Source organism: Saimiri boliviensis, chromosome 7, assembly GCF_048565385.1.
Source record: "Saimiri boliviensis isolate mSaiBol1 chromosome 7, mSaiBol1.pri, whole genome shotgun sequence".
In the NCBI taxonomy this organism is placed as follows: domain Eukaryota; kingdom Metazoa; phylum Chordata; class Mammalia; order Primates; family Cebidae; genus Saimiri; species Saimiri boliviensis.
This window is the reverse complement of record NC_133455.1, coordinates 12,333,555-12,397,235: the sequence shown is the minus strand read 5'-3', so window position 1 is coordinate 12,397,235 and position 63,681 is coordinate 12,333,555. Positions and strand designations below refer to the sequence as shown.

The following is a 63,681-nucleotide window of genomic DNA, read 5'->3' as shown; positions in this document are numbered from 1 at the left end:
GTGGCTGGGTGCAGTGGCTCACTGTAATCACAGCACTTTGGGAGGCTGAAACCGGCGGATTGCATGAGGTCAGCAGTTTGAGACCAGCCTGGCTAACATGGTGAAACCCTGTCTCTACTAAAAATACAAAAATTCGCCAGGCATGGTGGTGCACACCTGTAGTCCAAGCTATTTGGGAAGCTGAAGCAGGAGAATCGCTTCAATCTGGGCGGCAGAGGTTGCAGTGGGCAGAGATCATGCCACTACACTCCAGCCTTGGAGACAGAGTGAGACTCCGTCTCAAAAAAAAAAAAAAAAAAAGGGATTAGTATCTAACTTATTTTATTCCATTTAAACTGTTAATTCCAAGAAAGTCATTTATTTACATACTTATTAATGTCTTTTACACCGTGTAACGATAAATAAGGAGGCACAAAGGGCCCAGTTAGTGATATTTATTTATTTATTTATTTGAGACGGAGTTTCACTCTTGTTACCCAGGCTGGAGTGCAATGGCGCGATCTCGGCTCACCGCAACCTCCGCCTCCTGGGTTCAGGCAATTCTCCTGCCTCAGCCTCCTGAGTAGCTGGGATTACAGGCACGCGCCACCATGCCCAGCTAATTTTTTGTATTTTTAGTAGAGACGGAGTTTCACCATGTTGACCAGGATGGTCTCGATCTCTTGACCTCGTGATCCACCCGCCTCGGCCTCCCAAAGTGCTGGGATTACAGGCTTGAGCCACCACGCCCGGCCCTATTTACTTTTTTCTTTTTTTTTTTTTTTTTTTTTTTTTGGTTTTTTTTTTTTTGAGACGGAGTTTCGCTCTTGTTACCCAGGCTGGAGTGCAATGGCGCGATCTCGGCTCACCGCAACCTCCGCCTCCTGGGTTCAGGCAATTCTCCTGCCTCAGCCTCCTGAGTAGCTGGGATTACAGGCACACGCCACCATGCCCAGCTAATTTTTTGTATTTTTAGTAGAGACGGGGTTTCACCATGTTGACCAGGATGGTCTCGATCTCTCGACCTCGTGATCCACCCGCCTCGGCCTCCCAAAGTGCTGAGATTACAGGCTTGAGCCACCGCGCCCGGCCGTACTTTTTTCTTTTTTGAAATGATGTTTTGTTCTTGTCACCCAGGAACACTGCAACCTCTGCCTCCCAGGTTCAAGCGGTTCTCCTGCCTCGGCCTTCTGAGTAGCTGGGATTGCAGGCACCCACCATCACTCCCTGCTATTTTTTGTATTTTACTTTATTTTTTATAGAGACAATGCTTCACCATCTTGGCCAGGCTGGTCTTGAACTCCTGACCTCGTGATCTGCTCTCCTGGGCTTCCCAGAGTGCTGGGATTACAGGCGTGAGCCACTGCATCTGGCCTATTTTTAGTATTTTTAGTAGAGATGGGTTTTCACCATGTTGGCCTGGCTAGTCTTCCTTATTCATTCTTTCTTTATTTTGAAACAGGATATCACTTTGTCACCCAGGATGGAGTGCAGTGGCACAATCACAGCTCACTCCTCACCCTCCCAGGGTCAAGTGATCCTCCCACCTCAGCCTCCTGAGTAGCTAGGACTACAGGTATGCACCACCACACTGGGCTTATTTATTATTTATTATTATTTTTTTTTGAGATGGAGTTTCGCTGTTGCTGCCCAGGCTGGTCTTTGCTATAATCCCAGCACTTTGGGAGGCCAAGGCAGACACATCTTCCGAGGTCGGGAGTTTGAGATTGCAACGGTGCAATCTTGACTCACTGCAACCTCTGCCTCCTGGGTTCAAGGGATTCTCTTGCCTCAACCTCCTGAGTAGCTGGGATTACAGGTACGTGCCACCAGGCCCAGCAATTTTTATATTTTTTATTGAGACAGGGTTTTGCCATGCTGCCCTAGCTGGTCTTGAACTCCTGGGTTTGGGCAATCCGCCCACCTCAGTCTCCCAAAGTGCTGGGATTCCAGGAGTGAACAACCACAGCTGGCCCTGTTCATTTCCTTAATAGCATGTGTATGTGATCTTTTTTTTTCCTCTCTCTCTCTTTTTTTTTTTTTTTTTGAAGAGAGGGTTTCACCATGTTGGTCAGGCTGGTCTTGAACTCCCGACCTGAGGCCTTGGCCTCCAAAGTATGTGATCTTTTGAATCTCAAACTACTATGGGTGGAAGGGAATCATTTGTAATTTTCTGAAGTACAAATAGATGTGGTGTGATTTCCAAGGTCTTAGTGTCTGTATCTGTATGCCAAACTTTTTATTTTATTTTAATTTTTAGTAATGAATGGGTTTCACTATGTTGCTCAGGCTGGTCTCAAACTTAGCATCAAGTGATCCTCCTGCCTCAGCCTCCCAGAATGTTGTGATTACAGACTTGAGCCACTTTGCCTGTCCAAGTATGTGATTTTCTTTCCTTTTTTTTTTTTTTTTTTTTGAGACGGAGTTTCGCTCTTGTTACCCAGGCTGGAGTGCAATGGCACAATCTCGGCTCACCGCAACCTCCGCCTCCTGGGTTCAGGCAATTCTCCTGCCTCAGCCTCCTGAGTAGCTGGGATTACAGGCACACGCCACCATGCCCAGCTAATTTTTAGTATTTTTAGTAGAGACGGGGTTTCACCATGTTGACCAGGATGGTCTCGATCTCTTGACCTCGTGATCCACCCGCCTCGGCCTCCCAAAGTGCTGGGATTACAGGCTTGAGCCACCGCGCCCGGCCTTTTCCTTTTTTTTTTAAAAGATGGGGTTTCACCATGTTGGCCAGGCTGGTTTTGAACTCCTGACTTTAGGTGATCCACCCACCTCAGCCTCCCAAAGTGCTAGGATTACAGGTGTGAGCCACTGTGCCTGGTGACTTTTTTTTTTTTTGAGACAGAGTCTTGCTCTGTTGCTGGAGTGCAGTGGCGGGATCTCGGCTCACTGCAACCTCCGCCTCCTGGGTTCAAGCAATTCTCCTGCCTCAGCCTCCTGAGTAGCTGGGACTACAGGGACATGCCACCATGCCCAGCTAACTTTTCTATTTTTAGTAGAGACAGGGTTTCATCATGTTGGCCAGGTTGGTCTTGATCTCTTGGCATCGTGATCCACTCACCTCGGCCTCCCAAAGTGCTGGGATTACAGGCATGAGTCACCATGCCCAGCCTCTTTTTTTCTTTTTTGAGACAGAGTCTCGCTCTGCTCTGTCATCCAGGTTGGAGTGCAATGGTGTGATCTCAGCTCACTGCAACCTCCACCTGCCAGGTTCAAGAAATTCTCCTGCCTCAGCCTCCTAAGTAGCTGGGACTACTGGCACCTGCCACCACACGTGACTAACTTATGTATTGTTAGTAGAGACGGGGTTTGACCATATTGGCCAGACTGGTCTTGAACTCCTGACCTTGTGATCTGCCCACCTTGGCCTCCCAAAGTCCTGGGATTACAGGCATGAGTCACTGTGCCCGGCCCCACATATGTGATTTTCTAAATCTCACTGTATTTGTAAAATGGGGAACTGCTTATCTCATAGGTAAGAACATCAGTTGTTAGCTATGTGATAATGGGAACATTATCTGAACTTCTGGAGTCCATTTTCTCGTCTTTAAATTTATTTTATTTAGGAACAGAGTCTTGCTGTGTTACCCAGGCTGGACTCATACTCCTGGGCTCAAGTGATCATCCCTCCTCAGCCTCCTGAGCTGGGACTACAGATACACTCAGCCTAAAATTTAGTTATTGTGAGAATTAAATGTGATAGTCCATGTTAACAGCTGTTAAATATAATTTATAGGAGGCCATCGGTTTGCACTGAGCTTCAGCACAATAGACCAAACCCAAACAGAGTTACTCAAGGTCAAGTTCTACCCAACCAGGCCTTAACTAAGTTGTTTATCTGACCTTCTGACCAAACAGGTCAGTTTTAGCCCACATAAGGAAGTCCATTCTGCTTAAACCTTTTTTTTTTTTTTTTTTTGAGATGGAGTTTCGCTCTTGTTACCCAGGCTGGAGTGCAATGGCGTGATCTCGGCTCACTGCAACCTCTGCCTCCTGGGTTCAGGCAATTCTCCTGCCTCAGCCTCCTGAGTAGCTGGGATTACAGGCACGCGCCACCATGCCCAGCTAATTTTTTGTATTTTTAGTAGAGACTGGGTTTCACCATGTTAACCAGGATGGTCTCCATCTCTTGACCTTGTGATCCACCCACCTCAGCCTCCCAAAGTGCTGGGATTACAGGCATGAGCCACCAAACCCGGCAATTTTTTTTTTTTTCTTTTTGAGACAGAGTATAGCTCTGTCGCCCAGGCTGGAGTGCAATGGCGAGATTTTGGCTCACTGCAAACTCTGCCTCCTGGGTTCAAGCAATTTATTTTTTGTGGGTATTTTTGGTAGAGACGAGGTTTCACCATGTTGGTCAGGCTGTTCTTGAACTCTTGACCTCGTGAGCCACCCGCTTCAGCCTCCCAAAGTGCTGGGATTACAGGCGTGAGCCACCAAGCCCAGCCAAGAATAAAAATAGTTTTTAAAAAGTTACTAACATGATGACTTATGTTGGAGTGTTAAAAAAAAAAAAAAAAAAAAAGTTAAGCCAAGTGTCTCACGCCGGTAATCCCAGCATTTTGGGAGGCCGAGGCAGGCGGTTTAGAGGTCAGGAGATCAAGACCAGCCTGCCCAATATGGCGAAACGCTGTCTTCACTAAAAATACAAAAATTAGCTGGGTGTGGTTGCGGGTGCCTGTAATCCCAGCTACTCGGAAGGCTGCGGCAGGAAAATCGTTTGAAACTGGGAGGCAGAGGTAGCAGTGAGCCGAGATCACACCACTACACTCCAGCCTGGTCGACAGAGCAAGACTACGTCTCAAGAAAAGAAAAAATATATATATTCTTTAGAGACAGGGGTCTAGCTATATTCCCCAGGCTGGTCTGGAACTCCTGGTCTCCAAGGATCCTTCCACCTCTGCCTCCCTAAGTGTTTGGATTACACGCATGAACCACGGTCTCCGGCCGTTTCTGCCTCAGTCTCCCGAGTAGTTGGGACCACAGGCGTGTGCCAGCACACCAGGCTAGTGAAATAAAGTGATGTACTGTGTAAAGTACTGTAAAGTGATACTAAATGTAAGGTATTGTCCTTATTGATGCTATTATTATTATTCCTAATACGAGATAGACTAAGGGCCATAAATCAATTGGTACTAATGCTGGAATTAGAACCATAAATCAAGCCTAGAAAGGAGTTCCACAGGTATTTCAATGTTTGGCTACATTATTGTTAGTGTATATTATTATTGTTACTGTATTTTTAGTGTACTAAGTCAAAAAACCTGGACCTGGAGAGAACTACAACTCGCATTATTCTGAACACCCTCACGGTGGGGTTGGAGCGGGGGTCGGGGAGGAAATTAAAAGAAGAAAACAAAACAAAACAAAACAAAAAAAACCTCTACGAACCCCGGATGTATGCAAAAACTACATTTCCCAGAATACTTCACCCCTAGCGGCTGTGTATATATATAGTCCATCCGGGTTCTTCGAGATGCTGTTTGGCGACTCGTCGCCATTCCCGGAGCAACTCAGCTTCGGCCCAGGGGCGAGTGTCCGTCGCTGTGTCGGAGACACTTGTCCCCGACACCAAGACAGCCAGCCCTCTCCCCTGCCCCGCGGCGGGAGAGCGTGTCCGGCAGGCCGGCCGGCGGGGCTCGCGCACCCTCCCTCACCTCCCCTTCCCCCGCAGCCTCCGCCCCGCCAGGCCCGGCCAGGAGTCCCGAGCCCCGGCCTCCTCCTCCTCCTCGATCACCGCTGCCGCCGGGCTTAACAGCCCCGTCTGCCGCTTCTCTTTCTAATTTGAGAAGCCAAGGAAGGAAACAGGGAAAAATGTCGCCATGAAGACCGAGAACCGCTGCCGCCGCCGACCCCCGCCGGCCCTGAACGCCATGAGCCTGGGTCCCCGCCGCGCCCGCTCCTCTCCGACCGCCGTCGCCGCCGAGGCCCCCGTTGATGCCGCTGAGCTCCCCCAACGCCGCCGCCACCGCCTCCGACATGGACAAGAACAGCGGCTCCAACAGCTCCTCCGCCTGTTCGGGCAGCAGCAAAGGGCAACAGCCGCCCCGCTCCGCCTCGGCGGGGCCAGCCGGCGAGTCTAAACCCAAGAGCGGTAAGGGCGGGCCTGCGGCAGTGGCCGGGGGCGACTGCCCCTGAGGCTGGGGAGAGTCCTTGCTCTCTGGTCTGCTGGGTTACCCTGGGACAGGCTCCCCTTTATATTATAGCTCCTACCTGCCCTTTTCCATGGCTCTAGTTAGTTATGTTAATCAGCGCTGTACTGCGTGGTTTACGTGGGTCGTTTACATTAATACTCAAAACTGCTCGAATCCCCATTTTACACATGAGGAAAGCAAGATTGAGAAAGAGTAAGGTCACCCAGCTAGTATGTGCCTCACACCAGGCCTTAAGACCTGGTTTGTCTGACTCATCACTCCACGCTCCTAAAACCACTACGTTCTTCTACCCTTTGGAGTTGAATTAACATTGGATGGTGTTCAAGTTTAGACGGGTGGGTGGGGCCGTAGGGCCTTTCAAATTTAGATCTCTTATTTAGTAATCTGGCCCCAGATCCATTCCGATGTCGAAGAGGAAGTCATTGAATGGGCTATTCAGTGTAGGGTTAAGAGCACAGACTATCAATTCAGTCTTTTTGGGTCCCAGTTTGCCAGACCTTGAGTGAGTGCCCCGAGTTTACTTACCTGTAAAGGTAGGTGGAGGTAATAGAATTAAATAAACTTGAAAAACAAAAAACAAATAAACTAAGGTCTTAGGGTATCTGACGTTTATTTTGCACGAGATACACGTCTATTTTTGTGTGTTGGACTTTCATTGTCCTTTAACAGGGATGGTTTTATTTCTGTAATCAAGTCTCTCAATATTAGATTATGACCGTAATGATGCTAGCTACCTTTAATCGAGGGCTTACCATGTAGCAAGTACTAGGTGAAGTTTTTTTTATTTTATTTTTTGAGACAGTCTCACTCCCACCCAGGTTGAAGTGCAGTGGCGTGATCTCTGCTCACTGCACCCTCCCCCTCCCGGGTTCAAGCAATTCTCCTGCCTCAGCCTCCTGAGTAGCCGGAGTTACAGGCGACTGCCACCGCACCTGGCTAATTTTTATATTTTTAGTAGAGACGGAATTTCACAATCTTTGCCAGGCTTGTCCTGAACTCCTGACCTCGTCATCCACCCGCCTCAGCCTCCCAAAGTGCTGGGATTACAGGCCTGAGCCAATTCGCCTGGCCTGAAGTTTTTACCTCTGTTATCACTGTGCCAGTCACTGACCTGTCTAGCAGGGTGAAATTGTTCATATTTAAGGAAGGAATAAGGTAAACAGGTAGGATGTTAGAAGTTGGCAGAGATTGGAGTCCAGTGTTGTTTATTTCGAAGTTTGTACTAATCTCTGCTCTCTTTTGTATTTCAATCACATTAGCAGTAATAGGAAGGTGTTGTCAGCGACACTGGGTATGTTGTGGCAGAGAGGGAAATATTTGGAGTTCCTAAATGTGGAGGTCCAGTTTAAAACAGTTAAAACAGATAAAAATCTGTAAGAGAGACTGGATGTGGTGGCTCACACCTGTAATCCCAGCACTTTGGGAGGCTGAGGTAGGGAGTGTCACTTGAGCCCAGGAATTCCACACCAGTTTGGGCAAGATTGTAAGACCCTGTCTCTATAGGAAAAAAAAAAAAAATTAGCTGGCTGTGGTGGCACACACCTGTAATCCTATCTACTCAGAAAGGTGAGGTGGGAGGATCACATAAACTCAAGGAAGTTTCAGCTGCAGTGAGTTGTATCAGGACACTGCATTCTATCCAGCCCGGGTGGCAGAGAGACACCATCACTAAACAAAACTGTAAGGCTGACTTAAACCAAACAAAATTGAACAAAAAATTGTAAGCCTTACTAACTCTTTCGGAGTTCACCTGCTGAATATAGCAAACTTGTTTACCTGGTGTGAGACCAGTAGAAGTATGGATTCTTAGGCTATGTGAGGAAATGGTATGTATGCGGACTGATTTTGCGGTTATGCACATGTGTAGCTTTGCCATAGATCCCTCAAAAGGTAGAAGGAAGCCAATCCTTTTGGTTAATATTAGAACTGGTTTAGAGTGGTCTGTTGCTCAAAGCAACTAATAAGTTATTTTTGCACTTGTTCCCAGATGTATGTTAAGGATTTGGTTCCCCAGCTGTCTGAATTCTCAACTAATGTTTCTGTGGCTCCTCTTTAAAGAGGAGCCACTGTCATACATTCATTAGTCAGTTGCAATAAATGCCTTAAGTTTATTTCCTAGTTAGCAGTAGGTGAAAACTTGTGACAATTTGAACAAAATAAAACGACGAACAGGTATTTAAGGAATTTTATGGCTATGTCCTTCACTTTGAATATGTTGATTATTGGAATTAACTCTCATTACCCAAGAAGATGATACAGAATTCTATAGTAGTTTGACCAAAGCAAATATTTGACATTGTTGACATTTCAAATGGGCGGGGTGGCTGTAATCCCAGCACTTTGGGAGGCTGAGGTAGGTGGATTGCTTGAGCCCTGGAGTTCGAGACCCTGTCCTGCAAAAAAATAAATGAGCCAGGCATGGTGGCACACACCTGTAGTCCCAGCTGTGTAGAGGCTGAGGCAGGAGGAGGAAGAAGAGCACTTGAACCCAGAAGTTCAAGGCTGCAGTGAGCCATGATCACTCCACTGCACTCTAGCCTGGGTGGCAGAGTGAGACCCTGTCTCCAAACAAGAAGAAAGCTTTTTAAAAAACTCATGTAAAAGGTCTTTGTTAGATTTTATGAATTCACAGGTGTGCCCTCAGGCAGTGTGTGTTTGTTTAATGTGTGTGTTAGAAAGCTTGACTGTGTTGGCCACTGCCAGTGTCTGCTTTTCTGACTTTAGCTGTGTGTATTCCCTTAGTAAGGAAGGATGGGCTTTGTAGCCAAATCCATGCTTCTTCACTAACCATAATCCACTGCTTGCATTTAGGAACAAATTAAAAGGCAGAATATGTGGAGATTAAAAGATTAGGAAACTTTGGATATTGGCTAATTTTTAAAGTTGAACCTAAGCTGCTATGTTAACAACATAACAGCTGTTATGTTAACAGCATAACAGCTAAGACCATAAGCTGTTATGTTAATAACATAACGGCTAAGATCAGGGCTACTACAGCAGTGTTCAGGAACTCGGATGCGATGACTTCTTGATGAGATGGTTGCTCTAACAAAAGGGTAGTCTCAAGTTCTGCATAATCCTGTCAAAAGATTTCTGCAGTATTCATGAACTGAACACTTCATGTTCTTGATTCTGCTGGAAATTGTTGAAAGGACCTTGAATTACAGAGTACTGAGTTGAAAGGAAAGCAAGAAGGTTAAGGTAAAAAGATAGTTTGTCTATCTTTTGTCAAAGTGAAAAGAGCAAGAGTTTTCAGTATTCAAATATTTTTTTCTTTCTTTCTTTCTTTCTTTTTTTTTTTGAGACGGAGTTTCACTCTTGTTACCCAGGCTGGAGTGCAATGGCACGATTTCGGCTCACCGCAACCTCCGCCTCCTGGGCTCAGGCAGTTCTCCTGCCTCAGCCTCCTAAGTAGCTGGGATTACAGGCACGCGCCACCACGCCCAGCTAGTTTTTGTATTTTTAGTAGAGACGGGGTTTCACCATGTTGACCAGGATGGTCTCGATCTCTCGACCTCGTGATCCACCTGCCTCAGCCTCCCAAAGTGCTGGGATTACAGGCTTGAGCCACCGCGCCCGGCTTCAAATATTTTTTTCTTATTTATTTATTTTTTAAAAATAGAGACGGTTTCACCATGTTGGCCAAGCTGGTCTCGAACTCCTGGCCTCAAGTGATCCACCCACCTCGGCCTCCCAAAGTGCTGGGATTACAGGCCTGAGCCACTGTGCCTGGCCAGCATTCAAATATTTAAGTCCCCTTTTTTTCTCCTCCTTTACTACCTCATGTGGAAAAAAGCTGTTTGGTTTCTATTCTGTAAACTGTCATAAATGGTCATTTGCTTCCTAGCTACATGATTAATTTCCTCGAGATCTTTGTTCAGTGGCTGGTTTTAGTTTGCTCTTCATTTGTACACAGGAAATAGGTACATTTGGCTACCAGGATTTTCTTGATCTTTCTGGCTGGAGTGGCATACCACAGTTTCTTTGCCTGAGCTAATTGCCCTAAACATTTATATAACATTCCTTTTCTTCATTATATTCCTACAGCTTCATTCCAGTAGTGTTAATAGGCATTTCTGAGAACATTCAGCAGTGAATATCCTGTGAATATAGCTCAGATGAGAGAAGGTGGGTTAGGAAGTGGGGAAAGTCATTTAGAAGTAGCAAAGTAAGGCAAGAGAGAAGGTAGGCCGTTTATGGGCAGACAGTGGACCCTGGCCAGGAACCAGGCTTTTGTCCCATCCCCCTGGGGAGATAGAACTGCCAGGAAGGTTAACGAAGGTCAGGAATTATGAAGCAGTTATTTTGAGGTTGGTGGTATGAAGCACTGCCCTGGCATTCTTCCTGTTACTCCAGTACCAGAAACCAGGTTACTAGTGATAATCTGCTTTGAAGAATGCCTCTGACCTGTAAATGGACCTGGATATTTTAATGACTTTGAAAATTGAGGTGATTTGACGCCTTCAGTAAAACAAGTTCAAGAAATTAAAAGAATTTCAGGGCCCGTTGGCTGGAATCTTGGTTTATATGGTTTTGTTGGAAGTCTAGTGGGTGCACTTCACAGTAATGATTTGGGTTTATTAATGATAGGCTTTCAAATCATAGCACTATATGTCAGCCACTATGGTAGGCAGTTTACAGTTTTCTTAATCCTCATGATTCTATGAGGAAGTATGGTAGAGTATTAGTCCTATTTTACAGACAAGAAAAACGAGGCTTAGCAGAGTTAAGAGTGATTTGTCCAAGTAAATGTTTATGAAGTCCTAGGCAGTATTTTTCAATAAACTTTGCATAATCTCACTTAGCAAGCAGATAACTTACTGGCACATGCATCGTTCCTGATACCACCTCTCTCTTCCTTTCATTCAGAATTACTAATTTCAGCTGGATTCAATTTGTTGTCAGTTGATTCTGTAGTAAGGCCATATGTTGCCCCTCTGGAGGTGCTTGTCAACTACTCTGGACGATGGGTAAGCAACTTGCTTGCGATTACAGCATGAATAAGCAGCAGAAACTTCCTGACTGGTATTCTGACCTCTAGGCTGAGCCACCTGTTAGAACTAGAGCTAGAAATGAGGATGCCAAGTAATTTAACTTGGCAGCCCTTAATTTGGTGATGGGGGAAGGCTGAGATATATCTACAGCTACTTGGTGGAGACCTTTCTATTAGGGAAATATGGGACAACTGAGAAGCTGAGTTAAGTTTATTTTTTATTTTAAGAGATGGGGTTTCACTGTGATGGCCAGGATGGTCTCAATCTCCTGACCTCGTGATCCGCCCGCCTCGGCCTTCCAAAGTGCTGGGATTACAGGCATGAGCCACTGCACCCAGCCTTGAGTTGTTTTTAAGTCACTTATTTGTTGACTCTGGACCCTGAGTTTAACTAGGGGTCCTTTTCATTTTGGAATGTGTCTCGACAGTAGTTCTTGGCAGTTGTTTTCAGCTGTGGCTGTGCATCAGAATCTCCTCAGGAATTTTTTTTTTCCTCTCTGAGACAGAATCTTACTCTGTCAACCAGGCTGGAGTGCAGCATTGCGATTTCGGCTCACTGCAACCTTGGCCTCCTGGGTTCAAGCAATTCTCCTGCCTCAGCCTCCTTAACAGCTGGGATTACAGGTGCCTGCCACCACACCTGGCTAATTTTTGTATTTTTAGTAGAGATGGTTTCACCATCTTGACCAGGCTGGTGGCCTCCTGACCTCGTGAGAAACTTAAAAAAAAAAAAAAAAAAGGCCGGGCACGGTGGCTCAAGCCTGTAATCCCAGCATTTTAGGAGGCCGAGGCGGGTGGATCACGAGGTCAAGAGATCGAGACCATCCTGGTCAACATGGTGAAACCCCGTCTCTACTAAAAATACAAAAAATTAGCTGGGCATGGTGGCACGTGCCTCTAATCCCAGCTACTCAGGAGGCTGAGGCAGGAGAATTGCCTGAACCCAGGAGGCGGAGGTTGCGGTGAGCCGAGATTGTGCCATTGCACTCCAGCCTGGGTAACAAGAGCGAAACTCCATCTCAAAAAAAAAAAAAAAAAGTATTAGGGGTGGGCCCCTTCCTAGGAATTCTTTCTGATTTTGTTTGGTTTGTTTGTTTTGTAGAGATGGGGGTCTCAATATGTTGCCCAGGCTGGTCTTGAACTCCTGGCTTCAAGTGATCCTCCCACCTCAGCCTCCTAAAGTGCTGGGCTTACAGGCATGAGCCACTGTGCCTGACCTTTCTTTCTGATTCTTTAAGCCTAGATTGGGCTTATGGGTCCTAGGGATTCATAATTTTAAAAGTCTGTGCAAGTGATTCTGGTGTGCAGCTAGGATTGGGAACCAGCATTCTGAGATTTAAAACTTTACCCACAGTTCCTTCTCCCAGGAACTTGACTTTTTTTCTGTTTTCCAAAATCTAAAGTGGATCATCTCATCACTCCTGGTCTACCCTGGAGTTTTTCACATGTATATCCTGGTAAATTGTCCACAAAACATCTCAAAAATAGTACTCTGAATTTTATCTCTGGGTCCCAGGCCTGACGATACATACCTTCAACCTTTAGCTGCCTGTTGCCTGGGTCTAGAGATAAGAGCCAGTCTCTCACTTGACGTGTCTGTCTTCATACCCTTAGGTAAGTGGAAGGTGAGAGAAAGGAGTTGATTTTAGCAACTAAAATCATGAATCATGATGTGGTCAGTTGTGGTTTGGAAATGAGCAGTTTACTGTCTATCAGAGAGCAGTTCTGTAAGCATTAGGAAACTGTTTCCTTGGCAGTGTGGTAATAAGTTAGGAAATGAAGACACCCTCTTGCTAAGTGCCAGTTTACTTTCTTAAGCCCTTGCCATGTAGAATCTGGCTTTACCTTATCTATGCAAACCATGAGGTGCATCTTGAAAGCAGCAGTTAGGGTCAAAGAGTTAGGATCTAGGATCATCTGAAACGGTCTTGGATAATGAGGTGATATGTTTTCTCTTTATTTACCTATCCTTGTGAAATCTCTTTTGTTTGAGGTGATGTGGAGTGGAGTTAAGGAAAGCAAAGCAAGAAAATGTGGCTGAGTTAGCTGGGGTTTTGCATCCCCTGAATTTTCCCTTTATTTGAATTTTTCTTTTTTTTTTAAAGAGACAAGCTTTTGCTCCATTACTCAGGCTGGCATGCAGTGGTGCAAACATAATTCACTGCAACCTTGAACTTGTGGGCTTAAGAGATCCTTGAACTCTTGAACCACTGTGCCTGGCTTATCTTTTTTTGAGACAGAGTCTTGCTCTGTTGCCAGGCACCAGGCTGGAATGCAGTGGTGCCATCTCAGCTCACTGCAACCTCCGCCTCCCGGGTGCAAGCAGTTCTCCTGCTTCAGCCTCCCATGTAGCTGGGATTATGGGTGTGCGCCACCATGCCCAGTTAATTTTTGTGTTTTTTAGTGGAGACAGGGTTTCACCATGTTGGCCAGTCTGGTGTTGAACTCCTGACCTCATGATCTGCCCGCCTTGGCCTCCCAAAGTGCTGGGATTACGGGCATGAGTTACAGTGCTCTTTTTTTTTTTTTTTTTTTTTGGACACGGGGTCTCACTCCGTAGCCCAGGGTAGAGAGCAGTGGTGCCATTGTAGCATACTGCAGCCTCAACCTTGGCGTAAGCAATCCTCCCGACTCAGCTTCTCAGCTAGGACTGCAGATTTGTTCCACCACATCAAGCTAATTTTTAAATATTTTGTAGAGATAGGGTCTCGATATGTTGCCCAGGCTGGTCTCAAACTCCTGGGCTCAAGTGATCCTTTGCTTTGGCTTCCTAAAGTGTTGAGATAACAGGTGTGAGCCACCAAGCTTAGCACCGAAACTTTGCTTTCTGATTGTTACTATTAGTGCCATGTTTAATACAAACTGTTGCTAACTGAAGTAGTAGGTAAAAGTCTAGTTTCTAAATTCTAACTTTATTCTGATTTTTGAGACTGTCTCACTCTGTTGCCCAGGCTGGAGTGAGTGGTGTGATTTCAGCTCGCTGCAAACTCTGCCTCCCAGGTTCAAATGATTCCCATGCCTTAGCCTCCCAAGTAGCTGGGATTAAATGCATAGCTAACTTTTGTATTTTTAGTAAAGATGGGCTTTCACCATGTTGGCCAGGCTGGTCTCGAACCCCTGGCCTCATGTGATTTGTCCGCCTTGGCCTCCTAAAGTGCTGGGATTACAGGCGTGTGCCATCATGTCTGGCCTTAAATAATAACATTAAATTAAACTCTGGCCACTGTCCCTACGCAGGATTTAAGGGTAACTGGTAGGAGTGAACCTAGCCTGTTTCTGTGACTGACTGTTCTGTTTATACTGCTGCCATCTCACATGATTTAGATTGACTCCCAGGTTGTAGGTGGTCACGTTTGGAGAGAATGACATTTATTCAATGAGGTTGACAGACTGTGAGCGTGAAGTGGTTGCTTTCAGAATTTGGACTCTGATTTATTAACTCACATTTTCTTTTCTCTAAGCTGTTGTTTCACCTTTAATTTATTTAGCCTGCTATAGGAAGCTGGTGATTATACTTAGCAAGAAATAATTTCTTTTGGATTTAAAAAATTACTCAGAGAATATTACAAGTTTGCAGAGAATTACTTTTCTATTATAACAGAATCTTAGAGTGTGAGGGCTGAGTAGGAATTCCTTAAAAGCTCATCAGGGTGATTGCTATGAACTGGCCAGGTTGCGAATCATTGTAAGAGGATTAAAGTGGGGCCAGGCCCCATGGCTCATGCTTACAATTCCACACTTTGGGAGGCTAAGGTGGGAATATCACCTGAGCCTGGAGAATCACCTGAGCCCAGGAGTTTGAGACCAGCCTAGGCAACAGAGTGAGACCTCGTCTCTACAAAAATTTAAAAATTTAGGCCAGGCGTGGTGGCTTACGCCTGTAATCCCAGCACTTTCGGAGGCTGAGGGTGGTGGATCGCTTGAGCTCAGGAGTTTGAGACCAGCCCGGGCAATGTGGCAAAACCCTGTCTCTGTAAAAAAATATAAAAATAAGCCAAGAGTGGTGGTACGTGCCTGGAGTCCCCAGTTACTTAGAGGGGTGCTGAGACAGGAGGATTGCATGAACTCCAGAGGTTGAGGCTGCAGTGAGCCAAGATCATGCCACTGCACTACAGCCTGGGTGACAAAGTAAGACCCTGTCTGAAAAAATTAGCTCGGTGTGGTGGTGCACACCTGCAATCCTAGCTGGGAGGCTGATTTGGAAGGATTGCTTAAGCCAGAATTGCTTAAGCAAAGGATTGCTGCAGTGTGCTATGATGGTGCCACTGCTCTCCACCCTGGGCTGAGTGAGAATCTGTCTCAAAAAAAAAGAAAAAAAAAGGCCAAGCACGGTGGCTTATTCCTGTAACCCCAGCTTTTTGGGAGGCTGAGGTGGGCAGATCACTTGAGGTCAGGAGTTCAAGACCAGCTTGGCCAACATGGCAAAACCCCATGTCTACTAAAAATACAAAATTAGCCACGTTTGTTAGCTCATACCTGTAATCTCAGCTACTTGGGAGGCCGAGGCAGGAGAATCGCTTGAACCTGGGAGGTAGAGGTTTCAGTGAGCCAAGATGGCATCACTGCACTCCAGCCTGGGCAGTAGAGTGAGACTCTGTCTTTAAAAAAAAAAAAAAAAGACTAGGCTTGGTGGTTTGTACCTATAATCCTAACGGTTTAGAAGGCCGAAGTAGGATTGAGTCCAGGAGTTTGAAATAAGTCTGGGTAACAAAGTGAGACCCCATCTCTACAGAAAAAATAGGCTGGGCGTGGTGGCTCATGCCTGTAATCTCAGCACTTTGGGAGGCCAAGGCGGGTGGATCACTTGAGCTCTGGAGTTTGAGACCAGCCTGGGCAACAAAGGCAAATCCTGTGTCCACAAAAAAACATAAAAATTGACATGGTGGTGAGTGCTTGTAGTCTCAGCTACTCAGGAAGCTGAGTGGTAGGGTGGCTTGAGCTTGGGAGGCGGAGGTTGCTGTGAGCTAAGATTGCGCCACTGCACTGTAGCCTGGGTGACAGAGCGAGACCCCATCTCTAAATAAATGAATAAAATGCATAAATAATTATTATATTGTTAGAGTATAAATAAATTGGTGTAACAGTTTCAGAAAGCAACCTAAGAATGTGTAAATGGCTTTAATGACCATATTTTATCTGCTAATTCCACTTTGAGAATTTGACGTAATTAATCACAAAAGCCTCTGTCTAAAGAGACTCCCAATGCTATTATATTAAACTAGCAAAAAAATTAGAAGCCACCTAAATGTATAACAATGTGGGGTTGGTTACATTATTCTGTAAGTGTGTGTCGAACAAGGATACAGCAATTAATCATGCTTTTGAAGACAAGGGATGCATAAAAATGCTCACAGAATAGTAAGCAGAAAAGATCTTCTATGCTTGTCATTTGTCATAAATCAAAAGTGTAAGATTTGTGGCAAGTATGTAAAATGGAGATTTAAAGGAAACCAATATTAATGGATTAGTGCTCTGTGAGTACTGGCAACTATTCTTCCCTATTTTCAGAATTGAACATGTATTATAATTGGAGAGAAAAACATTTTTAAAAAGGATATAACTCAAGCTGATCAAATATGCTTTTATTTCTTTATTTTGACAGTTTTTTCTCTGTCACCCAGGCTGGAGTGCAATGGCATGTTCTTGGCTCACTGCAATCTCTGCCTCCCGGGTTCAAGCAATTCTCCTGCCTCACCCTCCCAAGTAGCTGAAGTAGCTGGGATTACAGGTGCCTGTCACCATGCCTGGCTAATTTTTTTGTATTTTTAGTAGAGATGGGTTTTCATCATGTTAGCTAAGCTGGTCCCCAACTCAACCTCAGGTGATCCACCCGCCTTGGCCTCCCAAGGTGTTGGGATTACAGGCGTAAGCCACCACGCCTAGCCACTAATATGCTTTTAGAGCACAACTTCTTTGGTTTATCGATTTAACAGCTTGAGTTTGACCTGTAGAACATATGCAAACATGGTTTTGCTTTTATGCCTTTTGAATATATTTGCTAAGGCCTAGGACAACCCCTTGTGGTGTAGAATCTGGTTATGCTATAGCAATTTAAAGGGGAATGTCTTCTGTCCTGCCACCAGGTGAAATACTTTTCCTTAATACAGAATGGCTGTTTCATTTCCTGTAACTGCATCTGCCTGAACTTTTACAGGGGCAGTGGTAAGCTGTGTAAAATAGAGACATTAGCCGGGCGTGGTGGCTCAAGCCTGTAATCCCAACACTTTGGGAGGCCGAGGCGGGTGGATCACGAGGTCAAGAGATCGAGACCATCCTGGTTAACATGATGAAACCCCGTCTCTACTAAAAATACAAAACATTAGCTGGGCATGGTGGTGCATGTCTGTAATCCCAGCTACTCAGGAGGCTGAGGCAGGAGAATTGCCTGAACCCAGGAGGCGGAGGTTGCGGTGAGCCGAGATGGCGCCATTGCACTCCAGCCTGGGTAACAAGAGCGAAACTCCGTCTCAAAAAAAAAAAAAAAAAAAAAAAAAAAAAGAAAGACATTATCGACTGAGAATCTATGTGGTTTGATCTATACTGTGTTTGTCTTGAGGGAGGGGACCCTTTAGGCTTCATTATTTCAAGAAAAAAAAACACGGGTTGTCTTGCTCAAAGTGCTTGTGCTCTGGGCCAAACCCAGATTCTTGGAGGTGGTAGAAGGGCCCATTTACCTTGGTTTAAATAGTTTTGCTGGGAGGTGGAGGGCAGTTAGCTTGAGTGAATGTATCACTTCTTAAGGCATTCTTTTGTGTTTCTTGCTTTCAGATGGAAAGAACTCAAGTGGATCCAAGCGTTATAATCGCAAACGTGAACCTTCCTACCCCAAAAATGAAAGTTTTAGCAACCAGTCCCGTCGCTCCAGTTCACAGAAAAGCAAGACTTTTAACAAGATGCCTCCTCAAAGGGGCGGCGGCAGCGCCAAACTCTTTAGCTCTTCTTTTAATGGTGGAAGACGAGATGAGGTATGGAATTGGAAAATGTCCTTTCTAGAACATAAGCATGAGATTTGATCTCACTCCTGCCCCTCAGTTTATCAGTAGTTGAGGAGGGGAACAAGAGGTGGAAGAATAGATAATCAGAGGAGTCTTGGATAGCTGAGAAGGTTAACTAGGTTTGAAACCTTGCCTCCTTTTTTCCCCTGAAGATTATGAAACTCTCCTTGAAGGAAGGAAAATTTTCTTTATGGCAAATTTGGGGTTCCTTAATTTGTATGATCCTTTCATTATCACTCTTGAATTATAGATACCTTTTGGAATCTTAAGGTAATAAAATGATATTAATGACATTTGCCTTTGTAATAATCTAGCAAAATGTAAAATGCCTATATCCCTAGTCTCAATTTTTTTTTTTTTTTTGAGATGGAGTTTTGCTCTTGTTACCCAGGCTGGAGTGCAATGGCACGATCTTGGCTCACCGCAACCTCCGCCTCCTGGGTTCAGGCAATTCTCCTGCCTCAGCCTCCTGAGTAGCTGGGATTACAGGCATGTGCCACCATGCCCAGCTAATGTTTTGTATTTTTAGTAGAGACGGGGTTTCACCATGTTGAACAGGATGGTCTCGATCTCTTGACCTCGTGATCCACCCACCTCGGCCTCCCAAAGTGCTGGGATTACAGGCTTGAGCCACCGCACCTGGCCTTCAATTTTTTTTTTAGGAGTTTCTTAGCTATGCTTCTGTAAGTGCAAGGGTGTTCACTGCTGGGTTTGTAGTTGCAGAATTTGGGAAATAACCTAAATGCTTATCAACAAGAGACTGGCAGAATATGTTGCATAATATGTAATTATTATAGAATAAGACAGATTTAAAAAATGTAGACCGAGGGAAGTAAAGGGATAGAGAAACAAGGAAGACAGTTTTGAGGCAAAGCAAGTAGGCTACCATGGGTGGAGGAGGAGAGGCAGGAAATGTACCCAAAGACTAGGAAAGGGATCAGATCAGGTGGGGCTTTGAAGGAGTTTGACTTCTGTTCAGAGAGATGGGAAGCCATTGAAAGGTTTAATGAGAAAAGTAAGGTAATCCAATTTGGAGTTTTAAGGGGAAGAGTGGAAGCAGGAAGACTAGTAAAGAGGCTACAAAGATATTCTTGGTGAGGGGATGGAAGCTTTGAAAGAGGGTGAGTGATGGAGGTGGTGAGAAATGTTAAGATTTGAGACATTCCTTGCAGGTAGAGCCAAGACTTTTTGTTAGATGTGGGGTCTGAGCAGAGAAAAGGATGAGTAATGTTTTTGGCATAAGCCCAATTCAGGTGCCTTTTGCTGGAATGGAGAACATTCTTTCCAGAAGAGCACAGAGTTTTTTTGGGAGAAGGGATAGGGTTGAGATAAAGAACTTCACTTTGGAAATATATGTACATTGAAATTCCTATTTGATAAATATAAGCAGAATATAAATAGAGGTTTGTAGTTCATTACGAATCAGCAGTCAAGGAAGAGACCGAGGTTAGAGAGCTTTCAGCATACAGTTGATGCTTAAGCTGTGGAACTAAGTGAGGTAGATTAAGGAGTGAGTATGGCAAAAGTGGATTCGGTTCAAGAACTAGGCTGGGCACGGTGGCTCACGCCTGTAAACCCAGCACTTTGGGAGGCCGAGGCGGGTGGATCACGAGGTCAAGAGATCGAGACCATCCTGGTCAACATAGTGAAACCCCGTCTCTACTAAAAATACAAAAAATTAGCTGGGCATGGTGGCGCGTGCCTGTAATCCCAGATACTCAGGAGGCTGAGGCAGGAGAATTGCCTGAACCCAGGAGGCGGAGGTTGCGGTGAGCCGAGATCGTGCCATTGCACTCCAGCCTGGGTAACAAGAGTGAAACTCCGTCTCAAAAAAAAAAAAGAACTGAATAAGTTCTTGAGTCTAGATAAGAGACTAGCAAAAGAGAGCATGGTCAGGGCGGAAGGAAGAGAGCTGAAAGGCATTGCAGAATGTCGTCAGTTTTGTCAAGTGCTGCTGTTAGGCTGAGTTTGAATAGGACTGAAAATTGACCATTCGATTTGAAAATGTGAAGGTAGGTGTTTGGCCTTGAGTTGCTTTGGTGGAGTGTTGAAGACAAAAACCTGGCATCTAGATTGGGGAGAATGAGAGGGTAGGAAGAAGAAACAGCAAGTATAGACAGTACTTTTTAGTGGTTTTGCTTAAAGGGGAGAGGGATATGAGGCAGTGCTTGAAGGGAATGTGAGCTTGAGGGGTTTTTTTGGTTTTTTTTTTTCGAGATGGAGTTTTGCTCTTGTTGCCCAGGCTGGAGTGCAGTGGCATGATCTCAGCCCACTGCAACGTCCACCTACTAGATTCAAGTGATTATCCTGCCTCAGTCTCCTGAGTAGCTGGGATTACAGGCACCTGCCACCACATCTGGCTAATTTTTTGTATTTTTAGTAGCGATGGGGTTTTGCCATGTTAGCCAGGCTGGTTTCAAACTCCTGACTTCAGGTGATCTGCCCGTCGTGGCCTCCCAAAATGCTGGGATTATAGGTGTAAGCCACTGTGCCCAGCTGCTTGAGGGATTTTAAGTTTAGGGAAATTATAGCATGTCTGTGCTCAATGGGAGGGTTCTGGTGAGAGGGAAGGTGATGCAGGGGAAAGGGAGAGAATTGCTGAGCAGTGTCCTTGCGTCTTTGAGATCTAGTGTGAAGTGGAGCAGTTGGCTTTGATAAGAACTCTGCCAGTTCATCCCCAGTAACAAAAGGAAGGCCTGGTGCTGGAAGTGGGGTCGGAGGCAGTTGGAATTCTTTGCTTATTGTTCTAATTTTCTCAGTGGAAGACAGGGTGAGCCGAGAGGAGGTTTGGAAGCGTGAGGAGTGGAGGAGTTGTCTGGGAAGGTGAGCGATAAATGGACTGCAGAAGTGTACTAGGATTGCAGTACTACTTGGCAGCACGAGGGTCTGCTATGGTGAGGCTGATCAGTGTGGTTGTGTTTGTTAGCCTTGTTTGTCTGCTCCATGGCTGCTGTGGGATAGGCCAAGAGTTGAATTAATCAGCAGAAGGTTTTGCCAGGTGAATACAGAAGATGGATGAAGAAGTAGGTGATGGGGCTTGGGCATGGTGGCTCACACCTGTAATCCCAGCACTTTGGGAGGTCGAGGTGGATGGATCATGAGGTCAGGAGTTTGAGACCAGCCTAATCAATGTGGTGAAACCCTATCTCTACTACATATACAAAAATTAGCTGGGCGTGGTGGTGGGCACCTGTAATCCCAGCTACTCTGGAGGCTGAGGCAGGAGAATCACTTGAACCCGAGAGGCGGAGGTTGTAGGGGGCTGATACTGTGTCACTGCACTCCAGTTTGGGCAACAGAGCAAGACTCTGTCTCAAAACAAAATTAAAAAAGGAAGTAGGCAGTGGACCATAGGATCTAAGCCAAATCTGACAAGTTGGATCATTCATTTGGAGGTCCTAGTGGGGGTAAAGAATTGATGGAGTGAGGACTAAACCTGGGGAAGGAGTGTATTCCTGGTTGAACAAGGGAATGCTCAAAGTTAATATGGTGGAAGAGGTTGTGGTTGTCAGCATAGTCTAGACTGTAGAACACTCCATTCTAATAGGATATCAGGCCACACACTTTCTAATTGCCTGCACTAAAAAAGTAAAAAAGAAGTCAATTTTAGGCCGAGGCGGGTGGATCACAAGGTCAAGAGATCAAGACCATCCTGGTCAACATAGTGAAACCCCGTCTCTTCTAAAAATACAAAAAATTAGCTGGGCATGGTGGCACGTGCCTGTAATCCCAGCTACTCAGGAGGCTGAAGCAGGAGAATTGCTTGAACCCAGGAGGCGGAGGTTGCGGTGAGCCGAGATCACGCCATTGCACTCCAGCCTGGGTAACAAGAGCGAAACTCCGTCTCAAAAAAAAAAAAAGTCTATTTTAATACATTTAATTTGCTATATCTAAAATGTAAGTTTACTACATGGTACAGCCACATTTCAAGTGCTTAGTAGCTATGTCTAGCTAGTGGCTGCTCTATTGGACGTTACAGCTCTAGAAGGAAAACCCATGGGTATGGGTGGCTGAGATTGGAGGGGCAAGCTAATTATAAGAGAGGAAGTCAACCGGGCGCGGTGGCTCAAGCCTGTAATCCCAGCACTTTGGGAGGCCGAGGTGGGTGGATTACGAGGTCAAGAGATCAAGACCATCCTGGTCAACCTGGTGAAACCCCGTCTCTACTAAAAATACAAAAAAATTAGCTGGGCATGGTGGCACGTGCCTGTAATCCCAGCTACTCAGGAGGCTGAGGCAGGAGAATTGCCTGAACCCAGGAGGCAGAGGTTGCGGTGAGCCGAGATGGCTCCATTGCACTCCAGCCTGGGTAACAAGAGCGAAACTCCGTCTCAAAGAAAAAAAAAAAAAAAAGAGGAGGTCAAGGACCTGGAGTTCAGGGTATTCGGAGGATAATCAGGAAATATGAGTGGTGTCCAAGAAAGTGACAGTGGCCAGTTAGGACAACCTGAAGATGATAGAAGGTTGAGAATATGGAGGATTTTGTTGACTGAGCATAAGCTCTTAGATCTAAGTTTGGGGCACTGAGTGTGGAAGACTGATTAGGGAGATATCAGAGCCATGTGGAGATGAAAAATAAGGGATGATATTGAACTCCTAACCTTGTGATCTGCCCACCTCGGCCTCCCAAAGTGCTGGGATTACAAGCATGAGCCACCACAACCTAATTAATTGTTTTTTTTTTTTGTTTTTTTTTTTTTTTTTGAGACGGAGTTTCACCCTTGTTACCCAGGCTGGAGTGCAATGGCGCGATCTCGGCTCACCGCAACCTCCGCCTCCTGGGCTCAGGCAATTCTCCTGCCTCAGCCTCCTGAGTAGCTGGGATTACAGGCACGTGCCACCATGCCCAGCTAATTTTTTGCACTTTTAGAAGAGACGGGGTTTCACCATGTTGACCAGGATGGTCTCGATCTCTCGACCTCGTGATCCACCCGCCTCGGCCTCCCAAAGTGCTGGGATTACAGGCTTGAGCCACTGCGCCCGGCTAATTAATTGTTTTTAATTCATTATTTTTGAGACAGGGTCTGCTGTGTCACCAAGGCTGGAGTGCAGTGGCATGATTGTGGCTCACTGCAGCCTTGACCTACTGGGCTCAAATCATCCTCCTACCTTAGCCTTCCAGGTAGCTGGGACTACAGGCATGTACCACTAAGCCTGGCTAATTTTTAAATTTTTTGTAGAGACATAGTATCCCTGTGTTGCCCAGGTTGGTCTCAAACTACTTGTCTTAAATGATCCTGCCTCCTTGGCCTCCTAAAACACTGGGATTACAGATGTGAGCCACTGTGCCCATCTTAATTTTTTTTTTTTTTTTTTTGGGGGGGCAGAGTCTTGCTCTGTCACCAAGGCTGGTGTGCAGTGGCAAGATCTCGGCTTACTGCAACCTCTGCCTCCGGAGTTCAAGCAATTCTCCTTCATGTCATCCTCCTGAATAGCTGGGATTACAGGTGCATGCTACACACCCAGCTAATTTTTGTATTTTTAGTAGAGACGGGGTTTCACCATGTAGATCAGACTGGTCTCAACTCCTGACCTCGTGATCTGCCCGCCTCGACCTCCCAAAGTGCTGGGATTACAGGCAGGAGCCACTGCACCTGGCTGCCCATCCTGATTTTATTTTTAAATTTTAGATTTTATTTTTCAGACACAGAGTCTTACTATGTTCCTAGGCTGGAGTGCAGTGGCTATTCACAGGTCTGATCATAGTGCACTGCAACATTGAATTCCTGGGCTCAAGTTATCCTCTTCAGCCTCCTGAGTGGCTGAGACTGCAGGTGTGCACTACCATGCCTGGCTTTGTATTCATTTATTTTCCTTTTTTTTTTTCTCTCAAAGATGGGGTTTCACCGTGATGGCCAGGCTGGTCTTGAACTCCTGACCTCAGATGATCCACCCACCTCGGCTTCCCAAAGTGCTAGGATTACAAGCGTGAGCCATCGCGCCTGGCCTGTATTTATTTTTAAAGGTTGTATTAGTCCATTCTCTCTTTGCTATTAAGAGCTACTTGAGACTGGGTAATTTATAAGGAAGAGAAGTTTAATTGACTCATAGTTCTGCAGGCTGTACAGGAAGCATGACTAGGGAGGCCTCAGGAAACTTACAATTATGGCAGAAGGCGAAGGGGGGGAAGCAGGCACATCTTACGTCCCAAGAGGAGTAGGAAGAGAGCGGAAGATAAGAGGAAGTGCTACATCCTTTTTTTTTTTTTTTGAGATGGAATCTTGTTCTGTCACCAGGCTGGAGTGCAATAGCATGGTCTTGGCTCACTGCAACCTCTGCCTCCCGGGTTCAAATAATTCTCCTGCTTCAGCTTCCCGAGTAGCTGGGACTACAGGCATGTGCCACGATGCCCAGCTAATTTTTGTATTTTTAGTAGAGATGGGGTTTCACCATGTTGACCAGGATGGTCTTAATCTCTTGACCTTGTGATCAACCCTCCTTGGCCTCCCCAAGTGCTGGGATTACAGGCGTGAGCCACTGTGCCCAGCGACATACTTTTAAACAACCAGATCTCCTGATAACTCATTATCATGAGAACAGCAAGGAGGAAGTCTGTCCCGTGATCTGATCACCTTGCTAGACCCCTCCACCAACACTGGGATTACAATTCTACACAAGATTTGGGAGGGGACACAAATCCAAACCATATCAAAGGTCATATACCATGATTCTGTATGCATAGAATATCTCAGAGAATATGTTAATTTTCTCTGGAAGAGAAATTGCGTTTCACTATGTCCCTTTTTGTATTCTTTGTATTCTTTTTGTTTTTGAGACGGAGACTCATTCTGTCACCAGGTTGGAGTGCAGTGGCACGCAATCTGTCTCCCGGTTTCAAGCGATTCTCCTGCCTCAGCTTCCCGAGTAGCTGGGACTACAGGTGTGTGCCACCACGCCCAGCTAATTTTTATATTTTTAGTAGAGACAGGGTTTCACCATGTTGGTCTTGATCTCTTAACCTTATGGTCTGCCCTCTTTGTCCTCCCAGAGTGCTGGATTACAGGCATAAGCCCCTACGTCTTTGGATTATTTACTGTGTAAGTGCAAGTGCTGCTCACCAAAAATCTTCAAATTTGACTAAGCAGCAAAAGCCTTAAATTTGCATTTTCTTTGACTCAATTCCTCTGTACATTCAAAAGAAATAATTGTAAGTACTCAAATATTTGTGCATAAAGAATGTATCCAAGGCCAGGCATGATGGCTCATGCCTGTAATCCCAGTACTTTGGGAGGCCAGGGCCCATGAATTACGAGGTCAGGCGTTCAAGACCAGTCTGGCCAAGATGGTGAAGCCCGGTCTCCACTAGAAATACAAAAATTAGCCAGGTGTGGTGGCGGGTACCTGTAATCCCAGATACTGCTACTCGGGAGGCTGAGGCAGAGAATTGCGTGAACCCGGAAGGCAGAGGTGGCAGTGAACCAATGATTGCGCCACTGCACTCCAGCCTGGGTGACAGAACGAGACTCTGTCTCAAAAAGTAAAAACAAAATAAAAATTAAAAATGTGCTTATCGGGCCAAGGCGGGTGGATCATGAGGTCAAGAGATCGAGACCATCCTGGTCAACACGGTGAAACCCCGTCTCTACTAAAAATACAAAAATTAGCTGAGCATGGTGGCGCGTGCCTGTAGTCCCAGCTACTCAGGAGGCTGAGACAGGAGAATTGCCTCAACCCGAGAGGCGGTGAGCCGAGATCGCGCCATTGCACTCCAGCCTGGGTAACAAGAGCGAAACTCCTTCTCAAAAAAAGAAAAAATGTGCTTATCACTGCATTATTTTGAAACTGGAAAAGCGTTAAACAATCTGTACTGTACAGTAGGGTAGTAAACTATGGTATACTCATATAATGCAATGGTATGCAGCTATTTGAAGTGACTAACAGAAGTGTTTATAGCATTAAGTGGGAAAGTGGAGCTGGGAAATGCCCTAGCTGACTTCCATTTGTTTTGCTGCCATTTGAGAACATTCAGAGGACTGAAATCCACCTTGACATCGCTTCCTCCACATTTTCGCTTGCAGTGGTGTTTCTCGTATGGTTTCTTGGCTACCTTATGAACTGTTTCTGAATCTGCTGATTGGGTTTATTTCTGGACACAGAGCTAGTCTGCCTACATGTTCCAGTTCTGTCAGTTTTAATTAGCAATGAATAACTGTGTCTTAGATGGGAGGTCTGGTAGGATCTAGAACCTGTGTCAGCAGCTCTGCCTGCAAGCCATCTCCAGAGTGTGGCTACACAGACTCACTTTGCCAGAAGCAGACCAAAGAACAAATAGTTAACAAGAGTCAAGGTGTCAGAGTCCTATGGGACTGTTGAAAGGATTAATCCAGCTAAGTAAATTTTTGTGATTAAAGATAGCTAGAGATGTTCTTGCTGGGTTTTGTCCTTGAATGGTTGTCACTTAGCAGGGCAGATTAAACAGTTTAATCCTATTGTAAAGGCTCTTTTCCCCTCTTCACTTCTATTCACTCTTGGGTAGGCTTTTGTATTACTCCCTCCCAGGATGACTTTTTTGCTTTAAGCCTGTTTTATTTAATTTTTTTTTAAAAAAGGAATAAAATAATGGCTGCTCCATATACAAAGCCTATTTAGTTACTATTTTAAGCTGTGCAGGTGTGGCCTGGTGGCTCACGCCTGTAATCCCAGCACTTTGGGAGGCTGAGGAGGCTGGATCAGGAGTTCAAGACCAGCCTGGCTAACATGGTGAAACCCTATCTCTACTAAAAGTACAAATATTAGTCGGGAGTGGTCGCGGCTGCCTGTAGTCCCAGCTATTCTGGAGGCTGAGGCAGGAAAATTGAACTTGAGAGGCTGAGGTTGCAGTGAGCTGAGATCATGCCATTGCACTCTAGCCTGGGTGACAGAGTGAGATGCTGTCTCAAAAAAAATTTAAGTTGTGCCGGGCGTGGTGGCTCAAGCCTGTAATCCCAGCACTTTGGGAGGCCGAGGCGGGTGGATCACAAGGTCGAGAGATCGAGACCATCCTGGTCAACATGGTGAAACCCCGTCTCTACTAAAGATACAAAAAATTATCTGGGCATGGTGGCACGTGCCTGTAATCCCAGCTACTCAGGAGGCTGAGGCAGGAGAATTGCTTGAACCCAGGAGGTGGAGGTTGCGGTGAGCCGAGATCGTGCCATTGCACTCCAGCCTGGGTAACAAGGGCGAAACTCCGTCTCAAAAAAAAAAAAAAAAAAAAAAAAAAAAAAATTTAAGTTGTATGGAAGGAGGGGTTTTTTGGGGTTTCTGCTATAAATCAGTGTCATCTTAATCTGAAATACTAATTCATTCTCATTCTCTTTAGGTAGCAGAGGCTCAACGGGCAGAGTTTAGCCCTGCCCAGTTCTCTGGTCCTAAGAAGATCAACCTGAACCACTTGTTGAATTTCACATTTGAACCCCGTGGCCAGATGGGTCACTTTGAAGGCAGTGGACATGGTAGCTGGGGAAAAAGGAACAAGTGGGGACATAAGCCTTTTAACAAGGAACTCTTTTTACAGGCCAAGTGAGTATTCTGTACCTCGGAGGAAAGGGAAAGTGGGCCTCTCTGGATAGCTGTGGTGCTGCTGTGAGGAGGCTTTCTTTTTATTTTTATTTTATTTTATTTTATTTTATTTTATTTTAAGACTAGTCAAATGCAGTAGTGAGAAGCGGAGAAGGGGTAGAACAAGGAGTTCGATCTGTAACTGACTGTGAACAATCAATTGAGATAACTCGCTACCTTTGGACCAGCCAGAGGCTTTCTTTAAACTATTTAGTGGAAGAGAAGCAGAAAGGGATTAGTCTACAGATATTGATCAATTTACGACCTATGCAACTTAGGACCATTCGACTTTACGACCACAATCTTGATCTTGGCTCACTGCAACCTCTGCCTCCTGGGTTCAAGCAATTCTCCTGCCTTAGCCTCCCTCGTAGTTGGGACTACAGGCGAGTGCCACCATGCCCTGCCAGTTTTTTTTTTGTAGTAGTAGAGACAGGTTTTACCATGTTAGCCAGGATGGTCTCAATCTCCTGACCTCGTAATCCACCCACCTTAGCCTCCCAAAGTGCTGGGATTACAGGCATATGCCACTGCTCCCGGCCTAATTTTGTGTATTTAGTAGAGATGGGGTTTCAGCGTGTTGCCCAGACTGGTCTCTAACTCCTGACCTCAAGTGATCCACCCGCCTTGGCCTCCCAAAGTGCTGGGATTACAGGCATGAGGCATCAGACCTGGCTGAGAACAGTCTTTTCAACTACCTTGAAGACTAGGCATTTTCTGGGTTCTAAGGGGTGAGAGAGGAAATCTGGCTTACTGCTGTTTGATGGAGTCATAGTCTAGGTTAATTTTAGTTCAAGGATGCCTTCAGGGAATTTGACTGGACTTGGAAGCAGAAGAAAACAGTTCATGGATTTAGACTTCTGTTTGCTGAGTCTTTGCGTTCCTTCCAGAGCCGGAGCTCAGAACTGAGGCTGAGGTCCTAGTGCAGTGCCTCATGAACCAGGGCCGTTAATGGCCTGTGTTTGATTTCTAAGTGAAGATAACAGATTTCTGCTGAGGGCTTATTGGTAGATTCTGACAGTCTAAGTTTTTCCTGTCTTCCCCCCTATTTCTAGCTGCCAATTTGTGGTGTCTGAAGACCAAGACTACACAGCTCATTTTGCTGATCCTGATACATTAGTTAACTGGGACTTTGTGGAACAAGTGGTGAGTAGCTCAGCCAAGCCTGCCTGTAAGCTGTGAGTGGGAGAGAGCACTAAATAAAGGTACTGTGGTGACACAGCAGCTGTTGACTGTGTTCACTGCTTGATACCCTTTTCTGCCTGGCCTTTCTATAGACATTTCCCAGAGGTCAGTTCCTGGTTCTTCCTGGAGTCCATTTTGTGACTAATTGGCACTGGCCTGTAGGGATGGTATATGAAAGGCTTTGATCTGAAGGTTTGTAAACTGGGAAATAGTAACCCCTTACACTCCTGACCTGGGTTGGACTCACTCCTTCATTGGCAGCCATTTGTAGCAATCAGTATTAAAGTAGGCCTCAGCCTTGTGGCAGGTGAGCAGATGAATGAGCCACACAGTTACACTTTTTTTTTTGAGACAGAGTCTTGCTCTCTTGCCAGGCTGGAGTGCAGTGGCGCTATCTTGGCTCACTACAACTTCTGCCTTCCTGGTTCAAGTGATTCTCCTGCTTCAGCTTCCCAAGTAGCTGGGACTACAGGTGCATGCCACCATGTGCAGCTCATTTTTCTATTTTTAGTAAAGGTGGGATTTCACCATGTTGACCAGGATGGTCTTGATCTCTTGACCTCGGGATCTGCTCGTCTTGGCCTCCCGAAGTGCTGGGATTACAGATGTGAGCCAGTGTACCCAGTTTCTTCCCCCTCACCCCCAGATGGAGTTTCACTCTTGTTGCCTGGAGTGCAATAATGCAATCTCGGTTCATCGCAACCTCTGCCTCCTGGGTTCAGGTGATTATCCTGCCTCAGCCTTCTGAGTGGCTGAGATTATAGGCATGTGCCAGCACGCCCAGCTAATTTTGTGTTTTTAGTAGAGGTGGGTTTTCTCTATGTTGGTCAGGCTGGTCTTGAACTCCCAACCTCAGGTGATCCGCCTGCCTTGGCCTCCCAAAGTGCTGGGATTATAGGTATGAGCCACTGCACCCAGCTTTTTTTTTTTTTTTTTTTTTTTTTCTTTTTTAAGACAGAGTCTCACTCTGTTGTCCAGGCTGGAATACAGTGGCATGATCTTGGCTCACTGCAACATCTGCCTCCTGAATTCAAGCAATTCTCATGCCTCAGCCCCTAAGTAGCTGGGATTACAGGTGTACCACCCCGCCCACTGGCCCCTGACCATGCCTGGCTAATTTATTTATTTTTTTTTTTTGAGACGGAGTTTTGCTCTTGTTACCCAGGCTGGAGTGCAATGGCGCAATCTCGGCTCACCGCAACCTCCGCCTCCTGGGTTCAGGCAATTCTCCTGCCTCAGCCTCCTGAGTAGCTGGGATTACAGGCACGTGCCACCATGCCCAGCTAATTTTTTCTATTTTTAGTAGAGACGGGGTTTCACCATGTTGACCAGGATGGTCTCGATCTCTCGACCTTGTGATCCACCCGCCTCGGCCTCCCAAAGTGCTGGGATTACAGGCTTGAGCCACCGCGCCCGGCGGCTAATTTATTTTTTAAGACGGAGTCTTGCTTTGTCGCCAGGCTGGAGCACAGTGGCATAGTCTCGGCTCACTGCAACCTCCGCCTCCTGGGTTCAAGCGATTCTTGTGCCTGAGCCTCCCGCATAGCTGGGACTACAGGCGTGTGCCAAATGCCTGGCTAATTTTGTATTTTTAGTAGAGACGGGGTTTCACCATGTGGGCCAGGATGGTTTCGAACTCCTGACAGCAAGTGATCCACCCGCCTTGGCTTCCCAAGGTATTGAGGTTACAGGCATAAGCCACCACGCCTTGCCCAGTTGTATTTCTTTTTTTTTTTTTTTTTTTTGAGACAGTCTTGTTCTGTTGCCCCGCTGGAGTGCAGTGGCGCGATGCGATGTTGGCTCACTGTAACCTCCACCTCCTGGGTTCACGTGATTCTCTTGCCTCAGCCTCCCGAGTAGCTGGAATTACAGGCGTGTGCCACTATGCCTGACTAATTTTATATTTTTAGTAGAGACAGGGTTCCACTGTGTTGTCCAGGCCAGCCTCAAACTCCCAGCCTCAAATGATCCACGCATCTTGGCCTCCCAAAGTGCTGGGATTACAGGCGTGAGTCAGTGTACCTGGCCCTAGTTGTACTTTCAAAGCCACTACGGTGTTTTCTATTGAATTTATAAACTCTAGGTATCCCCTTGTTGATCCTAATAGGGTATCTGTTGAAGAATAATAATTTCAAAATGATAGGCACTTTTTTTTTTGATGAGCAGGGGCTTTTGACCCCAAAGCTTGAACTCTGACTACTGTGAAAATGTATAAAATCATCTGAGAATGACGTAGAAGGCATAAAAACTTAAGTTTTATTTTTTTAAAAAAATATTGGCACACAAAGTGAAGTATTTTTAATGCGTTTTCTGTTGGAAATTACTGGTAAATTACTTCTAGACCCTTTATAGACTTTTATGCATACATTTTTTTTTTTTCTGAGACGGAGTTTCGCTCTTGTTACCCAGGCTGGAGTGCAATGGCGCGATCTCAGCTCACCGCAACCTCCGCCTCCTGGGTTCAGGCAATTCTCCTGCCTCAGCCTCCTGAGTAGCTGGGATTACAGGCACGTGCCACCATGCCCAGCTAATGTTTTGTTTTTAGTAGAGACGGGGTTTCACCATGTTGACCAGGATGGTCTCAATCTCTTGACCTCATGATCCACCCGCCTCAGCCTCCCAAAGTGCTGGGATTACAGGCTTGAGCCACCGCGCCTGGCTTTTTTTTTTTTTTTTTTGAGATGGAATCTCGCTCTATCACCCAGGCTGGAGTGCCACAGCCCAATCTCAGCTCACTACAACCTCCACCTCCCGGGTTTAAGCAATTCTCCTACCTCAGCCTCCTGAGTAGCTGGGATTACAGGCGCCCGCTACCATGCCCAGCTAATTTTTGCATTTTTAGTAGAGACAGGGTTTCACCACATTGGCCAGGCTGGTCTTGAACTTCTGACCTCAGTTGATCTGCCTGCCTTGACCTCCTAAAGTGCTGGGATTACAGGTGTGAGCCACCACTCCTGGCTGCATACATATTACATCTTTTTTGTAAATGGGAATATAGTGATTTGTCATTTTTAAAATTTTAATGTAGAACCCCCAAAATACCTGTTGTGTATTTATTATATTAAGCCATTATTATGGTTTCCTTAATGATTTGCTTGAAGAGCTGTCATATATGTACTACATTGTTAAACAATTTTTAGAAGATGTGTTGCGTATAAGAATGTATGGGGATGGGATGAGAGAGTAGAGGCTTATAACTTTGATAGTCCCTAATCAATTCTGCAAGTAGTGAACCTTGTGGTGGCATTTTGTTTCAGCGCATTTGTAGCCATGAAGTGCCATCTTGCCCAATATGCCTCTATCCACCTACTGCAGCCAAGATAACCCGTTGTGGACACATCTTCTGCTGGGCATGCATCCTGCACTATCTTTCACTGAGTGAGAAGGCCTGGAGTAAATGCCCCATCTGTTATAGTTCTGTGCATAAGAAGGATCTCAAGAGGTGAGATTGAGACATTTACTAGATTCGATCCCAGTCTGTTCACTCTTTGTCCTGCTACATATAAGTGTCCATGTTTCAGTGTTGTTGCCACAGAGTCACATCAGTATGTTGTTGGTGATACCATTACGATGCAGCTGATGAAGAGGGAGAAAGGGGTGTTGGTGGCTTTGCCCAAATCCAAATGGATGAATGTAGACCATCCCATTCATCTAGGAGGTGAGTTCTTTAAATTTGGGGGCAAATAATCCTGGGTACATCCTTTAAGGTGACTGAATATATCTTAAGTGTGAAAGTTAAGTCTTTGGGCAAGGCTTAAGCCTAAGGCTTAAACCCAAGGATTCTGGTAGGTTAGGGTGGAGTTTCTAGAGGGTTGATTAACTCTTGGTTTCAGAGTTTTGTATATATTGTTTAATGTATACATCTTAATTTCTCATTTTACAAGGTTTTACTGGCTAGTGTCTTTCACTTGTGCCCAGTCTTAGGGGTTTTGTAGTCAGCTAGTCTTGGTGCCTGTCGTCAAGAAACTCAATAGTAAGGCCAGGTGCAGTGGCTCAAGCCTGTAATCCCAGCACTTTGGGAGGCCGAGGTGGGTGGATCACGAAGTCAAGAGATAGAGACCATCCTGGTCAACGTGGTGAAACCCCGTCTCTACTAAAAATACAAAAAATTAGCTGAGCATGGTGGCATGTGCCTGTAATCCCAGCTACTCAGGAGGTTGAGGCAGGAGAATTGCCTGAACCCAGGAGGCGGAGGCTGCAGTGAGCCGAGATTGTGCCACTGCACTCTAGCCTAGCACCTGGTGACAGAGTGGACTCTGACTCAAAAAAAAAAGAAAAAAGAAAAAAAAAATCCTCAGATATGAGTGGATTTTTGAACCTGGCTGAAATGATAGATACTATAAAAGATTGATAAATTTGATTTTATAGGAAGGAAACTTATATCTGAGAAGATTTCTAAAGTTAACAGGTGATAAACTAGGGAAAGATTTACACATTTAAAACTAAGAATTAACATCAAGAACATATAGATGTTCTATAAAGTACATTAATAACTAGTGGAAGAATGGGCTAAGTATGTGACAAAGTTTTCCAGTAACGAAAACGTTTTTGACCAGCCTGACCAACATGGTGAAACCCATCTCTACTAAAAACACAAAAAAATTAGCCAGGCATAGTGGTGCATGCCTGTCATCCCAGCTACTCAGGAGGCTGAGTCAGGAGAATCACTTGAACCCGGGAGGCAGAGTTTGCAGTAAACTGAGATAGCGCCGTCACACCCCATTTTGGGTGAAAAGAGTGAAATTCCATTTCAAAAAAGAAAGGAAAAAAAGAACCACCAGTAACAACAACATTAAAGAAATTGTTGGTGGGGCACGGTGGCTAATGCCTGTAATCCCAGCACTTTGGGAGGCCAAGGCAAGTGGATCACCTGACGTCAGGAGTTTGAGACCAGCCTGGCCAACATGGTGAAACCCCGTCTCTACTAAAAATACAAAAATTAGCTGGGCATGGTGGCAGGTGCCTGTAATCTCAGCTACTCAGGAGGCTGAGGCAGGAGAATGGCTTAAACCCAGGAGGTGGAGGTTGCAGTGAGCCGAGATGGTGCCACTGCACTCAGCCTGGGTGACAGAGCAAGACTCCATCTCAAAAAAAATTAAGTAAAAGCCAGGCGCAGTGGCTCAAGCTTGTAATCCCAGCACTTTGGGAGGCCGAGGCGGGTGGATCACGAGGTCGAGAGATTGAGACCATCCTGGTCAACATGGTGAAACCCCGTCTCTACTAAAAATACAAAAAATTAGCTGGGCATGGTGGCACGTGCCTGTAATCCCAGCTACTCAGGAGGCTGAGGCAGGAGAATTGCCTGAACCCAGGAGGCGGAGGTTGCGGTGAGCCGAGATCGCGCCATTGCACTCCAGCCTGGGTAACAAGAGCGAAACTCCGCCTCAAAAAAAAAAAAAAAAAAATTAAGTAAGTAAATAAATAAATAAATGATGGCTCAGCGCAGTGGCTCATGCTTATAATCCCAGTACTTTTGGAGGCTGAGATAGGAAGATTGCTTGAGTTTAGAAGTTCAAGACCAGCCTAGCAACATAGCAAGACCTCATCTCTGCTAGACATGAAAATACCATCCTGGTTAACATGGTTAAACCCTGTCTCTAGCAAAAATACAAAAAATTAGCTCGGATTACACGTGTGAGCCACTGTTCCCTTCCAGTTTGAGGTTTTTCGGTATTACAATGCTATAATTAATAAACACTGTGTGACTAAAGTCTTGACTGCATCTCTGGTTTTCTTGTTTCTTGTATTAAGAGCAGAGCTACAGACCTTATTTTAAGGCCACTGTTACATTGTTTTCTGGGAAAGTATGCTAAATTACCCATTTTCACCCCAGAGAAAAGGCTGTATTTGAAAGTTCCTATTTAGCTACACCATCGTGGGCTTTGAGTGTTGCATTTCTTTGATCTTGCTGGTGTTCTTATAGATGAACAGCACAGCCAGTACTCTAAGTTGCTGCTGGCATCTAAGGAGCAGGTGCTGCACCGGGTAGTTCTGGAGGAGAAAGTAGCACTAGAGCAGCAATTGGCAGAGGAGAAGCACACTTCCGAGTCCTGCTTTATTGAGGCAGCTATCCAGGAGCTCAAGGTAAGAGGATGCATTGGAGATGTTAACCTTTTTACTCTGTCGGGGGTCTCTAGTTAAAACTAGAAATGCTAAACCTTTTTACTCTGTCACGGGTGAGTGGATGGTCACTGGGGATAAGTTACTTCCATCCCACGTTTAAGACCACATTAAGACAATAAGCACACATTCCACATTAAGACAAGCAGAGAATGGCTAAAAAAGCCAATTTGTTCTGGGCTTTGGTGATGGGAGAGAAGGTTTAACCTAGGGCTTTTAAAGCTCTTTCTAGAGCTAAAAGGAACAAATCAAAATGATTTTATAACTAATTCTAATTGTGACAGTGGAGTTTTTTAGTTAAGCTAGGTTCTTATAGAGGTTTTTGTTTTCTGGGAAAATACTCAGATTTTATTCTAGAGGTATTTTAAGAGACATTGTGGGCCTGCCGTGGTGGCTCACGCCTATAATCCCAGCACTTTGGGAAGCCAAGGTGGGCGGATCACGAGGTCAGCAGTTCCAGACAAAACTGGCCAACATAGTGAAACCCCGTCTCTACTAAAAGTACAAAAATTAGCTGGGTGTGGTGGCGGGTATTTGAATTTCTGGCTTTTTGACTCTCCAGGTCTCTTTTGGGTAGAGTCCTGTATATTTAACTTTTGCTTTCTTTCTATAATACATCGCTGCCGTATTTATTCAAATGGCATCATAGGCGTAAGAAAGGCAACATAGAATTAGAGCGGTCCAGGCTGAGGTGGGGTTAACTAAACCCCTCCTACTGCTCTGGGCCTTTGTCTGAGCATAGTTTGTAAAAAGTAGGTTCTTAGATTTCTTTTCTGGAAGCTTTTGTGTAATGTTTTTAGTGTCAAAATTCTTTCTTTCTTTCTTTTTTTAACTTTTAAGTTCAGGGGTACAAATGTAGGTTGTTAAAAAGGTAAACCTGTGTCATGGGGTTTGTCATACAGATTATTTCACCCAGGTATTAAGCCTAGTACCCATTCGTTATTTTTCCTGAACCCTCCCTCCTCCCACTCCCCACCCTCTGATAGGGCTCAGTGTGTGTTCCCCACTATGTGTCCATGTGTTCTCATCATTTAGCTTCCACTTAGAATTGAGAACATGCGATAATTTGGTTTTCTTTCTCTTTTTTTTTTCCTTTTTGAGACAGCGTAGCTCTGTTGCCCAGGCTGGAGTGCAGTGGTACAGTCTTGGCTTACTGCAACCTCTGCCTCCCAGGTTCAAACAGTTCTCATGCCTCAGCCTCCTGAGTAGCTGGGATTACAATACATGGTATGCACCACCATGCCTGGCTAATTTATTTTATACTTTTAGTAGAGACGGGGTTTTACCATGTTGGCCAGGTTGATCTCAAACTCCTGGCCTCAAGTGACCCAACCCTCCTCGGCCTTCCACAGTGCTGGGATTACAGGCTTGAGTTACTGTACTTGGTTGGTATTTGGTTTTCTCTTCCTGTGGTGGTTTGCTAAGGATTATAGCTACCAGCACCATCCATGTCCATGCAAAGGACATGATGTCATTCCTTTTTATTGCTGCATATTATTCCATGGTGTATGTGCACCAGATTTTCTTTATCCAGTTGATCATTGATGGGCATTTAGGTTGATTTCATGGCTTTGCTATTGTGAATGGTGCTGCAGTGAACATACATGTGCATGTGATTTTTTTTTTTTTTTTTTTTTTTTTTTTTTTTAGATGGAGTTTTGCTCTGTCACCAGGCTGGAGTGCAGTGGCGCGATCTCGGCTCACAGCAGTCTCCGCCTCCCAGCTTTAAGTAATTGTCCTGACACAGCCTGTCAAGTAGTTGGGATTACAGGCACTCGCTGTCACACCTGGTTAATTTTCTTATTAATTTTTTATTTTTTTGAGACGAAGTCTCCCTCTCTTGAGCAGGCTGGAGTGCAGTGTCACAGTCTTGGCTCAGCATAACCTCTGCCTCTTGGGTTCAAGTGATTCTCCGACCTCAGACTTCCAAGTAGCAGGGGTTACAGGCACTTACCACCATGCCTAGCTAATTTTTATATTTTTAGTAGAGATGGGATTTCACCATGTTGCCCAGGCTGTTCTGGAACTCTTGGCCTCAAGGGATCCACCCACCTTGGGCTCCCAAAGTGCAGGGATTACAGGCATGAGCCACTGTGCCTGGCTGTATCTTTACAGTAGAATGATTTATATTCCTTTGGGTATATACCCAGTAATTGGATTCCTGGGTAGAATGGTATTTACATCTTAGGTCTTTGAGGAATCACCACACTGTCTTCCACAATGGCTGAACTGATTTATACTCCCCAGTGTCAGATTCTAAGCAGAATGCAATTCTTAGTGGGTTTTGCATGTTTTGCTTCTTGTTTCCCTCAAAGTTAAAATGTTTAAGCACCTAACTCCTTCCCATTGGGTCTCATTGCTTTTAAATTTTGGTCCTGTTGAGAGGCCATTCTAAGCCCTTGCCCTTCAAGCCAAGTATATTTCTGGAAACTTAACTTTCTCTGGTGTTCTCTCTGGCGGCGTTAGACTCGGGAAGAGGCTCTGTCAGGATTGGCTGGAAGCAGAGGGGAGGTCACTGGTGGTGTGTCTGCTCTGGAACAACTGGTGCTGATGGCTCCCTTGGCCAAGGAGTCTGTTTTTCAACCCAGAAAGGTTAGTGTGTCCCTGTTACTAAGTGGCTGCCATTCCTCAAATGCTGCCATGAGGCATTACTGTGAGATCTAAACCTTCTCAGAAGAAGAGGGGACAATAAGTATTTTCTGTATGCTTGTTACTAGTTCTTTCCCCAGGGGCGTTAAATCAATGAACATGACAGCTAAGATTAATATCTGGGGAGCTTGGTTCTTAGGCCTACGTTTGCCACATTACTTCTGGAAAGTAGGAGATATACTTTCTGTTGATCTCGAGTTTGCTCCAACAGGGTGTGCTGGAGTATCTGTCTGCCTTCGATGAAGAAACAATGAAAGTTTGTTCTCTGGATGCTCCTTCTGGACCTCTTGCTCTCTCTCTGGTAGAAGAGGAGGAAGCAGTGTCTGAACCGGAGGCTGAGGGGTTGCCAGGGGCCTGTGATGACTTGGAGTTAGCAAATGACAATCTTAAGGAGGGGACCATTTGCACTGAGTCCAGCCAGCAAGAACCCATCACCAAGCCAGGCTTCACACACCTCAGCAGCTCTCCTTGTTACTACTTTTACCAAGGTGAGGGTGCTTGAGGAGAGGAGGATTGGGTTGTCACAGAGGTGGTTCAGAGAGGGGACCTGGCTCTCTAAGCAGAGGCGGTATCTCCACTAGATCCTGGGGCTTGGATGGCTTGTGCCTTTGGCCATGGGGAGGGGTGGGGGGCCTTCTGGGGGCTGGCCAAGACTGGTGTGTGATCGAGCCCCTTGTCCTCAGCGGAAGATGGGCAGCACATGTTCCTGCACCCTGTGAATGTGCGCTGCCTGGTGCGGGAGTATGGTAGCCTGGAGAAGAGCCCTGAGAAGATCTCAGCAACTGTGGTGGAGATTGCTGGCTACTCCATGTCTGAGGTGAGGCCTTCCTGTAGAAACAGATTGTCAGGCAGCAGTCTTAACCTAATCTCTGAGGTAGGTGTTGCCACCCTAAGTTCACAAACCTTCAAAGCCTTTAGTTTTTGTATTTTTAGTCTTTCTGTCAGTGACGGTACTATGAATTTGTAAGTTAGGTGCCCCCTCAGCATGACAAAGTTCTGTTAAATCAGTTAAATCTGCTGCTCCCCACTTCTCTGGTTTATTGATGGTAGTTTGGGGATGTAGATATTTCTTCCTTTTATTCAAGATGGAGTTTATTTTTGTTTCTTTTCCTCCTTACTGCTTGGGAGAAATGTCACAAATTTGTTTTAAGGTTTAAAATTGGACTCTTTGAGTACTATAAATTTTTCATCAAACATGTGCAGAAAAAGAATAGAAATGAAAATAAATGGGCAGGGCGGTAGCTCAGACCTGTAATCCCAGCACTTTTGGGAGGCCTAGGCAGGCAGATTGTTTGAAGCCAGGAGTTTGAGATCAGCCAGGGCATTTCTACAAAAAATACGAAAAAAAAATTAGCTGGGTGTGATTGTGATGGTATTCAGCTGTAGTCCCAGCTGCTCAGGAGGCTGAGGCAGGAGGATCACCTGAGCCTGGGAGATAAGAGTCTGCAGTGAGCCAGCCTGGGGGACAGATCAAGACCATGTCTCAAAAAAAAAAGAAAAGAAAAAAAATTGGACTTTATTTTCTACTATTTCAGGCCAAGTGTCTTTCAATAGGGAGATCTGCTTTATCTTGCTTCCCAGTTATTCTGTGTGTGGTTCCCAGGGGTTTTTTTTGTTTTGTTTTTGCCAACAAATACTCTTCTATTTTCGTATTCTTCCCCCTCAATTGTGGACCCGTGAAAATCAGAAGCAGCTGGGATTAGCTGTAGATTATCTGTTGCCGGACTCAATTCATTGCTTTGCAGCACAAACCAAAAATAACTGGATTTGGTTGCTTATTCCATCTTTCTGTAGGTTGACTGTTTGTTTGTTTTCAAAATGAGGATAATTGAGCACTACTGTTTTCAGCCCCAGTGCTGGCTGTGAGTGTTAAGTATATATTGTTAGGTATCTATCTGGGTTAGGACCCCTGGCTTTCAGAGTTAGGCTTGCTTTATTGAGTAATGGTCCTTTTTCCAATGTAGGATGTTCGACAGCGTCATAGATATCTCTCTCACTTGCCACTCACCTGTGAGTTCAGCATCTGTGAACTGGCTTTGCAACCTCCTGTGGTCTCTAAGGAAACCCTAGAGATGTTCTCAGGTGAGAATGCCCCTGCTCTGCTTCTCTTTATAGTAGGGTTCAGGGATGCTTGTGGCTAGAAATGCAGTGTGGGAGGAAACTTACGGAGCTGTATCATGAGTCTTTTAGTACGTCCTAAACACTTCATCTGTTCATCTAGTCCAGCTGGGCCTACTGGTGTGGGCTTAGCTGCTAATACTGGGAGGAGGTAATGGCCAGGTTGTCCTGGGACTACCTCCTTACGACCTGACAAACCCACAGATGATATTGAGAAGAGGAAGCGTCAACGCCAAAAGAAGGCTCGGGAGGAACGCCGCCGAGAGCGCAGGATTGAGATGGAGGAGAACAAGAAACAGGGCAAGTGTAAGTTGAGGAACTCTCATCTTTGACTAGTACTGCTGTGCATCATTGTATGGAACTTTGTGTCTGGGACCGACCCAGAAGCCAGACCATAGCCATTTGTTTTCTTCAATTTTTTTTTTTCTGGAGACGGAGTTTCGCTCTTGTTACCCAGGCTGGAGTGCAATGGCGTGATCTCGGCTCACCGCAACCTCCGCCTCCTGGGCTCAGGCAATTCTCCTGCCTCAGCCTCCTAAGTAGCTGGGATTACAGGCACGCGCCACCACGCCCAGCTAGTTTTTTGTATTTTTAGTAGAGACGGGGTTTCACTATGTTGACCAGGATGGTCTCGATCTCTCGACCTCGTGATCCACCCACCTCGGCCTCCCAAAGTGCTGGGATTACAGGCTTGAGCCACCGCGCCCGACTTCTTCAATTTTTAAATGTGAATCATGAGAGTACCTCCTTAATAGGCTTGCCTGTGAATTTAATGAGTTACTATGGGTCAAAGTGCATAGCACATAGTAAGGATTAAGATGAAGTTCAGCCTTGGTAATAGTGGGTGATGTAAACTTGTTCCAGAGATGGGAATTGGGGCTTCACTAAGAATGCTGGGGGCCATTGTCCCCCATGTTGTCTGGATCACTGACGTTACCTCTAACTCTCTATTAAAGGGGACAGCTGAACACAGCAAGTCTCCCAGGAGGGTCCGATAAAGTGGAAACTTTGGTAGACTAGGAAATAAGTACAGGAAGTGGATTTAAGAGATCTTTCTTTTTTTTTTTTTTTTTGAGACGGAGTTTCGCTCTTGTTACCCAGGCTGGAGTGCAATGGCGCGATCTCGGCTCACCGCAACCTCCGCCTCCTGGATTCAGGCAATTCTGCCTCAGCCTCCTGAGTAGCTGGGATTACAGGCACGTGCCACCATGCCCAGCTAATTTTTTGTATTTTTAGTAGAGACGGGGTTTCACCATGTTGACCAGGATGGTCTCGATCTCTCAACCTCGTGATCCACCTGCCTCGACCTCCCAAAGTGCTGGGATTACAGGCTTGAGCCACCGCGCCCGGCTGTTTAAGAGATCTTTCATGGCACTAAGCACAGCCTTTTGATCTGGTTCCCCAAAGTAAGCTTCATGGAATCTAGGGGATTAGTGTGGCACAAGGGCCCATTATCCACTAGAAAACAAGGAATTGAGTCCTTGGCCAAGGAAAGGACTTTGCTCTTTTGTCTCCAAATGGTATGGAAACATACATTTTATATCTCAAGTGGGGTGAGTATGTATCTGGGGTCCCAATACTATGTAGGTGTTTGGCACATGTCCTGAACTTTGAGAAAACAAATATCCAGAGAGTAGAAAGAACAATATTAATATTAACCCCCACAGGGTGTGGTGGTGTGTGCCTGTAGTCCCAGTTACTTGGGAGGCTGAGGTGGGAGGATCAGGAGTTCTGGGCTGTAGTGCACTATGCCGATCAGGTGTCTGCACTAAGTTTGGCATCAATATGGTGACCTCCCAGGAGTGAGGGACAACCAGGTTGCCTAAGGAGGGGTGAACTGGCCCAGGTTGGAAACGGAGCAGGTTAAAACTCCTGTGCTGATCAGTATTGGGATCTCGCCTGTGAATAGCCACTGCACTTCAGCCTCGGCCACATAGCGAGACCCCATCTCTTTAAAAAAAAAAAAAAAAAAAAAATAACCGCCCCCCATGTTTGTCACCCACCCTCAATTATGAATAGTTAGAACAAGGTTAACTATATTAAAACAAAGACATTATAGAAGGAAAGTTATAAATTTGGGTTTTAGCTTCTGTCTGCATCCTCCAGACCTTTGGGGATACGCATGTATGGTGTCCTCACCTGTTAGAAATTATTTTAAAAATTCAGATCCGGCGTGGTGGCTTATACCAGTAATCACAAAACTTTGGGAGGCCGAGGTGGGCAGATCACTTGACCTCAGGAGTTCAAGACCAGCCTGGGCCACATGGTTGAAATTCCATCTCTACTAAAAATTCAAAAAATTAGGTGGGCATGGTGGCACCTGCCTGTGGTCTCAGCTACTCAGGAGGCTAAGGTGGGAGGATTGCTTGGGCCTCGGAGGCAGAGGATGCAGTGAGCTGAGATCGCGCTACTGCACTCCAGCCTGGGTCACAAAGTGAGATTCCCATCTCGCACACACACACACAAGAATAATTCTATAAATGGGTTTACCGGGGTTATCTTTCCTTTGCAGACCCAGAAGTCCACATTCCCCTCGAGAATCTACAGCAGTTTCCTGCCTTCAATTCCTATACCTGCTCCTCTGATTCTACTTTGGGTCCCACCAGCACCGAGGGCCAGGGGGGCCTCTCCCTTTCTCCTCTGAGCAGAAGTCCAGGTTCCCATGCAGGTAAATAGGTGAAATTTAATGAATTCACCCATTGGCTAGACCTTATGCAAAGCCTTGGTGTCTGAATTTACAACCCCGGCCCACTCAGCATGGTGTGGGCTTTGGGGACATAACCTTACTTTGGGTAGTCCCGAGGTCCATCAGAATCTTGCCATTTATTCACCTTTCCGACTTGCCATACTGACCGCTGTACCCCTAGCTTCAGAGAACCTCAAGGAGTTCTTTAGGCAGGATAGTTGAATCTGGATTCTTCCCTGTGACCCAGCTGTTTTTATTTCTAGTTTTTACGTTTGAGATTCTCTCCTGTATGCCTAACCATCTTCCTGTATGTTTCTATTGTAGCAGCGTTTATAATAGCTACAAAAAAAGAAAAAAGAAAACAGTCTGGAAAGCCTACCAATAGGGAAATGGCTAAATTGTAGTATTTATACTATAAGATATTTTACAACTGCTGAAGAAGGGAATAGTTCTCTTCATGGACTAATGGGAAGATGAAACTAACTTATAGAACAAGAACAAATATTTGTGGGTTAAAGAAAACCACCACCACCACAAAATTAAAGCGTTTCATTATGGGTTTATATATCTAAATGTATAGAAAAACTTCTGCTAGAAGGCAGGGCAGGAAATAAAAAGAAAAAAATATTAAAAGTGTAGAAAAAATTGAAGGCCAGGCACGGTGGCTCACACCTGTAATCTCGGCACTGGAGGCCGAGGTGGTCAGATCCCCTTGAGCTCAGGAGTTCAAGACCAACCTGGGCAATGTGGCAAAATTTCATCTCTACAAAAAATACAAAATTTAGGCGGGTATGGTGGTGTGCACCTGTAGTCCCAGGTACTTGGGAGGCTGACGTGGTAGGATGGCTTGAGCCTGGGAGGCAAAGGTTGCAGTGAGCCGAGAATGGGCCGTTGCACTCCAGGCTGGGCAGCAGAACCAGACCCTGTCAAAAAAAAAAAAAAGAAAAAAATACTGAGACAGGTGTGTTCCAAATTGGTAGTAGTGTTACGTTCTAAGGAATGACACTGGATTGAAATGTTCAAATGGGCCTTTAGCCTTAAAAAAAATTTATCTTTTTTTTTTTTTTTTTGAGACGGAGTTTCGCTCTTGTTACCCAGGCTGGAGTGCAATGGCGCGATCTCGGCTCACCGCAACCTCCGCCTCCTGGGTTCAAGCAATTCTCCTGCCTCAGCCTCCTGAGTAGCTGGGATTACAGGCAGGTGCCACCATGCCCAGCTAATGTTTTGTATTTTTAGTAGAGACGGGGTTTCACCATGTTGACCAGGATGGTCTCGATCTCTCGACCTCGTGATCCACCCGCCTCGGCCTCCCAAAGTGCTGGGATTACAGGCTTGAGCCACCGTGCCCGGCCAAAAATTTATCTTATATAGAAAGAATGTTTGTTTGTTTGTTTATAAGACTATTCAAGTACAGTAGTGAGAAGGGGGGAAAGAGTAGAACAGAGAGCTGGATCTATAACTGGGAACAATCAGTTGAGATAACTCACTACCTTCGGACCAGCCAGAATATTTAAAGTGTTAAGAAATTAAAGAGTTACTGACTATAATTTCAGACAATTGTCTTTTATGATCTTCATCTGCCTAGCAGATTGTTTATTCATTTTTTTTTTTTTCTTTTTCTGAGACAGAGTCTCACTCTGTCACTGGAGTGCAGTGGTTTGATCTTGGCTCACTGCAGCCTCCACCTCCCTGGTTTGAGCGATTCTTCTTCCTGTCTCAGCCCACCGAGTAGCTGGGATTACAGGCATGCACCACCACATCCAGCTAATTTTTTTTACATTTAGTAAAGATGGGGTTTCACCATGTTGGTCAGGCTGGTCTCAAACTCCTCGTGATCTGCCTGCCTGGGCCTCCCAAAATACTGGGATTACAGGTGTCAGGCATTCTTAACAAAATGTCCATCATCTGAATATTTAAAACTTTTGGTGACCATTGTGATCACATGCATATCATTTTGCAGATTAGGAACCTGTGGCTGAGGCAGGTAGTTTAGTCAAGAACTGGGATTAGAACTTGGTTCTTGAGGACTGACTGCGCTACTGTGACGCTCTTCTGCTTACCTGAGAAAGGACTATGGCAGATCATTAAATACGCTATCTGTGATAACCATTATTTTTCTTTCTTTCTTTTTTTTTTTTTTTTTTTGGAGACAGAGTGTCGCTCTTGTTACCCAGGCTGGAGTGCAATGGCACGATCTCGGCTCACCGCAACCTCCGCCTCCTGGGTTCAAGCAATTCTCCTGCCTCAGCCTCCTGAGTAGCTGGGACTACAGGCACGCGCCACCATGCCCAGCTAATTTTTTGTATTTTTAGTAGAGACGGGATTTCACCACGTTGACCAGGATGGTCTCGATCTCTCGACCTCGTGATCCACTCGCCTCGGCCTCCCAAAGTGCTGGGATTACAGGCTTGAGCCACCGCGCCCAGCCTCTTCTTTCTTTCTTTCTTTTTTTTTTAAAGACAGGATCTCGCTCTGTTGCCCAAACTGGACCACAGTGGGACAGTCTCAGCTCACTGCAACCTGTGCACCCCAGGGTGAAGCAATTCTTACGCCTCAGCCTCCTGAGTAGCTGGGATTACAGACATGCACCACCATACCCTGCTAATTTTTGTATTTTTAGTAGAGACAGGCTTTCGCCATGTTTGCCAGGCTGGTCTCTGACTCCTGGCCTTAAGTGATCTGCCTGCCTCAGCCTCCCAATGTGCTGGTATTACAGGCGTGAGCCACTGCGCCCAGCCTATCTGTGATAACAAGGTTGTGTTTTCACATACTATCATCTCTGAAAGGTATTTTTTTGTTTGTTTGTTTGTTTCTGTTTGTTTGTTTTTTTTAAGATGGAGTTTTGCTCTGTTGCCCAGGCTGGAATGCAATGGCACAATCTCAGCTCACTGCAACCTCTGCCTCCTGGGTTCAAGCAATTCTTCTGCCTCAGCCTCCCAAACAGCTGGGATTACAGGTGTCTGCCACCATGCCCAGCTAATTTTGTATTTTTAGTAGAGATGAGATCTCACCACGTTGGCCAGGCTGGTCTTGAACTCCTGACCTCAGGTGATCCACCCACCTAGGTCTCCCAAAGTCCTGGGATTACAGGTATGAGCCACAGTGCCTGGCTTTTCTGAAAGTTTAAGCTTTTAATGTATTTAAGGAAGAGTAATTGGTTGGTCCTAGGAATAAGAGTACTGACCATGGGAGGGCCTTTATGCTACTGGGAGAGAGAATAGGGCCCCTCTTGTCCAACACTGTTCAGGGCAGTGGATAGGCTGATCTGTAAATGTTCAGCTCTAGTCAGAAAGGTGAGAGAAGTCTATTACCTAGGGAATATTGGGAAAAGGTTTGCACCCTCATGCTGGATCTTATTGATGTATCTTGGATTCTAATTGCATACTTCCAGGTCATAGTGTCTACTGGCAGGAATGTAAAGGCTGAGCTGATTAAATTTTATCTTTTTCTTGGAGATTTTTCATCCATATAAAACTAGTCCCTGACAGTACCTAGCCTTGAGAGCCAGCCTTTGTGAAAAGTACAGCATTTCAAAAGCAAGGACTTTTCTTACGGTAGGAGTAGATTCTACCATGACTCCTAGTGTTACTATAACCATGAAGCTTTTACCTCTCCCTATACGGGTCACTGATTTCATAGGCAGCATTGTTGGCTTTATAAGAACATGGGAGAGTTGAAGGTTGGATCAAGGTTTGCTTTTCTCTGAGGGGATGGTTCGTAATTTTCCAGACCTGACTCAGGGCTCACTCACCTCTCTTGTTAAGAGAACACTCCTTGGAACGTGACGAATATAATCAGGTCTCTGGTTCCCTTTCAGACTTTCTGCTGACCCCTCTGTCACCCACTGCCAGTCAGGGCAGTCCCTCATTCTGCGTTGGGAGTCTGGAAGAGGACTCTCCCTTCCCTTCCTTTGCCCAGGTAAATCCTTCGATTGTGAAGCAGCCCAAGGGTATTTAACATGAACTCTGCTGCTTATTATTATGGGAACCTTCTCCAGGGATTGTTACCTCTCATTCTAATACGGCTGGATAAGTTGAGTCATCTGATGGGTAGGAGGGAAATTCACTGCCTGTTGGAGCTTTAGGCAGCATAGAGTTGGCCGAGGACAGATTATGTCATGGATGGCCCCTCTGTTGGAAAAGGAGAGACTTAACAGGCTAATGTTGCACTGACTCTAATACATGGGAGGCTTCTTAAGAGGAAAGCTCATGGATTTAGTCCTCAGATGTTACTGTAGGATGTACCTAGGAAAGAGACCAAGAATAACTGAGGGCGAATCAGAGTTTAGAATATTTAAAAACCATTTGATACTTGTGTACTGGATACCGTTGTGGGGGCTGGGGATACACCTTCAATTTTAACTGGTGTCTGGTTCTAGGACCTCTGATTCAGGTGACATTTATCTGTTACATAAAATAAGCTATTTCTTTTTACTTTGAGAGGGGAAAAGTGTCCGGTTTATACTGTAACTAGCCAGAGCAGCTGTGTGGGGGGACGATAGGCTAGTGAGGCTTGCTGTGAAACCACTTTTAATCTCCAAGATAATAAGCTGATATCTCCAAGATGTCAATATTCAGATAACTGAGGAAGATGGATGGACAGCTTGACATGTGCCCTTGTAAGAAGTCTGTATTAACTTCTTTGAGGCTACTGTAGAATCATTATCCTGACAGTTCTTTAGAGTAGTTGATATGGATGTTTCTCATGTAATTATAGCAGTTTGTACTGAGAAATAAGCAAGAATTGAACTTTGGTAAGGAGGGTCCTGAAGTCAAGGATCATGAAATAATTGTGGGGGCGAGATGGGAAGGGAGTGGGGGCTATCCTGAAAATTAACTGCTGGACTTCAGAGGTGATTATTAAGTGGCTCCCAGGAGTTATGCCAAATTCTTAATTTTTTTTTTTTTAACTAGGCTTTACTGCTATTGCTTTTTTCCTTTCAACTTTATTGTGAAAAACTTCACACTTAGAGTCGAAAGAATTAAGTAATACTGTTCGTAATAATATGGGATATTCTCCTATATAACCACAATGATCACATTAGAGAAATTCCACTGCTACAATAATACCTAATACAGTGTGCATATTTCTTTCTCCCCATTTGTCTCAGTGTCCTTTATTTTCAACTCGGCAGAATCTCATTACTCACTGCATTTAGTTGTCAAGTCTCTTTAGTCTCCTTTGAGTTATTAACCATTCCTTTGCTCATATCCCCTCTTTTTTTTCCCCTTCCATGGCCAGTTGTTTTATAGAATATCCTACGGATTAGACTTGTGTGATTTCTCATGAGTGGATTCGGGTTAAAATTTTTTTTTTTTTTTTTTTTTTTTTTTTTTGAGACGGAGTTTCACTCTTGTTACCCAGGCTGGAGTGCAATGGCGCGATCTCGGCTCACCGCAACCTCCGCCTCCTGGGTTCAGGCAATTCTCCTGCCTCAGCCTCCTGAGTAGCTGGGATTACAGGCACGCACCACCATGTCCAGCTAATTTTTTTTTGTATTTTTAGTAGAGACGGGGTTTCACTTTGTTGACCAGGATGGTCTCCATCTCTTGACCTCGTGATCCACCCGCCTCGGCCTCCCAAAGTGCTGGGATTACAGGCTTGAGCCACCGCGCCTGGCCTCGGGTTAAATATTTAAACACTTTGGTAAGAATAAAATATAGGTGACATATTTTGTTACCTTATTAAGAGTAAAATGAGCCGGGCGCAGTGGCTCAAGCCTGTAATCCCAGCACTTTGGGAGGCCGAGGTGGGTGGATCACGAGGTCGAGAGATCGAGACCATCCTGGTCAACGTGGTGAAACCCCGTCTCTGCTAAAAATACAAAAAATTAGCTGGGCATGGTGGCGCGTGCCTGTAATCCCAGCTACTCAGGAGGCTGAGGCAGGAGAATTGCCTGAACCCAGGAGGTGAGGGAGGTTGTGGTGAGCCGAGATCGCGCCATTGCACTCCAGCCTGGGTAATGAGCGAGACTCCGTCTCAAAAAAAAAAAAAAAAAAGAGCAAAATGATTCACATGTCAAACTATTTGGATGCTGTCTTGGTCCATTTGTGTATAAAGGATTATCTGAGGCAGGGTCATTTATTTTTAAAAAATGGTTTATTTGGCTCATGACTCTGCTGGCTGGAAGACTGGGCATTTGGTCAGCGCCTCAGGCTGCTTCCACTCATGGTACAAGAAGTGAAGGGAACTCTGCTTGTGAAGAGATCACATGGCAAGAGAGGAAGCAAGGAGGGGAGGAGGTTGCAGGCTCTTTTAAACTGTGTTCCTGTGCCCAGTTTTCAAAATAGCTTTCAGCCAAGCTATTGAAGCAGCCTTCCTGAAATGGGACACACCAGCTACTTCAGATCCCCTCTCTGGTAAGGGCAGAAGCTGGAGCGCCCAGGGTTGTGAATCATACTGTACTTGTCTGTCATTCCTGCTTGGATCCAGCGGCAGACATCGCTCATCAGCTCTTTCAGGAACGAACGGGAGAATAGTTCTTTTATCCCTTGGTGGTGGTGCGGGGGCATTCATTCGTTCATGAGGGGTCTACCCCCATGTCCCAAACACCGCCCATTAGGTCCCCACTTCCAAAATTGGGGATCGTATTTTTTTTTTTTTTGAGACGGAGTTTCGCTCTCGTTACCCAGGCTGGAGTGCAATGGCGCGATCTCGCCTCACCGCAACCTCCGCCTCCTGGGTTCAAGCAGTTCTCCTGCCTCAGCCTCCTGAGTAGCTGGGACTACAGGCACGTGCCACCATGCCCAGCTGATTTTTAGTATTTTTAGTAGAGACGGGGTTTCACCATGTTGACCAGGATAGTCTCGATCTGTTGACCTCGTGATCCACCTGCCTCGGCCTCCCAAAGTGCTGGGATTACAGGCTTGAGCCACCGCGCCCGCCCCAAACTGATGTTTTTAGGGGTCCCAAGAAGGGCAGAAAAACTTGCCACATAGTCAAGATTCCCAACTTGAGGGTCTGAGTAAGAATCTCGTGTGCCTTTTATGTGGTGTTCTTTACCCATAAAAGGGGTTTCCCAAGGAACAAAACAGTTTATGGTTTACTACCTTGTGGGTTTCACTGCCATTTCTATTAGAATATAAAAGACATGACTAGAACAGTGTGTTAAGGAGAGAAGTACCTGGAAAATCTTTCCGAAGGTGACAGTCTGTGCCTCTCCAATCAGTGTCAAGGTAAGTCTGGAAAAGAAGTCGGACCAGCTACTTATTTTCCCCCACTTCTTTCCCACTTTGACAGATGCTGAGGGTTGGAAAAGCAAAAGCAGATGTGTGGCCCAAAACTGCTCCAAAGAAAGGTGAGGATGACCCACTTGTGAAGGGGGAGTTTGGTTTGTTTCCATAAAAGGCTGTTTCTAGAAAGGAGTTGTTTCTAGAGCAGGCATCCCCAAACTTTTTACACAGGGGGCCAGTTCACTGTCCCTCAGACCGTTGGAGGGCCGCCACATACTGTGCTCCTCTCACTGACCACCAATGAAAGAGGTGCCCCTTCTGAAGTGCGGTCGGGGGGCTGGCTAAATGGCCACAGGGGGCCGCAGTTTGGGGACGCCTGTTCTAGAGTTTTAACACTGGTATTTTTTAGATGAGAACAGCTTAGTTCCTCCTGCTCCTGTGGACAGCGACGGGGAGAGTGATAACTCAGACCGTGTTCCTGTGCCCAGTTTTCAAAATTCCTTCAGCCAAGCTATTGAAGCTGCCTTCATGAAACTGGACACACCAGCTACTTCAGATCCCCTCTCTGGTAAGGGCAGAGGCTAGAGTGCCCAGGGTTGTCAAACACACTGCACACATCCTGTTATTCCTGCCTGGATTCAGTGGCAGACATCACTAATTAGGCACTTTTCCTTCTGAACCCTTTGGCACAATCTAGTGTCATTTAAATAATACTCCATTTGGTATGTCAGATAGGACCTATTTGCCACCCCAGATTAATTCATAAGGCCCGAAAGTGAAATTCTGAGGAACTTTTCCAAGATACAGTGGGGTGTACAACCTGTATCCTTTAGAATCTTGAGTTGGTACAGGGTAGCCAATTAGGAGAAGTCACTCTCAAAGCCTGTTGCACTCTGTTCGTGACTAGATAAGAATCACGTATGAGAGGCTCAGTGCCTCTCTCAGTGCTGTGTGCCTTGCATCGTGCTAATTTTATCCTCCCAACAGCCACATTAAATGGGTTTACCTCATTACAGATGGGGAAACGGAGGTCCAGGGAGGTAAAAGTGACTTGCTCAAAGGCACCCACTTAACGTATACCAAGACTGGTATTGGAGTCTAGGTAGTCTAATTCCAGAGCCTCCACTCTCTCAGTAATTAAAATTGGCCAGGGGACAAGAGATGGCATTTTAAGTTAAGCAAGCTCTCTTTCTGTGTCTCCCTTTAGAAGAGAAAGGAGGAAAGAAAAGGAAAAAACAGAAACAGAAGCTCCTGTTCAGCACCTCAGTCGTCCACACCAAGTGACACTACTGGCCCAGGCTACCTTCTCCATCTTTTTTTTTTTTTAAACCCCATGCTTTTGTTTGGCTGCTGTAATTTTTAAGTATTTGAGTTTGAACAGATTAGCTCTGGGGGGAGGGGGTTTCCACAATGTGAGGGGGAACCAAGAAAATTTTAAATACAGTGTATTTTCCAGCTTCCTGTCTTTACACCAAAATAAAGTATTGACACTCACAAGAGATCTCTTCCTGCCAAGGTTTTTAGTTTGTTGTGAGTGTAGTCTTTTTGAACCATGCGTAATTAATTTTTCTCAACCCAAAATAAGATTTGAGTCCCTTCGATGTGCATTAGGCTGTCCAGCCCAGAATGGCACAGCACTGCTCTGCCGGAGCATCGTGTCAGGGCTTTCTGGCCTCAGCACCTCTCTGTCTTTTAAAAACAGTTGAGTCCTTACTATTTAGTTCTCCTTGTTAAAGCGGAGGTGTGGGAATAAAATGGATTTAGGACACCCAGTTTGAATTGCAGTTTATTTTTCTTCTGACACATGGCCAGGCTGTGGTGCCAGCTTAATGGGGTAGGTTGTCCTTGGCATTTGCATGTGTGAAAGGAGGGTTTTGCCTCTTCTTGAGCATGGCTTGCATTGGCAAGGAAAGCTGTAACTCACGAAGGAAGCCCTGAGACCTGCTACCCCTAAGATCGAGCTTGTTTTCAGTGAGAGTGGCTTGAGTCGTAGGAACAGGAGCCTGTACAGCTGGATAAGAGCAGGGCCGTCTGAAGCTGTAGCATTGCTGTCTCCCTTTGATCTAGAGCAGTTTCCTTATGCCTTGATTTGAGCTAATTTTGATGTGAACTCTTTTGCTGCTTAATAAAGTGATCTCTAGGTGTATTAGACTATGAAGGCAAACGGTTGCAATAAATCACTTGCATAAGCAATGTCAGCTTTTTGTTTTGTTGAGTTCATCACAGGTAAGCTAGACATTTCTTGAATAGGTTAACATAATAGCTGCCAGGATATTGTGGGCTGTCTTTTCTGGTGTCAGGTTTAAATGGCTCTAGAGCTGGGCTTAGCTTTAATCTGCATTTTTTTTTTTTTTTTTTTGAGACGGAGCATCGCTCTTGTTACCCAGGCTGGAGTGCGATGGCGTGATCTCGGCTCACCGCAACCTCCACCTCCTGGGTTCAGGCAATTCTCCTGCCTCAGCCTCCCGAGTAGCTGGGATTACAGGCACGCACCACCATGCCCAGCTAATTTTTTGTATTTTCAGTAGAGACGGGGTTTCACCATGTTGACCAGGATGGTCTCGATCTCTTGACCTTCTGATCCACCCGCCTCAGCCTCCAAAAGTGCTGGGATTACAGGCTTGAGCCACCACACCCGGCTTAATCTGCCATTTTAAAAGAAATCCTTTCAGGAAATTTCCTGGGTGGATCCAGGGTGTTCTAGCCTCAAGATGAGGCGGGTGGCCGGGCGTGGTGGCTCACATCTGTAATCCCAGCATTTTAGGAGGCTGAAGTGGGCGGATCACGAGGTCAGGAGATTAAGACCATCCTGGCCAACGTGTTGAAACTCCGTCTCTACCAAAAAATACAAAAATCAGCTGGGCATGGTGGCAGGTGCCTGTAATCCCAGCTAGTTAGGAGGCTGAGGCAGGAGAATAGCTTGAATCAGGGAGTCGGAGGTTGCAGTAAGCCGAGATCGTGCCACTGCACTCCAGCCTGGCAACAGAGTGAGTGAGACTCTGGCTCAAAAAAAAAAAAAAAAGAGGGAGGCATGTTGAAGCCAGTCACCAGTATTTCGGTTAAATGTGTGTAAGTACTTTCAGTGTAATCCATTGTATTATGGAGAAAACAGATCTTAGAAATGTCTGTAGGTAGCAGACCAAACCTGGATCACAGTCTCTCACCATTCCTGCTTCCTAGTGAGTGTGGCAGTCTCACTTGTCTTCAGGTGTAAGGCGATAAAGAAGAGCAGAACTATAAAAAACTGCCTTAAGTTCTTTAAGTGGGCGCCCTACATGGCCATGCAATAATGATGTCAGGTGAGGCTAGCTCTCCCACCCCAACTGTAAAAGTTGCCTATTTAAAGTTACCTAAGACCCTGTGGTTCTGTGCTGAGACTGGCTGTAGATCTCTGCCAGTTTAGTTTCTGTGTCTCAACTAAAATTTCTATTTCAAATGACTTGCCTTGCTTAGGGCTCATCTTGGGGACTGGGGGTACAAAACCTCAAGTAGAAGGCTAAGTATTGAAAATCTAGGCCAGATGCAGTAGCTCACGCTGTCAATCCCAGCACTTTGGGAGGCCAAGGCAGGCCGATCACTTGAGGACAGGCGTTCCAACAGCAGCCTGCCCAATATGGCAAAACCCCGTGTCTACTAAAAATACAAAAAATTAGCCAGGTGTGGTGGTACATGTCTGTAATCCCAGCTACATGGGAGGCTGAGGTGGGAGAATTGCTTGAACCCAGGAGGCAGAGGTTGCAGTGAGCCAAGATTGCACCACTGCACTCCAGCCTGGGCAATAGAGTGAGACTGTTTTTTTAAAAAAATTTAGTACCACATAGGTAGTCTTCCCACCAAGGCTAGGGATAGAGAGGGAATAGAGACTTGGCCAAGCATGGACTCCATAAGCTCTTTTTGTAACGTAAGTATGCTAGTTACCACGGAAACCAGATACATTTATTAAACCTACTCTTAGCCAAGCAATTAGATACAAAGATGTCTATACAGAGTTCACAACCTACAGCACTTAACCAAGGAATGTTAGGTAAAGGCAACTTGTTTAACTGAGTACTCCATTTCAAGTGGGTAACGTGTCCTCTGGTTGCAGTTACCCAGTTAGGAAAACTGTAGAAGATGCTGTTGCTACCCAGAATGTTCTGTTCAACAAGTGGGTTTGAAGCTTGAGCACAGTGTAGCCTGCCGTATGGTGAGCAGAGGTTCACTCCATTGCTTCGGCAGCCTCCTCACTTGACTCTTCCTCCTCCTCTAGTAAGCAGCTTCTTGTCACAGACTTCTGGATAGCTTCCCGCTCTCCTGGAGAAGGCAGATAACAGATGAAAGATGACTTTGGGAGTGATTTCTTTGGCTCAAGGTCTGTCACTGCTCAGTGGGGCCTGGGCTAGTGTTGCTTACCTTCATCAGTGCAGTTCTGCAACAAGATCAACAGCTGTCTCCTGTTGTACTGAATTAGGAACTTCTGACATGTTCTTATTGTACCTGGCATATGAGTTATTGTGGTCAACAGCTTGTGAAAGGTCTTGACTTGTATAAAGAGGTAGGGGAAGGGTATCTTGTTAGTGGGACAGCAAGAAGACCCACCCAACAGTCTAGACTCAACTCTGAACGTGTCACCTATTGAAAATCAGTAGCCATGTGTTAACATTCCACTCCTACCTCCCACATGTAACGTGTTGAAAAAGCATGGGTAACGATGTCCTTTGTTCTCCAAGTACGTGATGAAGGGAAGAGCTGACCACGCAAGCTGATAGAATTCTTTTCTACATCGAAGTAGCACTATTCCAGTATAGGCATTGAGGTATCGAACTAGAACAGGAAAAAAAAAATCGTTTTGGAAAACTTTTGCCAGGTGTGGTGGCTCATGTCATGCCTATAATCCCAGCTCTTTGGGAGGCTAAGGCGGGCGGTCCACTTGAAGTCAGGAGTTCAGGACCAGCCAGGCCAACATGATGAAGCCCTGTCTCTACTAAATACAAAAATTAGCCAGACATGGTGGGGTGCACACCTGTAATTCCCTACTCGGGAGGCTGAGGTAGGAGAATTGCTTGAACTGGGGAGGTGGAGGCTGCATCGAGCTGTGATCTCACTGCTGCACTCCAGCCTGGGTGAAACGAGACTCGGAATCCAAAAAAAAAAAAGCGGGGGGGGGAGGGGGGGAAACTTTGGAGTCGCAGGAGCATATTAAAAGCTTTGGAGTAACAGAGCCTACTATGTGCTCAACGTATGTTGCAGGCAAGTGGCATGTAGGATGTATCAGCGAGTAAAAACGGGAGAAAAGCCAAAACACCCACTGTTGCATACCACTCAGAACTGGTGAATGAATTTAGAACTTTAAATTCTTCCTAATTCACTAACTAGTTAATTCAATAAATAGGAGCAGGTAGGAGGCGATCCATTTTAATTTAGGAAAAAACCTACAAAACTCTTGCCCGAAAAACAGGCTGTTTTGCTGCAATTGGGCTCTAATGCTTGTAGCGGTCAGCTTAGTCTCACCTGATTTAGGGGAGTTAAGGTTATCTTCAAGGTAAAAGAGGGAACTAATTTAAGTGGTGTGGAAGGGCCCCTCTTTGTCGCAGCTCATCCTATATTTACATATATATTTACATATATTTATATATTTACATATATAAACAATCTGCACTCTGCCAACTATTTAAGGGCTTTCCCAGGGGAACTTTTGACAATTTTTTTTTTCCATGTGACGTTAATGTTATCGGTCATACAGCTCTTACTAGGAACTATACACTGCTTCCCTCATTTAGATCTCTATCCTATCAAATTCAATCACAACGAATTACGGATGTCAAACAGGTAAAAAGAGGCCTTTAGTTCAAGGTCTCACTGCCTTCGGGCCCCTCCTTTTAGCTCTCTGCTAATTTCGGACTTGTCTGGATCAAGTCTCGCTCGGGGTCCCAGGCGCTTAAAGAGATACCTTACAAAAAGCAGTTGCACGGGGGCTGGGCCACTCCAGCAGTGGCTCGTGCCCCTTCTTTCTTCCTCCGGCGCCTGCCCCTTCCGCGTCCCGCCATCCTCCCGGGTTCCCCCAGCGCCCTCGCACCCGCGAAGCCGATGGAGCAGGCGGCTGCGCCGAAAGTCCCGTGCACCCGGGCGATCGTGTCCCGTACGAGGCTGCTCAGAACTCGGTCATCGAGGCTCAGGCGGCAGCGGGGGTCGTCCGACACCAATTCGCAGAGCAGATACCTGCGGCAGGCGAGAGGAAGGTGGGCGCTTGCGGGGCCGTGAGGTCCCGGCAAGACACTGGGTGGGTCTGCAAGGAACAGCTTACCTGTGCTTGAACCGCACCATGGCTGCCTCCGCGCCCTCCGGCCCGATGTGCAAACCGGATGTGGGTTCCGCCCGCTGCCAATGGGAAGCTTGCTTCCTCAGCCTTTCAGCCATTCAGAGAAGGAGGCAGGACATGGGGGCAGGGCTAGAAAGTTGAGAAGCCCAGCTCTGTGTCAGTCTCCCTCAAGACCCGTCCCGGCTCTCTAAGCGCGCATGCGTACTGCGGAGGACCCGGCCTAGTTTGAGGACTGAACTCCGAGTGTGAATCGTCTTGCAGCTGTGATGGTAGGTTCTGCTGCACTCCGGAGTTTACAATACTGTGTTATTTTATTGTAAATGTAAGGTGCAGCCTCTTTTCTTGGGGCCCTGGAAACCTTGCAGCACAGTTATGTATGCGAGTATATTTTCTCCCCAAGGTGAACGGTGGAGCTTTTGAGGGCAAGACCCTGCACCTCAACAGCCCAGGGATTGACAAACGGGAAATCGGACCCCTATTTTCAGGTTAGAGCTCAGTAATTCTTCCATACAGCTAAATATGCCATTGTTGTTTGCGCCTTTCAACAATCTTAGGGAGGCGAGCGTGCTGCCTCGTTTTTTGTTTACGGAAACAATACGTGGTCATTGTATTTTCCTTTTTTTTTTCTTTTTTTTCTTTTTCTTTTTCTTTTTTTAACAGAAAAGCACCAAGAAGCAAATAAATTATAATCCCAGCACTGAGAGAGAATAGCTGTTGTCGTGTCACGTGTTTTCTTCTATCATTTTCTCCCTGGGCCAGCGGTTCTTAAAAGTGTAGTCTGAGCCGGGCGCGGTGGCTCAAGCCTGTAATCCCAGCACTTTGGGAGGCCGAGGCGGGTGGATCACGAGGTCGAGGATCGAGACCATCCTGGTCAACATGGTGAAACCCCGTCTCTACTAAAAGTGCAAAAAATTAGCTGGGCATGGTGGCACGTGCCTGTAATCCCAGCTACTCAGGAGGCTGAGGCAGGAGAATTGCCTGAACCCAGGAGGCGGAGGTTGCGGTGAGCCGAGATCGTGCCATTGCACTCCAGCCTGGGTAACAAGGGCGAAACTCCGTCTCAAAAAAAAAAAAAAAAAAAAAAAAAAAAAAAAAAAAAAAAAAAGTGTAGTCTGGGTACCACTGAGATTTCCTAAACTCACTCAGTTTAGGAGTCCCCGAAGTCAGAATTACTTTCATAATAATGCTAAGATGTTACTTGCCTTTTTCACTGTCTCAGAGTGAACAGTCAAGTTTTCCAGAGGCTGCTTGACGTGATGACTTCATTGCTCTAACAGCTAATGGAATTGTGTATTCTTTTCTAAACATTTCTCAGCTTTAGTAAATATGACCCACAAAAATAAAAGCTCTTTGGGATCCTCAGTAAAGGAGTCCCGAGACAGAGAAAACAGTTTGAGACTTATACCGTCTGTTAAATAATGTTTTTTATTTTCAAGTTTTTTTTTTTTTTTTAATGCCTCATTGGGGTATTATATAAAGTACATGATTCTTTTTTCTCTCTCTCTCTTGAGAAGGAGCAGCCTTGCTCTGTCACCCAGGCGGGAGTCCAATGGCGCGATCTCAGCTCACTGCAACCTCCATCTCCTGAGTTCAAGCGATTCTCCAGCCTCAGCCTCCTGAATAGCTGGGATTACAGGCGCGTGTCACCATGCCTGGCTAATATTTTGTATTTTTAGTGGAGACGGAGTTTCACCGTGTTGGCCAGGCTGGTCTCAAACTCCTGACCTCATGATCCGCCTGCCTCTACCTCCCAAAGTGATGGGATTACAGGTGTGAGCCACTGAGCCCGGCCTAAAGTACATATTCTTAAGTGTACATCTCAATGAATTTTTACATATAGATAGACTTGCATAACCACCTCCAAGATTAAAATAAAGAGCATTTTCAGTATCTCAGAAGGTTCCCCGAGACCTCTTCCAGTCAAATCCCTTACTGCTGTTAGCCACTATTGGCTACTTCTACCCTGCTAGATTAATTTTGCCTGTTCTTAAACTTTATGTTTAAGATGTTTTCTTTTGTGTCTGGCTTCTTTTGCTAAATATGATTGTAAGATTGATTCCTGTTGTTTGGGTATATTTTCGTGTCAACTGTCCAGCTACAATACTGTTTTTTCAGCTGTGCAGTATTACATTGTTTGGACATACCACTGTTAAGTTGGTCAGTTCAGTATCCCCTTGGTGGAGGTTCACATTACTTCCAGGTTTTCTTGTTATACCCAATACTTTGATGCATGGCTTTGTAGCTTAGTCTATTCATGCCCATCCCTGATTATTTGTAGAACTGTCTTGGCCTTGCTGGTCCTGTGAGGTCCGTAATGGAAGCAGCTTTCATAATTGATTTTTGCAAGATCTGGAATGAGTTCCGAATTTTCCCATCTCCCACTCTTCTTGGCCACCTTAAAGGAGGATTGTTGGGGAATGTAGGGAAGGGAAGAATAGGGGGAGGGAGTCCCGTGGACCTGCCGAGGGACCGGTGACAATGACAGCACTCCCCACCCAAGAACCACCTTTCTCCAGAAACAGTGTCTGCGGCGTCCTCCTTTGGCCAACAGGGGGTGCCAGAGGCCCGCAGTGCGCGGAGAGAGCAGGACATCCCCAGCCGCTCGGAGCGCTTCGCCCCTCACCGAAATTTCACCCTTAACACTTCCCCAGCCTTCATCTCAACTGCAGTGCCTCGCTCATTTTATAAATGCAGTCGCGGCTCAGACCAAAGCCTCGTATCCAGTAAGAAGCAGGATCAGAATTCGAACCCCAAAGCCAGCTGACTCCAGAGTCCTTGTTCCGGTCGACACAGCTGGTGCCCTCCTGTGCAGGGTTTCACTGATCCACTTAGTGTAGTAAGATGAGAGATGACATGGAGGTTCGATTCCCCACTCCGTCACTTACCGGCCCGGCCACGTGTGTCAGGAGGGTTAATTAATGTCTCAGATCTTTCCTCATCTGTACAGTGGGATAACAATGGTTCCTCCCTCCTGGGTGGATATGAAATTTAAGCGGGGTCACGTGGACAAGATGCCTGGTACGGCGAGTGCATAGTAAGCCCCCTCACTTTTTGTTTTTTGAGGCTGAGTCTCACTTTGTCACCCAGGCTGGAGTGTAATGGCGCGATCTCGGCTCACCGCAACCTCTGCCTCCTGGGTTCGAGATTCACCTGCCTCAGTCTCCCAAATAGCTGGGATTTCAGTCATGTGCCACCATGCCCGGCTAGTTTTTGTATTTTTGGTAGAGACGGAGTTTCACCATGTTGGCCAGGCTGGTCTCGAAGTCCTGACCACAGGTGATCCACCGCTTCGGCCTCCCAAAGCGCTGGGATTACAGGCGTGAGCCACCGCGCTCGGCGAGTAAACCCACTTCTCTCCCACAGGCACAGCCCCGGGAGGAAGCACTTTGGCGCTGCCCGAGGCCTCTCAGTCTCGGACCAGGCCCAGCTCCTTCTGGGCTCGGAGGGTGCAGGCGCCGGCAGTGGCCGGGCGGGCTGGCGCGTGGGCGGCGCGGCGGGCTCCCGGCGGTAATCAGCCCGCGCCGGCTCGGGCTGCGCCAGCAGCTAATTACACGTCTCCTAAGGAGGCCGGCGGCTGTTTGCAATCACCCGGGTCCCCGCTGCGGGGCGCGGGAGGCCGCGGGGAAATCCGCCTGCGGAGGCGTGGAGGGTTGGCCTCCTCCCCCCACCTACCCCTGTACCGGTGATCCGCTGGGCGGCGACGGGGGTGCGCCCCTGCCGTGCCCGCCCGGGGAATGCCGGCTGCGCAGGGCCAGCGGCGGGGGCTCACTCTCCAGCCTCTCCTCGGTTCTCTCCCGAGCGGGGCCGCACAGCCTTTATCCTCCCGGTCTCACAGGTGAGAGCCGGTGAGGCTCTGAGAGGTGAGTATCACCAGCTGCGACACCACAACTCATCCAGGGAGTGCATAATAGAGCCCACTCCACGCCTGTCTGACCCCGGCCTGTGCCCTTCGCCCAGATACCCCCGGATCAGTGGGGTGGTCGCTGTTGTCGTTACTGTCCGTCGTCCTGGGACTTCTCACAGAGTAGATTCTAACCAGATTGCATGATCTGATGAATGGGGGAGCCGGTTGGGCTTGGGAAACCCCTTTAGGGCTCCTTCCCTTCTTCCCATCTGAGGGGTCCCACTCCCAATTTGCCCTTTTGGCTCACACACAAAAGTATTTTTAGCTCTGGCAAGACCTTCAGAATTTACTCTGGTTTGTGGCCAACCTGGGCAACATAGTGAGACCCCATCTCTGCAAATAATTTTAAAACTAGCCAGGCATGTTGGTGTGTACCCGTAGTTCCAGCTGAGGCAGGAGTTCGAGGCTGCAGTGAGCTGTGATCACGCCACTGCCCTCCAGCCTGAGTGACAGAGCAAGACCTTGTCTCAAAACAAAACAAACCTTGAAAATATGACTCACACAACCCATTTCACAGACTGACTGGGAAATCTGGAAATTAGGAGGTGGCTGTGGCAACTGCTAAAATGCTCTTGTTCAATGATGGGGGTAGGAAGCTACAAGTGTATATCTTGTTCCCAGGGTCTTCGGGGGTGGGATCCAGGGATCCTGGCTTTTGGGACAAGATCTCACTCTGTCCCACAGGCTTGAGGGCAGTAGTGCCATCCTGGTTCACTGCAACCTCCACCTCCTCGGTTCAAGCAATTCTGCCTCAGCCTCCTGAGTAGCTGGGACTATGGGCGCGCACCACCACACCTGGCTACTTTTTCTATTTTTAGTAGAGACGGAGTTTTGCCATGTTGGCTGGGCAGGTCTTTGAACTCCTGGCCTCAAGTGATCTGCCTGCCTTGGCCTCCCAAAGTGCTGGGATTACAGCCGTGAGCCACCATGCCCAGCAGGGTAATGTCTTTATTCATCTGTGTCTCCTGGGTGATCATTTATTGGGCTCTCACTGTGTGCCAGCCATTGTCCTTTCTGTGTTTGATTCATTGAGTCCTCACATCAACCTCATGAAAGTAGGTCCCATTATCCTCTGAAACACAAGGAGGAAAATGGCTTGCCTACACATTTACCTGACACAGTAAATTTGGATTGATATCTATCTGTCTTACCCAAAAACCTGTGTTCTGAATCCCTGTAGTCTACTCTGTATTCTGGGACCTAGAAGGATGTTAAGGAAGGAGGGCCCTACTGGGGTACCATTCTGAGTTGACCCTGGCATCCAAGGGGTCCCTATCAGAGCCCAGATGCTGCTGTGGTGGGTGGTGGCAAAGGCAAACTGTATCTGCTCCAGCACTTTGTTAAGCAGCCACTGCTCTTTAGGGCATCCTGCTTCTCTAATCCTATCAACCAATTTTCTGTAAAACCATTATGGGGACAATCTAGATGAAATTAAACCCTCCATCCGCTTAGCCAGGGGCTTGGGGAACCACTGCATCCTTCCAGGTTGCTGGGACAGATACAAGCCTCCCTGGACTTCAGACAAAACATTGCATCTCGCTCCTCCTTCGTCCTTGCTGCCCTGTGGACCTCTTTCCCCGTCCCTGCCTGCTGTGAGAATTCGCTCATCCAAAAATTAATTGAAATTACAAGGGCACTCCTGTTTGACCCAGCAATTTCTCCACTAGCAATTTCTCCCACAGAGCTTCTTGCATTTGTGCCAAATGATAGGTGAACAAGGATGTGTCTTGCTTGCAGCATCGTTGGTAATAGCAAAAGGCTACCTCGGTGTCTGTCAGAAAGGATCCACCGTATGTGCGTGTTTATTGGACAACTATGGGCCAGGGAATGTTCATTCTTAACACTGCCTAAGCTGGGCGAAGTGGCTCATGCCTGTAATCCCAGCACTTTGGGAAGCCGAAGTGGGCAGATCACTTGAGTTCAGGAGTTCAAGATCAGCCTGGCCAACACAGTGAAACCCCATCTTTAATAAAAATACAAAAAATTAGCTGGGCATGGTGGCATTTGCCTGTAACCCCAACTACTCGGGAGGCTGAGGCAGGAGAATCACCTGAACCCAGGAGGCAGAGGTTGCAGTGAGCCAAGATTTCAGCAGAGCACTCCAGCCTGGGTGACAGAGCAGAAAACTGTGATAAATAATAAATAAATAAATGCCAAATAAATAAACACTGTTTAGATTGGCTAAGCCTCACAACTACCCTATAGAGTAGGTATTTCGTTTTATTAACCCCATTTACAGATGAGGAAAGTGAGGCGCAGGAAGAACAAACTGTTGGCCTAAGCTTCACATAGCTTGTCCACAGCAGGGCCAGCATTTGGATCAGGCTGTCCATGTTCTTATCGACTGTCCTATATGGCTTCTCTGCCTTTATTTGCATGGAAAATTTCCAAAGGGTGACCCAAGAAGCTGTTGATGGTGGTTACCTCTGGGGGAGGAATTCAGGTGTGAAGTAAGAGCAGGACCCTCAGTTTTTACCATACCTTCTTTTTTTTTTTTTTTTTTCTGGGACGGAGTTTCGCTCTTGTTACCCAGGCTGGAGTGCAATGGCGCGATCTCGGCTCACCGCAACCTCCGCCTCCTGGGTTCAGGCAATTCCCCTGCCTCAGCCTCCTGAGTAGCTGGGATTACAGGCACGCGCCACCATGCCCAGCTAATTTTTTGTATTTTTAGTAGAGACGGGGTTTCACCATATTGACCAGGATGGTCTCGATCTCTTGACCTCGTGATCCACCCGCCTCGGCCTCCCAAAGTGCTGGGATTATATCTTCTTTTATTCCATTTTATTTTGCCATATGTTTGTGTGCTGAATGTTTATGTTCCCTCAAATTCATATGCTAAAATCCTCACCCTTAACATGATAGTATTAGCAGGCAGGGCCTTTGGGAGGTGATTAGGTCATGAGAGTTGAACACTCATGAATAGGATTAGTGACCTTATAAAAGGGACCCCAGGCTGGGCACAGTGACCCACAACTGTAATTCCAGCACTTTGGGAGGCTGAGGCGAGTGGATCACAAGGTCAAGAGAATGACATCAACCTGGCCAACATGGTGAAACCCCATCTCTACTAAAAATACAAAAATAACTGGGTGTCACGGTGCACGCCTGTAGTCCCAGCTACTCGGGAGTCTGAGGCAGGAGAGTCACTTGAACCCAGGAGGCAGAGGTTGCAGTGAGCTGAAATTGTGCCCCCACTGCACTTCAGCCTGGTGACAGAAGGAGACTCCATCTCAAAAAAAAAAAAAAAAAAAAAAGAGACCCCAGGCTGGGCATTGTGGCCCATACTTGTAATCCCAGCACTTTGGGAGGCCAAGGTGGGCAGATCACTTGAGGCTAGGAGTTCGAGACCAGCCTGGGCAATGGTGGAACCCCGTCTCTCTTAAAAATACAAAAATTAGCTGGGCATGGTGGTACATGCCTGTAATCCCAGCTACTCGGGAGGCTGAGGCACGAGAATCACTTGAGCTTGAGCCTGGGAGGCAGAGGTTGCAATGAGCTGAGATCACACCGCTGCACTCCAGCCTGGGTGACAGACTGAGATCCTGTCTCCCCCCTCAAAAAAAAAAAAAAAAAAAAAAAGGACCCCAGAGAGTGCTCTCTTCCTCTTCTGCCATGTAAGGACACAGAATCTGCTGTCATCTTAATCTTGGACTTCCCAGCCTCCAGAACTTTGAGCAATAGAAGCAATAAATATTTGTTTAAGCCAACCAGTCTGTGGTATTTTTGTTATAGCAGTCTGAAAAGAGAAATGGACATGTGCGTATGTTAGTTTCATAATTTAAAGAAGTTACTGCTAGGCACGGAGTATCATGCCTATAGTCCCAGCACTTTGAGAGGCTGAGGCAGTAGGATTGCTTGAGCCCAGGAGTTCCACACCA

At 46.2% G+C, this 63,681-nt stretch overlaps 2 protein-coding genes across 4 annotated transcripts; one reads left to right on the top strand and one right to left on the bottom strand.

Moving 5' to 3' along the window:
• The first annotated feature begins 5,459 nt into the window (after positions 1-5,459).
• RNF10 (ring finger protein 10) lies at positions 5,460-51,616 on the top strand. 2 transcript variants are annotated; one of them, XM_039471602.2, is made up of 17 exons: positions 5,460-6,082; positions 17,905-18,101; positions 27,433-27,632; positions 28,727-28,817; positions 32,114-32,298; positions 32,378-32,514; positions 34,780-34,940; positions 37,443-37,568; positions 37,837-38,113; positions 38,309-38,442; positions 39,590-39,707; positions 39,948-40,049; positions 42,256-42,411; positions 46,247-46,347; positions 49,669-49,726; positions 50,011-50,169; positions 50,809-51,616. In XM_039471602.2, the coding sequence occupies exons 1-17, from the start codon at positions 5,926-5,928 to the stop codon at positions 50,883-50,885; spliced, it is 2,436 nt and encodes an 811-aa protein (XP_039327536.1). In that variant the 5' UTR covers positions 5,460-5,925; the 3' UTR covers positions 50,886-51,616. The 2 variants fall into 2 exon arrangements, with proteins under 2 accessions (XP_039327536.1, XP_039327537.1); XM_039471603.2 differs by lacking the exon at positions 5,460-6,082 and adding an exon at positions 11,013-11,113.
• A 1,899-nt stretch (positions 51,617-53,515) lies between these two features.
• On the bottom strand, positions 53,516-55,949 carry POP5 (POP5 homolog, ribonuclease P/MRP subunit). 2 transcript variants are annotated; one of them, XM_010342807.3, is made up of 5 exons: positions 55,885-55,949; positions 55,657-55,799; positions 54,255-54,404; positions 53,994-54,122; positions 53,516-53,894 (listed from the first exon to the last, which is right to left on the bottom strand). In XM_010342807.3, exons 1-5 carry the CDS (start codon positions 55,902-55,904, stop codon positions 53,800-53,802), a joined length of 537 nt encoding a protein of 178 aa, XP_010341109.1. In that variant the 5' UTR covers positions 55,905-55,949; the 3' UTR covers positions 53,516-53,799. The 2 variants fall into 2 exon arrangements, with proteins under 2 accessions (XP_010341109.1, XP_003932230.1); XM_003932181.4 differs by having other exon boundaries at positions 53,994-54,077.
• Between the last annotated feature and the right edge of the window lie 7,732 nt (positions 55,950-63,681).

Coding starts and splice junctions, on each gene's coding strand:
- POP5 (XM_010342807.3), bottom strand. CDS start 55,904: ATGGTGCGGTTCAAGCACAG. Junction 55,800..55,884: donor ATGGTGCGGTTCAAGCACAG/GTAAGCTGTTCC, acceptor CGCCTGCCGCAG/GTATCTGCTCTGCGAATTGG. Junction 54,405..55,656: donor CTGCTCCATCGGCTTCGCGG/GTGCGAGGGCGC, acceptor TTCCTGTTCTAG/TTCGATACCTCAATGCCTAT.
- RNF10 (XM_039471602.2), top strand. CDS start 5,926: ATGCCGCTGAGCTCCCCCAACGCCGCCGCCACCGCCTCCGACATGGAC. Junction 42,412..46,246: donor AAGTCCAGGTTCCCATGCAG/GTAAATAGGTGA, acceptor GTTCCCTTTCAG/ACTTTCTGCTGACCCCTCTG. Junction 49,727..50,010: donor CAAAACTGCTCCAAAGAAAG/GTGAGGATGACC, acceptor GGTATTTTTTAG/ATGAGAACAGCTTAGTTCCT.